This window comes from Eubalaena glacialis, chromosome 2 (genome assembly GCF_028564815.1).
Source record: "Eubalaena glacialis isolate mEubGla1 chromosome 2, mEubGla1.1.hap2.+ XY, whole genome shotgun sequence".
Classification (NCBI taxonomy): domain Eukaryota; kingdom Metazoa; phylum Chordata; class Mammalia; order Artiodactyla; family Balaenidae; genus Eubalaena; species Eubalaena glacialis.
In genome coordinates, this window is record NC_083717.1 from 49,610,711 (window position 1) to 49,682,799 (window position 72,089).

Consider the following 72,089-nt stretch of genomic DNA (forward strand, 5'->3'; position numbering starts at 1 on the left):
TGATAATATCTCAATCTCACTCATATTCACTCATATTCATAAAAAGGTAAATTTAACCCCCAATGAAATACCATTTTTCACCCATCTGATTGGCAATTATTTCAGACTGGTTATGTCCAGTGTTGGCAAGATAAAAAATGATGCTGTGCACACCTTAAGAGGATATAATTTTTTTGGAGGACATTTTGGCAGTATCTATTTACATTAAAAACGACACATCCGGTGGATTAACCAAGATGGCGGAGTAGAAGGACGTGCTCTCACTCCCTCTTGCGAGAGCACCAGAATCACAACTGGCTGCTGGACAATCATCGACAGGAAGACACTGGACTTCACCAAGGAGGATACCCCACGTCCAAGGACAGAGGAGAAGCCACAGTGAGATGGTAGGAGGGGCGCAATCAGAGTAAAATCAAATCCCATAACTGCTGGGTGGGTGACTCACAGACTGGCGAGCACTTATGCCACAGAAGTCCACCCACTGGAGTGAACGTTCTGAGCCCCACGTCAGGCTTCCCAACCTGGGGGTCTGGCAACGGGAGGAGGAATTCATAGAGAATCAGACTTTGAAGCCTAGTGGGAATTGATTGCAGGACTTTGACAGGACTGGGGGAAACAGAGACCCCACTCTTGGAGGGCGCACACAAAATAGTGTGTGCATCGGGACCCAGGGGAAGGAGCAGTGACCCTACGGGAGACTGAACCAGACCTACCTGCTAGTGTTGGAGGGTCTCCTGCAGAGGCGGGGGCTGGCTCTGTTTCACCGTGGGGACAAGGACACTGGCAGCGGAGGTTCTGGGAAGTACTCCTTGGCGTAAGCCCTCCCAAAGTCTGCCATTAGCTCCACCAAAGAGCACGGGTAGGCTCCAGTGTTGGGTTGCCTCAGGCAAAACAACCAACAGGGAGGGAACCCAGCCCCACCCATCAACAGTCAAGTGGATTAAAGTTTTCGGAGCTCTGACCGCCACAGCAACAGTCAGCTCTACCCACCTCCAGAGCCTCCCATCAAGCCTCTTAGATAGCCTCAACCACCAGAGGGTAAACAGCAGAAGCAAGAAAAACTACAGTCCTGCAGCCTGTGGAACAGAAACCACATTTACAGAAAGATAGACAAGATGAAAAGGCAGAGGGCTATATACCAGATGAAGGAACAAGAAAAAACCCCAGAAAAACAACTAAATGAAGTGGAGATAGGCAACCTTCCAGAAAAAGAATTCAGAATAATGGTAGTGAAGATGATCCAGGACCTTGGAATAAGAATGGAGGCAAAGATTGAGAAGATGCAAGAAATGATTAACAAAGACCTAGAAGAATTAAAGAACAAACAAACAGAGATGACCAATACAATAACTGAAATGAAAACTACACTAGAAGGAATCAATAGTAGAATAACTGAGGCAGAAGAACGGATAAGTGACCTGGAAGACAGAATGGTGGAATTCACTGCTGTGGAACAGACTAAAGAAAAAAGAATGAAAAGAAATGAAGACAGCCTAAGAGACCTCTGGGACAACATTAAATGCAACAACATTTGCATTATAGGGGTCCCAGAAGGAGAAGAGAGAGAGAAAGGACCAGAGAAAATATTTGAAGAGATTATAGTCGAAAACTTCCCTAACATGGGAAAGGAAATAGCCACCCAAGTCCAGGAAGAGCAGAGAGTCCCATACAGGATAAACCCAAGGAGAAGCACGCCGAGACACATAGTAATCAAAGTGGCAAAAATTAAAGACAAAGAAAAATTACTGAAAGCAGCAAGGGAAAAATGACAAATAACATACAAGGGAACTCCCATAAGGTTAACAGCTGATTTCTCAGCAGAAACTCTACAAGCCAGAAGGGAGTGGCATGATATACTTAAAGTGATGAAAGGGAAGAACCTACAACCAAGACTACTCTACCCGGCAAGGATCTCATTTAGATTTGATGGAGAAATCAAAAGCTTTACAGACAAGCAAAAGCTAAGAGAATTCAGCACCACCAAACCAGCTCTACAACAAATGTTAAAGGAACTTCTCTAAGTGGGAAACACAAGAGAAGAAAAAGACCTACAAAAACAAACCCAAAACAATTAAGAAAATGGTCATAGGAACATACATATCGATAATTACCTTAAACGTGAATGGATTAAATGCTCCAGTCAAAAGACACAGGCTTGCTGAATGGATACAAAAACAAGACCCATATATATGCTGTCTACAAGAGACCCACTTTAGACCTAGGGACACATACAGACTGAAAGTAAGGGGATGGAAAAAGATATTCCATGCAAATGGAAATCAAAAGAAAGCTGGAGTAGCTATACTCATATCAGATAAAATAGACTTTAAAATAAAGAATGTTACAAGAGACAAGGAAGGACACTACATAATGATCAAGGGATCAATCCAAGAAGAAGATATAACAATTATAAATATATATGCACCCAACATAGGAGCACCTCATTACATAAGGCAACTGCTAACAGCTATAAAAGAGGAAATTGACAGTAACACAATAATAGTGGGGGACTTTAACACCTCACTTACACCAATGGACAGATCATCCAAAATAAAAATAAATAAGGAAACAGAAGCTTTAAATGACACAATAGACCAGATAGATTTAATTGATATTTATAGGACATTCCATCCAAAAACAGCAGATTACACGTTCTTCTCAAGTGCACACGGAACATTCTCCAGGATAGATCACATCTTGGGTCACAAATCAAGCCTCAGTAAACTTAAGAAAATTGAAATCATATCAAGCATCTTTTCTGACCACAGCGCTATGAGATTAGAAACGAATTACAGGGGAAAAAACGTAAAAAACACAAACACATGGAGGCTAAACAATACGTTACTAAATAACCAAGAGATCACTGAAGAAATCAAAGAGGAAATCAAAAAATACCTAGAGACAAATGACAATGAAAACACGACAACCCAAAACCTATGGGATGCAGCAAAAGCAGTTCTAAGAGGGAAGTTTATAGCTATACAAGCCTACCTAAAGCAACAAGAAAAATCTCAAGTAAACAATCTAACCTTACACCTAAAGAAACTAGAGAAAGAAGAACAAACAAAACCCAAAGTTAGCAGAAGGAAAGAAATCATAAAGATCAGAGTAGAAATAAATGAAATACAAACAAAGAAAACAATAGCAAAGATCAATAAAACTAAAAGCTTGTTCTTTGAGAAGATAAACAAAATTGATAAACCATTAGCCAGGCTCATCAAGAAAAAGAGGGAGAGGACTGAAATCAATAAAATCAGAAATGAAAAAGGAGAAGTTACAACAGACACCGCAGAAATACAAAGCATCCTAAGAGACTACTACAAGCAACTTTATGCCAATAAAATGGACAACCTGGAAGAAATGGACAAATTCTTAGAAAAGTATAACCTTCCAAGACTGAACCAGGAAGAAGCAGAAAATATGAACAGACCAATCACAAGTAATGAAATTGCAACTGTGATTAAAAATCTCCCAACAAACAAAAGTCCAGGACCAGATGGCTTCACAGGTGAATTGTATCAAACATTTAGAGAAGAGCTAACACCTATCCTTCTCAAACTCTTCCAAAAAATTGCAGAGGAAGGAACACTCCCAAACTCATTCTATGAGGCCACCATCACCCTGATACCAAAACCAGACAAAGACACTACAAAAAAAGAAAATTACAGACCAATATCACTGATGAATATCGATGCAAAAATCCTCAACAAAATACTAGCAAACAGAATCCAACAACACATTAAAAGGATCATACACCACGATCAAGTGGGATTTATCCCAGGGATGCAAGGATTCTTCAATATATGCAAATCAATCAATGTGATACACCATATTAACAAATTGAAGAATAAAAACCATATGATCATCTCAATAGATGCAGAAAAAGCTTTTGACAAAATTCAGCACCCATTTATGATAAAAACTCTCCAGAAAGTGGGCATAGAGGGAACCTACCTCAACATAATAAAGGCCATATATGACGAACCCACAGCAAACATCATTCTCAATGGTGAAAAACTGAAAGCATTTCCTCTAAGATCAGGAACGAGACAAGGATGTCCACTCTCACCACTATTATTCAACATAGTTCTGGAAGTCCTAGCCACGGCAATCAGAGAAGAAAAAGAAATAAAAGGAATACAAATTGGAAAAGAAGAAGTAAAACTGTCACTGTTTGCAGATGACATGATACTATACCTAGAGAATCCTAAAACTGCCACCAGAAAACTGCTAGAGCTAATTAATGAATATGGTAAAGTTGCAGGATACAAAATTAATGCACAGAAATCTCTTGCATTCCTATACACTAATGATGAAAAATCTGAAAGAGAAATTATGGAAACACTCCCATTTACCATTGCAACAAAAAGAATAAAATACCTAGGAATAAACCTACCTAGGGAGACAAAAGACCTGTATGCAGAAAACTATAAGACACTGATGAAAGAAATTAAAGATGATACCAACTGATGGAGAGATATACCATGTTCTTGGATTGGAAGAATCAACATTGTGAAAATGACTATACTACCCAAAGCAATCTACAGATTCAATGCAATCCCTATCAAATTACCAATGGCATTTTTTACGGAGCTAGAACAAATCATCTTAAAATTTGTATGGAGACACAAAAGACCCCGAATAGCCAAAGCAGTCTTGAGGGAAAAAAACGGAGCTGGAGGAATCAGACTCCCTGACTTCAGACTATACTACAAAGCTACAGTAATCAAGACAATATGTTACTGGCACAAAAACAGAAACACAGATCAATGGAACAAGATAGAAAGCCCAGAGATAAACCCACGCACCTATGGTCAACTAATCTATGACAAAGGAGGCAAAAATATACAATGGAGAAAAGACAGTCTCTTCAATAAGTGGTGCTGGGAAAACTGGACAGCTACATGTAAAAGAATGAAATTAGAATACTCCCTAACACCATACACAAAAATAAACTCAAAATGGATTAGAGACCTAAATGTAAGACTGGACACTATAAAACTCTTAGAGGAAAACATAGGAAGAACACTCTTTGACATAAATCACAGCAAGATCTTTTTTGATCCTCCTCCTAGAGTAATGGAAATAAAAACAAAAATAAACAAATGGGACCTAATGAAACTTCAAAGCTTTTGCACAGCAAAGGAAACCATAAACAAGACGAAAAGACAACCCTCAGAATGGGAGAAAATATTTGCAAACGAATCAACGGACAAAGGATTAATCTCCAAAATGTATAAACAGCTCATTCAGCTCAATATTAAAGAAACAAACACCCCAATCCAAAAATGGGCAGAAGACCTAAATAGACATTTCTCCAAAGAAGACATACAGACGGCCACGAAGCACATGAAAAGATGCTCAACATCACTAATTATTAGAGAAATGCAAATCAAAACTACAATGAGGTATCACCTCACACCAGTTAGAATGGGCATCATCAGAAAATCTACAAACAACAAATGCTGGAGAGGGTGTGGAGAAAAGGGAACCCTCTTGCACTGTTGGTGGGAATGTAAATTGATACAGCCACTATGGAGAACAATATGGAGGTTCCTTAAAAAACTAAAAATAGAATTACCATATGACCCAGCAATCCTACTACTGGGCATATACCCAGAGAAAACCGTAATTCAAAAAGACACATGCACCCGAATGTTCATTGCAGCACTATTTACAATAGCCAGGTCATGGAAGCAACCTAAATGCCCATCAACAGACGAATGGATAAAGAAGTTGTGGTACATATATACAATGGAATATTACTCAGCCATAAAAAGGAACGAAATTGAGTCATTTGTTGAGACGTGGATGGATCTAGAGACTGTCATACAGAGTGAAGTAAGTCAGAAAGAGAAAAACAAATATCGTATATTAACGCATGTATGTGGAACCTACAAAAATGGTACAGATGAGCCGGTTTGCAGGGCAGAAGTTGAGACACAGATGTAGAGAACAGACATATGGACACCAAGGGGGGAAAACTGCGGTGGGGTGGGGATGGTGGTGTGCTCAATTGGGCGATTGGGATTGACATGTATACACTGATGTGTATAAAATTGATGACTAATAAGAACCTGCAGTATAAACAAACAAACAAAACAACTAATACTAAACTTTCATTGGGTTATTTGCATGGAAATATGTTAATATAAATGTTTCAGACATTACATGAAATTTCTAAAAATCTTATATGTTCTGGTATAATGTTATAAGTCATAATCCTAGTTATTACTTTAAAATGTATATCTCAGAAATAACTAATTTTCTTGTCAACTGCATTATTATGAACTTTCATCAAATCTTTAACCGTGGTCATTTTTAAGTCTTTTGTCATTTACAGACAGTTCTGGGTGTACTCTGATGCTTTTGTAAATATGTTCCTATAAAAGGGTTTCATCTTCAGGAAATTCATGGAAAAGACTCTGACAAGTACAGGTTTCTGGTACCTGACTGTACTGCTGAACTGAATGAATAAGCATTTTCAGAACTCTAATGAAAAACTGATGAGCTCATAAAAGTGCTAACAAAAGATCAAGATGAAAAAAAAAAATTAATTACATGGGACTGAGTGAACTGATGAGGATGAGTATAATTTTTGTGACTTTCTGTTTGAATTTAAAAAAAGAAAAAATCCCACAAGGACTCAGAGGCAAAGAATATACAAATCAATTTTCACTGCAAAGTAAAGGAGCTGTTGCAGTGGAGGATTACTGGACTGAATGTCAATATTATGACATAGTATGAGTGTGTTTCATGTTTGGTAATTGCAATCATTGTTGCTTTTGTTGTGGTCATCCAAAAAAAATAAAATAAAATAAAATAGTTGAACTCTTAGGAAAAAAAAAAAAAAAAAAAACAGACACATCCTTTGACCCAGCAATTACACTGTAAGGTTTCTATCCTAGGGGAAATAATTACACATATATACAAAGAGACTTACACAAGATGTTCAGCACTATTATTATTAATAACCCCAAATCTAAAGCTACCTAAATGCCTATTAGTGGGGCTATGATTATACAAACAATGGCGCAGTCACGAAATGGAATCCTATGTTACATAAAGGCAGACCTTTATGTACTGATAAAAAGAACTCCAGGATACTTTGAAGAAAAACAAGGTGTAGCACTCATAACTAGAAGATAATTTTATGTATGTGTGTGTAAGACAAACACATAAAACTAATGCACATATGCTTGCAAATGTACATACTAAGCTGACAACAGTGGGTATGGCTTCAGACCAGGGAGAAAATTTCTGGCGGTGGAAGGGTCTGAATGGAACCAAAACAGGGGCATGGGACTCGCCCCCATTCACATGCTCTTGGCATATGTCCATTGGAAAACAGTCTTGATTCTCTGGACTCAGTTCATAAAGTGATTTTTAAAAGTTGTTAGAATTTACATTGCTTTTATGATAATTTTATTATTTAACTTAATTAGAATTCTTCCTGAGCCATCAAATATTTGCAAGGAGGTGTTTTGTGAAATCAATAATAGAGTCAGTTATCACGTAGCCATCTCCATCGGAGCAGACCCTGTGGGGGAAAGGGAGAGTAGTGGGCAATCATGTAGAACGAATGATGTTTGGTCACAGATAAGCTTTTCCCATCGAGTCTGCATTCAATACAGACTTAATTATATTTATCTAAGACACTTAATGGTTACTTATCTCACGTGTCTTGATTTCACATCTACCTGTTCAGTTTTAGTAATGGAATTGTAATCTGCTATTAGTTCATCAGCAGGAAACACTTTCCTTGCTCTGCCTCTTCTGTTGTCATCACAATACAACTACATTACGTGTGCGTAAACCATGCAAGAAGGCAGGACCTTTCTGCTGTTCAGAATAAGATACCTTTAGCACAAGAGTCCTTGTGCCCTTATGTTGACTCCTGTCTCTCCATCAAAATGGAGAATCAAATAAAACTTGTCGGCAGTATTTCTTTATTGAGTTGTGTTTTGTTTTCTTTTGTTTCCCTGTTCTTAGTTGCCTTTTTCCCTCATATCCTTTCTCCCTTCCAACTTTCCTTCAAGTAAAAAAAGCTCATTTCAGTTATTTCCTCTGCAGCTGACACAAATCATTTTTGGAAGAAAGCAGAGGGTCAATTTAGGCCTGTGGATGGAAAGGGTGCTCTAGAATGGTGCTAACTGTGTCCTAAAGAGCATCACTAACTCAGAGAGGAGCACGGCAGTGTAAACTGTGCATATACCGTGATGGTAGGGAACCCACACCAGTAGTGGTCAACATCTGATCTCATTACTTATCAAAATTCTTTCCTTCCTCCTTTCTCTTCCATCCTTCTTCCATTCCTTCCTGTCTCTTTTCTCCTTAACTTACACTGAAGGCAGTTTAATGAAGATTGAAGGCCTTGGGTCTGACCTTGGCCCTGCCACTTGCTGGCTGTGGAATAAAGCAAGCTACTCCATCTTTCTGAACCTCAGGCTCCTGATCTGTAAACTTGGACCTTATCCCAAGATGCCCCTTCACCAGGTTATTGTGAGGCTGAACGGGACTGCATACACTGAGCATCTAGACTGGCGTTCAGTGGGTGTGCAATAAAGGTTAGGTCTTTCTCTCACTTCCTAGAGATCTTTGCTTTGTATACTTTATTTCCAACTGTCAAACAGGAATTCAGAAAGCAAACACATTTCAAATGTCAGCAACCGTACCAGTGCAACCCCCAAATTAAGATCCAGGTATGAGTGAGCATAAACTGAATTTACAAGATAAAAATGTCTAGGCAAAAACAAGATGAATGTGTGCACTACACAAGAATGAATGAGAGTTGGTACTTATGCAGTGATTTAACTACCTTTATAAGACCTGAAGGATCAGGAAAGATAAATTCTGGGCAACATGGAGTCAGCATACTATAACCTTTCTCCCAGTGACTACAATTAAAACTCCGATGATGATTAAAATAATAATAACAACAATAATAATAACAGCAATTATCTGAGCACCAATAACAGCAAGTAGCTTAGGGAGGGAAATCAAAACTTAAAAAGCAAACCATATTAGGACTTTGCTGGTGGTCCAGTGGTTAAGACTCCGAGATCCCAGTGCAGGGGGCCCGGGTTTGGTCCCTGGTCAGGGAACTAGATCCTGCATGCTGCAACTAAAGAACCCACATGCCACAACTAAAAATCCCTCACACGGCAATGAAGATCCAGCATGCAGCAACTAAGACCCAGAGCAGCCAAATAAATAAATAAATATTTTAAAAGAAAAAAAGCAAACCAAGTAAGAGTGAGTTTTGTGGAGGGTTTTCTTTTATCTCCTGACCTGAAACCAAGGGTGGCCCCAGGGTGGAACTACAAAAGGAGACACAGGCAGCAAAAAATCAGAAAGAACCCTTAACTTTTAGTCAGAGAACCAAGAAAAGGTGTTCCTACAAGCAGGAAAGTATGGGGAAAATTCCTGTTGTTGTTGTTGCTGTTTCGAGTAAACTTTTACTGTGGAATAACTTTAGGCTTATAGAAAACTTGCAAAGATAGAATCGAGTTCCTGAGCCCTCCTTACCCCGTTTTCCCAACTGTTAACATCTCATATTAATATGTTCCATTTTTGAAAACTAAGAAACCAGTATATTACTAAACTCCAGACTTTATTTAGATTCACTAGTTTTTCCACTAACATCCTTTTACTGTCCTAGGATCCAATCCAGGACACCATATTACATCCAGTCATCATGTCTCCTTGGTCTTCTCTGGTCTGTGAGTTTCTCTGTCTTTCCTTGCTTTCATGGCCTTGAGAGTTTTGAGGTGCACTCATCAGGTGTTTTGTAGAATGTCCTTCAAATTGAGCTTGCTGGATGCTTTGCTCATGCTTAGACTGGAGTTATGGGTTTTAGGGAAGAATATCAAAGAGGTGAAGTGTCCTTTTCACGCTATCCTATCTGGGGTAACTGCTGTCAACATAACTAATGACTGGTGATGTTAACCTGGCTAAAATATGTTTGCTGGGTTGCAAACAAGTGACTAAGTCTAGTGCACACTCAACGGGAGAGAAAAGAGAATCTACATCAATAATTGGGAATTCTTCTGTAAGGAAGAATTGGCTCTTCTCCTCTATTTTTTAATTTATGTAATCATTTACTGTATCAGTATGGATTCACATCGATTTGGGATTTTCTTTCTCTTTTTTTCCTCCTGGCCCTGTCCAAAGGGTGGCTCTGGTCCTGGAGCTGCACAGAGGAGTCCATGGTGGCACAGGAACCTAAAACCCAAGGAGAACACTTGTCTATCTGGCTGGAGGAAACGGAAAAAGATGACCCTGTGGCCCAGAGGGTGAAGATCCCCATTTTCTTCTCTCCTTTCCCTGTTTTGCCTTGAGAGTAACCCTAGTAGCAGCAGCACTTGTAGCTATAATCCCTAGAAGAACAACAAATTTCTACCCAGTGGGTTGGAGGAAGGGGCCCCTGGGAGCCACAGGGAATGAGGGAAATAATGAAGAGGAAAGAAATAGGGAAAGGTACCCCCTAATTCTGTGTATGAACTGATATAGTCCCAGGCTCACTCTGAGCTGCTCACCTGGGGTAAAGACCCATAGCAGGAGAGCAAAGCCTGTAAGAACTGAACTGCCATTGGAACCTCTGCCCACAGAAGGAGGGTTCAGAACAGTCCGAACGTTCCCAGGTTCACTGCCTGTCAAAATAAAATAGCTGGCATTCTGGACAGAATTTTAACTGGACTCAGAGTCTTATAATATTCAAAAAGTCTACAGTATAATCTAAAATTATTCAACATACAAAAAAAAAAAAGGAAAATGTAACCACTTCTCAAGGGAGAAGACAATCAGATTTCAAGCTCAAGATTACCCTGATATAGAAATTTTTTCCAAGATCTTTAAACAACTATTATCGTCATGCTTAATGAGATAAAGGTAGATGTTCTTGAAATGTACAAAAAGATGTTCTTAGCAGAGGAATAAAAACTATTTTTTAAAGTGAGTATTTTAGAACTAAAAAATACAATATATTAAATAAAAAGTCACTGGATGATCTCAATAACACAATGAAGGTGACAGAAGAAAAGGTCAGTGAACTTGCAAACAGATCAATAGAATTTATCCAATTTCTACAACAGAAAGAAAAAAGATTGAAAAAAATCAGTCTCAAGGTCCTGTGGGACAATATCAAAAAGATCTAATATTCATGATATTTAAGTCCCAAAAGGAGGCAAGAAAAGAGATAGGTGCAGAAAAAAAGTGAAGACATTATCAAAGAAAACATAAATTTGGTGAAAGACATATACAGCTGTAAGAACCCCAAACAAAATAAACTGAAAGGAAACCAAACCCATCCACATTATAGTCAAACTGCTGACAACTAAAGATAAAGAAAAAATCTGGAAAGCAGACAGAAGAAGATTCCCTTTATGTTTATGTGTATGGAAACAACAATTTGAAGGACTGTTTGGTTTTTCATTAGAAACCAAGGTTATCAGAAGGCAATGGAATAACATCCATAAAGTACTAAAACAAAGAACACGATGCTGTACACCTGAAACTAATATAACATTGTAAACCAGCTATATTTGAATTTTTAAAATGCTCTTACTATTTTAGTAAAAATAAAGTATATGACAATGTAAAAAAGGAAAAAAAAAGGAAAGAAAAGAACTGCCAGCCCAGAGGTCCATATTCAGCATATATATACTTCAATAATGATGTCAAAATAAAACTTTCTCAAAGAAAAACTAAGGGAATTCACTGCAGCAGGCCTTCTCTAAAATACTAAAGGGCATCCTTCAACCTGAAATATTCCCTGAGGGAACTTGGAACTTCAGAATAAAGAAAGAGCAACAGAAATGATAAATATCTGGATAATTATAATAGACTATTTTCTCTTAGATTCTTTAAAATACATATAACTGGGCTTCCCTGGTGGCGAAGCAGTTAAGAATCTGCCTGTCAATACAGGGGACACGGGTTCAAGCCCTGGTCTGGGAAGATCCCACATGCCGTGGAACAACTAAGCCCATGCACAACTACTGAGCCTGCGCTCTAGAGCCCACGAGCCACAACTACTGAAGGCCGTGAGCCTAGAGCCCATGCGCCGCAGCGAGAGAAGGCACAGCAATGAGAAGGCCGCGCACCGCAACGAAGAGTAGCCCCCGCTGGCTGCAACTAAAGAAAGCACATGCGCAGCAACAAAGACCCAACACAGCCAAAAATAAATAAATAAATAAATTTATAAAAAATAATAATAATAAAATAAAATACATATAACTACCTGAGACAAGAATGTACATTGTCTGGTGGGGTTGTCAATACATGTGGATGTAATATACATGCCAATTATGGCATAAAGAGGGATATTGACCCGTAGGGCAAGTACTTAAAAAAAAAAAAAAAAAGAACTACAAAGAGATATAGCTCAATATCAGTGGATACATTTAAACAGATTACTAAAAGATATGCAAACAATCGAAAAGAAGGCAGGAAAGGTGGAACAGAGAAACAAACACCACATCCACAAACCAAGCAAATAATAAAATAACATACCTAAAACCAACCATATCAATGATTGCATTATATGTAAATGGTCTAAACACACAAAGTTACAAGACAGAGACTGTCAGATTGGACTTTTTAAAATGCTATATGCTGCTATATTAATGTTAGCGGAACTTAAATAATCACAATAATATATGCACAATAAAAATGGAATTTTATCTGTGAACCAGGTGGGTCACCATATAAACTACATTCTGCCTAGTTGTACAATAGTTTTTGTTTGTTTAAATATCCTCCTTTTTTAAGGTTTGGCTGAGGCAGCTCTGCTCTATAGCAAACATGTCCCGGCCCACGTAAGCCAGTCCAATGGCCCCAGGTTAACCACTCAACAGCCATTTGCCCTCTTCCTTGTTAACAGAGCTCTGATTTTGTTCAGCCTCCAGAGGAAAAAAAAAAATCACTTGTCTGAATGAATTGTAAAAATCTTACTTCTTTTTGCCAGTTAATGACCTACTGGTGCACGTGTGACAGTTTTGGCCACATCACATAAGAAGTTTGTAGGGGGCATCTAGGAAATATATTTTCCTTCTGAGAGGAGAGAGAAGGAGAAGAAAAAATTCCCCCTTTTTTGGTGGGTTTTTTCCCTTGCTTTAATTTTTGAATTCTGTTACATGAGAATGAGATACTTAGAGCTGTGGTAACCAATGGCACCAGGAAAAGTGCTGAGTGTGGCAGAAGAGAAAGATAAAGGGAGTCTGGGAATCATCCCTAAGAGTGCCTACTACTGGGCTTCTTATTAAGTAAACAAGAAATATTCTTATCGTTTAAGCCCCTGTTGGTCATGCATTCTGCTACCTATTGTCAGAATAACATTAACTGATAAATGAGCAGATAGTCTGGTCGTTCTCAGCACAGAATGCCATCTGGGCAATTCTGCCTTCTGGCACTGTTAGGGCCATTGTCCTTCCCCCTTTCCCAGCCACTTCATTTGGATGGAGAAGAACATCTGCCTCTAGAGGATTCATTTCAGAACCAATAATACTGCATAGGTTGGGACTCATAGATTCAATCAGCCAACAAACTCTTACCAAGTACTTCAGCTAATTGTGTGCTAAACTCTGAGTTCAGTACTAGAGGGACAACAATAATGAGAAAAAGTTCTGTGTTCCAAGTGGGGGTGAGGACTATATGCAAATAAGTATACAGGGTCAGGTTGTGACATAAAGAACAGTGGCAGAGTAAGAGCATGTTGGGGGCTAGTCTAGATAAAGTGAAAAACAGAGAATAGCAGCTATTTCGGAAATTTACGCAGAGTGAGATTTCTGGCCTTTTCCACTTTCTTTAGGAAGTGGTAAGAAAAAGTTGGACTTGTAAAGGCTTATTAAAGTTCCACATTAATACTCTAAACTCAGAGCAGAAAAGCAACCTTTAGTTTGGAATTATTTTAAAAAATAAAGGAAACAACTACCTCATGAAAGATTTTTAAATCTCGATATGAGATTGATCAACCCGTGATAGCTCACAACCTTGGTATTTTTATAAGGGAAGAATTTATAAGGGTTAGAATACGATGGCTAGATAGTGGCAGCGATGTTAGATGATAAAAAGAAAAAATTAGAATAGAGAAGGAGTGAAGGATTAAAGAAGAAAATGAAACCGAGGACAGGCGACAGGAGCTGTGGGCATGGAGAACAAGTCATCAAGGCAACTGGAAATTTTCGTGGACTATAACACCGAGGTCAGGAAATCCTTCTGGGCGGGGAAGAAACTTGGGTGGCAGATGTTGTTTAGAAACAACGAGACTGATGACCTTATTTAGAGCAGGAAGAATGACCGTTCCAGCCATTCTCAGTTTAAAGAGGCTGCAAGACGAGCCGGGCAGCAGAACTCCTTAGGGTCGTTCCAGGTTGAGAACCACAGCCTTCATTCTTCCCGCCTGCAACTCTTTCTTAGGCTGCGAACTCTGAAACCCGAGAGAAGCGGGGCTCAGGAACCTGGATGTTAGTAGATGCCAAGTTGTCCATTAAAGTTCCGAGGCGGTCGGCCCCCAAATCTCACAAAGAAATACTGCTAAGTTCCTTTTTCCAGCGCATCTACTTCCTCTCAAGTATTGCAGATGTAATCATAAACACAAACCAGTTACAGCCACAACCTCACATTCTAGTGTGAATCCCCCTGACTCCCGCAAACAGTTCCCAAGCTGCTAGAAACCCCGCCTCCGTTTGTAACCATAGGAACGGCTGACACGCCGCGAGCCTGAGATTCCCGGTTCCGCCCCCTCCTTAACTAATATTGTTCCCCACTATCTGTCCACATGGGCGCACCGCCTCACTATTGGTCAGTGCCCCAGGACTGTGCCTTGCCCCAGCCAATAAACGGCCTGTGCACGTGCACACCCGCGTACCCTGATTGGTCACCACTCCCTGATCACGCACTGCCCTCCTGCGCCAGCCCGTGCGCGGCGGCGCCAATGAAATGGCTCAGTAGCCATTTACAACCAATCAGTACGCCGCGCGGCTCACAGCCAGCCTATGGGCGCGCGCCGGGGGTGGGTTGTCCCGGTCCTTTTCCATTCCCAGCTGGGTTTGTTAAAGCGACAGGCCCTACGGCGCACCGGGGCTCCACCGGGCACCGCAAAGCGGCCGCGCGGGCCCTCGGCGTGAGCTGGCGCCCGTGACAGCGGCGCCGCTCTGCTCGCGACCCCGGCTCCAGGCCGCTGCCGACGTCCTTGGTGCGGCCGCGTCGGCCGGTAGGATGGGCGGTGAGGCGGGGTCCGCGGCGGTGGTGGGCTCCGAGGGCCGCGTGAAGAGTCTAGGTCTGGTGTTCGAGGACGAGCGCAAGGGCTGCTACTCGAGCGGCGAGACGGTGGCAGGGCACGTGCTGCTGGAGGCTGCCGAGCCGGTGACCCTCCGCGCGCTGCGCCTGGAGGCCCAGGGTCGCGCCACCGCCGCCTGGGGCCCGAGCGCCGGCGCCGCTGCCCCGGCAGCCGCCTCGGAGGTGGAGTACTTGAACGTGCGCCTGAGCCTGCGCGAGCCCCCGGCCGGTGAGCGCGGGCCACGGCCCCGGAGAGGGACTGGCGGGACTGGGAGGGGGCGCGCCGGCGGATGCCCACCGGCTGGGTGGGCGGGGGGTCCGCCCACGGGGTAGCCGGCCTCAGTTTGGTCGCCTTGACGGGTGGGCAACAATGCCTGCGCCCCCCACCTCACAGCACCGGGGAGATGGTGCTCACCTCTGCTGGCGCCCCGCCCCTGGCTCGCTGGGGTCTGACTGGCGCCAGGGTCCCAGGACCATCTAGGACAGCTCTGGGAGTGAGCCGTTGCCATGGGAACCTGTGATGAGCAGTCAGGAATCAAGGATCTGGGGATTTAGGTTCCTTCTCTTGTGGTCTAAGGAATGGAGGGCGGAACCAGAGTTTACGAGGTTCCATTCTGGGGTACCCAGTGTTTATGGGGGCCCCTTCTCCCCCGCCCCGTCTCTAGATGCTAGTTCTTGGTGCATGATGAGTTAGCAAAACCTCAGTCTGAGGAGGCGGGAAGTAGTTCCTGAGCGTTACGTGTTCAAAGGAAGTGCTTTTTGACTTGATCATCATACTTGGTTTCCCTCCTTTGGGGAGTGGGGTAACTTAAGAGTTCTACGTCTGTCTAACATTCTTTGTATTTATTTTTCGCTTCTTTTTGTTTCCTTTGCATTCTCTTCCTCCCTCCCCTAGCCCACCCCCATAGACCTTTAGTGACAATGGGATCTGGGCACTGTAAGAGTTTCTGGAAGAATGATGACCCTTCTTGTGAAGCCCAGTTAATAGTGTAGGCTTTTACACTCTTTAAAGTGCCCATGTGGAAACTCACTACATGGGTATTCTATCAATATTAGGTGCAAAAAAATACTAGGAACGGTGAGTCTTAGTCTTCTTTCAGTTTTTGCCTCATCAGCTTCAGCATTTATCTGTAAAATAAATAATGGTATAGACTCTCGGCCCTTGAAGAATAAAATACAGCGTATCAGTGTTTAACCCTTGCTATGTATTATACAAAAATCAGTAGTAAGTGCAGTTTTTCCTTGTCCTGCTGTGGAGAAGTAGACTGTTCACAGTTAAATCCTCAAGGTAGTGAGAATCGAGTAATCCCAGAAACTGTGGTGAGGAAAACATGTATGAACCAAAGCCCTCTTTTGGATTAGCAAGTGTAGTATGTTAGGTGACAGTTCTTACCTGCCTTATGCCTTTTCATCAATATGGTTTCCAGAATCAACCTATACATGCCTACCCCAAGGTAACAGACAACACAGATTTTCAAGATGGCTGACTGGAGTCAAGGGCAATGGAAGAGGGAAGTAAATTGGTTTTTTGTCCGGGACTTTGGACTCTGTATCTCTGTTCCCATAACTACTCAGTAAATAGATGTAAGATTAATAGCAGTTGGACCTGGGATTTGAAGTAAAAAAAACGCTTTGATAAAATCTGGGCTATCAAATAGTGTTTGATTCACAAGTCAGGTTTTATTTTGTCATTCTAACGGAATAGAATGGCTAACCCTAGACAACCTGAAAATCGTAGCTTGTTTTAGAATGTACCATAACAAACCTTGGCAAAAAGTAAAATCATGGTCTGTTTTAGTTGATTTCACTGAGAAAAAAAATCACTCCTAATATCTGTAGCTTGGAAGAGGCTAGCAACTTTACATAGTTGTAGACTCTTAGGTTCATTTAATTCCAAAACCTAGCTGAATTTCAGCCACCTGAAGAGATTTTTAGAAATCCAGATATTCGGGAAGTATGGCTGTGGGATCTATTTTCAAAAAATCTACTGGATAATTTTTTGGCATTGTTAATCTAACTACTTGCTATCATGGTGATTGATTTTCTTCATATTTTTATTCAATAATTGTGGTAGAAAGACAAGACACATCAGAGAGTTGGTTTCACATCTTGGTCGCACACCAGGAGTATGACCTTGTGCACGTTCCTCATCCTTCCTGAGCCCCAGTCTGCCTCTGTGATGGTCTTCTAGCTCCCACGCTCACCAGTGCTCTGAATTATGAGTTTGGGCTGAAGGACCATTAACGAATGAAACATCTTGTGACATTGTAGTTCTCATTGCATAAGACAAGGGTAATAAACTATAAGAGCAGAAGCAGAAATGGGCACATGATTCAGCTTGTGGACCTTCTTAATTAAAAATTAATAAATAAACGAGAAAGCAAGCAAGCAAAGATTTGATTCCAAATACTATAACCCAGGTTTATCAACTTTCTCAAAATTATTTCCTGTTTATGTTTTGAGGTAGTTGAAAGCCTCATTTTAAATGTTCTAGTTCCTATGTTGATTTGTTGTTTTTCTCTGAAGAGGGAACTTCATTTCTCTCTCAACCTCTTCCAATGTCCTGTGCAACTCTGTTCTTCACACTTGCCTGTCATGCTCTGCCTCATTCCCTTCCCTTCATCTAAACCCCTTCTCACTTGTCTCCATGCCAACCCTTACTTCAACAGCAGAAGTGGTCCTCAAGATGCCCCCACCACTGCCATGGACTCCAGCATGCTAGGGTCATTACTTGTGTACAAGTGTCTGTAGCCTCCTTTCCTCCCAAGGTCTATTTGGGGATTGAAGTTATTTAGCTTTGTATCCATTTTGTATCAGCTTTGTGCCTGACATTTAAGCACTGTAAATTTTGAACATAAATGAAATCCACATTTTTAAACATTTTAAGTACTTTGTCATATTCAGTAATCTAACGATTACAAATTAGAACTTTAGCCCAGCTCTAAGGAGTGTTGGGATTCCTTGAGCCTAGTACCTGATAGCTATAAAATGGAGAGGCTTCCCTGATTCCAGTGCTGTAGCACTGCTGGGGCTTATAGGGTGGCTCTGGACACACCTGAGCTGTGGGACTCAGTCTGTCACTGTCATTTAACATGGTCTCATGTCCCTATGACTTATTCACTTAGTTTCCAAGTCACCCACCTGTTGAATATTTCTATTTGAATGATCTTAAGTGGCAAATACTTGTAAGGTTTTTTATTTCCTAATATATTACACACTGAAAATTGGAGATAGATTCAGGAGACTTAATGGGCCAGTAATGCATTCCTGTTTTCTAAAAGTATAAGGTTGAAATGTTAACTGAGTTGATGACGGTCTTAAAACTCTAGTATTTAAATGAAAAATTATCCCATTTCACTAGTGATTTCTGGCCTTTAAATTTTTTTTAATGAATGGTTACAGTAGAAATCTCCATTTCGTATCTACTGACCAGGCAGATCTCAGAGAAAGTTCTCAGTCTGTGCTGCACTTTCTTCATCTTAATCATCCCACCCTTGATGAGGGAATTTAGTTCTAAACTTGAATCTATGCACATAAAATGAAGGGAACATTTATAAGTATCTCTGGGGAGCCACCCAACCAACACTGATAGCCCTGGAGTTGGCTTCGGATCTGAACGATACAGTCTCTGCACTCATCAGAGCTCCAGCAGTGCCTCTGGCCTTGCTAGGTCCATCCACACCCTGCCTCCTGGCCTTCTCACAGTCAGGGGTAAGCCTCTGCTTGAAATGAAATGGGGCTGGCTGACCCCAGAGCAGGAGGAAGGAGTCGTGGCCATGCTTGGCCAGGCCCACTCCATATCCCAAGTTAAACAACATCCCCTATTAATCAGTAATGACTCCTGCCTAATAGTTTGTCCTGTTGGTTTGGCTATTTAGTATTCAGTATTCATAATATTCCAAGTAAATTTTTCATCTCCTTTTCCATCTCTGCCCAAAGAATATTTAGTCTGATTTTTGTGGTATACCCAAAATAAATAGATCTATTTTTTTCTAGATTAATTTTAGGTCCAGTTTAATATTGGTACCTCATGTTAGTATAATAGTATACTAACATTAGTATACTCATGCTAGTATACAAGTGGGGGAAATAAATGTTTATGTATATGTAGGTATGTATGTGTATATGGTTGTATACACATATATATGTATATGGGAGCTCTGGCATTTTATGGTAATTACTTGTGTAATTGGTCTATTTGCAGATAGAAGATACGTATATACATACATACATATATATATACACATATATATATATGTGGTTTGAAATTGAGTAAACTTGGTAAAAGTTGATTCAAAATTTAATTCTCTAAATCTCAGTTTAATGTACTTTTTGACGTATATTCAGTGTTATATATAGCTAGGAAAACCTTTTTAAAAAACTATGATTTACATTGTGAAAATTCTTGATGTAATATGAACCTTAGTGAAAATAAAATGTATTCTCTTTTTTAGGTGAAGGCATCCTCTTACTACAGCCTGGAAAACATGAATTTCCATTTAGCTTTCAACTTCCATCTGAGTAAGTGAAACTGTATAACTGGGGATTTCCTTTCCCTGCAACCTGTCTATCCAGTTGTATGGGCACCAAGTACCTTCTGACATTCAGGTGTGCATGTTTATCCTGAATAACCCCTGAGTAGACCTAACCTCGCTCACCTTTTTTTTTTTTTTTTTAAAAACAAAACAAAAAAAAACAACACTTTAAGGGCTTTTCCCAGTTTTGTTAAACTGAAAAACAAAGTTAAAAAGTCATCTCTTTGGTTTATTTCAGACCTTTGGTAACCTCATTCACCGGGAAATATGGAAGTATTCAGTACTGTGTGAGAGCAGTTTTGGAACGACCCCAGGCACCTGATCAGAGCATTAAGCGGGAACTCCAGGTCGTCAGTCACATCGATGTCAACACACCAGCATTACTAGTAAGTTCTTCCTCCTTCCCCTTTTCCTCCTTCCCTTCCATCCTCCTTCCTTTCAACTGTGGTCTCTACATTTAGCAAGTCTGGTGGCAGCCTGTCCTGTCACTTTCCGATATAATCTTATAACCCATAGGCATTCACTATAAATATGTGATTCTAAGTTGGGCAAATTACAAATTGTGTGTGTTAGTACTATTGATTGTGTCCCTGTTGTTCAGGGCTGCTTTTGCCAGAAAGTTACATGGGCTTAAAATGCATTAATAAGGCTTAATAATAATAATGCACACACACAAAGTAGTTACTTTTCCCAGAGCAGCCACATTCACAGGGCTGTGGTATTCTAAACTCTTCGCTAATAGCAGGTTGAGGAACAGTAATTATGGAAGAGTATTAATCACGCCCAGCCTGTTATTGAAGCTGAGGCCATTATGCTGTGTCTCCTTGCATTTTGCATGTCATTTTCTAACATTAAGTAAGTGCATGCAGCTGCTCTGGAGACCCTTTCACTTATCATTTCCTTATGACAGATTTGGCCACATTAAAGCATTGAACTTCTAATAATCACCAGAAATACTGTAGGCTGATAAGAAAGATTAGGCTATAAGTAACAACAGAATAGGCAAGATGGGAGTTAATGAGCTAGATTCTTTTATCTAAACCCATATTATCAAAATAATATAAAATTATACCTTGTACTTTCATGATAGCTACTAGGACCTAATGGTTCTTCATTTAAATATGAATGAATGATTTTTTACTTCATAATTTAAACTTTCCATCATGATACTGATGTTACAAAGATATATTTTTAGTATTGGAGGTTTCTCTTTCTAGCCAGTGTTTTTAAAGATCAGGAAAAGAAACAGGAGTTAAAAGTTGTTTAACTCTACTTCCACACAAAAATGAAATAGAATTTACTCTGATGTTCACCTTTAGATTATAAAAATGTAACAGATATGCCCTAGTTGCATGGTCCCTTGTGGCCAAAATCGTACAGTAGCCAGACCCAGCTGACCTGGCTTATAACTATCACTTATCACCTGCTTAGCACCTATTTTGAAAATTGATGATGGTAATAACTGCTTTGTGTTTTTAAAAACTACTTAGAATTGGGTGGTTAACTAATTCTAAACTATTTATGGGGCCATTGTGGCAAATAATTTAAAGATATTTTATTTTTTGGCAAAAGAGATACTATTTGTCCTTTACTATCCTTTTATAATTGAAAAAAATATTTCAACTTTGGGTTTTACAGTGAACTTTTGGTTTGTGTGTCTTGTAAACTGAGCATTTTAAACAGTATTTTATAATACTGTTTTATAAACAGTATTATATAAGCGTCTTGTATCGCTTATCTTGCTACTGTAGAATAGAAAGTGGGGTGGTGAGTTCAATAACCCTTTAGATCCATTACACTAGGTGTGTTATTGCACTGCTGTTACACAAAACCCCAAAATCATTCTAAGTTAAGGACACTTGAAATTTCTGCCTAATAATGCATTTTGAAGTAAGGAAAAAAGGCTGTTTGCTTATTCCATATTTTAAATGCCAAGACAAAAAGAACATTCTGTTTATTGATTTTTATACCATTTCTCCTTTTCCTGATCTACACATAAAGTCTTTAAAAAAAAAGTAGTTCTGTCATATTAATAGGTACTAATACAGTTTTTGATTGCTTTTTTAAAGGATGTTATATCACTTCCCAGAAACACAATGAAAATATAGGATAAAATAGAATGATGTCATCCTAATTTGAATCTGAAAATTCACCTTAGTTTTCCTGAAAAGGGAATGATTTTTAATGCTTTGTCTTTAAGTATTTTACCTAGTTTGTCACAGGAAGATAAGAAAGGTTGATTTGTTGTTTTTTGGAAGACATTGCTGTACAACTGTTTAATAAAAAATGACATAACTTTAAGTTCTATGCGTTTTCTAGACCAGTTTAATTATTTTTATTACTTGAACTTTTCAAGACCCCTGTATTGAAAACTCAAGAGAAAATGGTTGGCTGTTGGTTTTTCACTTCTGGTCCAGTCTCGCTGAGTGCCAAAATTGAAAGAAAGGGATACTGTAATGGTAAGCAAACTGTTTAAAAATCCAAATGCAAGATTCCTTCATTTTATTAGCTAATTGTAAGTGATTTTTAATAGTGTGTTTTGTAATTTACCAAGTATATACTATTTTAAAACATGAATAATACAGTTGTCTGGTTCTAGTATAAATAATTGATATTTAAATATTTGTAAATAGATGAGTGGATCCCAATAATCCTGGTATTTCTGACTTCGGTCCTGGTACTTTCGTAACAAAGACTAAAACCAGTAGAGTGGGAAAATGCCAGCATTTTATTTTAATGTTGCAAAAAAATGTTCCGACCAGTGTTGCTCAGAAGAGAGCTGTTGTCATATGAAAATGCTGTTAGGCATTCTGACTCCATGCTGGGAATTCAGATATATGGGAGGGGCTAGAATGTAGAACATTGACACTCTTAACAGTCAGATTGATATCAGAACAACAATCTGTGAAGGGCCCAATTCCGTCCAGTGGATTTGGCCGCCACTCCAGGGTTCTGGCTTGTTGGAAATGAATATGGTATGGAATGGTATGATGGTGGATGTATAATGTGGGTGTAAAACTTGCCTACTCCATCCATTGCTTTATTTGTATTTATCCGTTCCTAAAATAGGAAGACTTTGTTCTTCTGTTGGGAAGATTTTAATTTGTTAGGCACTAATGAGTTTGTTAGTGATCTTCTGTACTTAACGTAGTACTGAATCATTTATTTGTATGTCTTCTCTTAATTTTTGTAGATACTGGGCATTTACAGATCTTTAGAATTGGTAGTCTAATATTGCTACATTAGAAAAGTGAATCATGCAATAGTTAGAAAACAGTATCTACCACAACCTACCGTAAATTTTCACTTCTCTGACTCAGATTTGCAATGTAAGTTTTCCGTGAGGCTTCTCAACTTGTTAAAGCAGCGTTGCCACGTTTCAGCTTTCATCAGTAACGGCTTTGTTCCACTGTGGAGAGAATTTCCTCAAGGGTCTCTGAAGGTGTTTTTGTTTTCTTTTTAGGAGAAGCTATTCCAATCTATGCAGAAATAGAGAATTGTTCCTCTCGTCTGATTGTTCCCAAAGCTGCCATTTTCCAGACGCAGACGTACCTGGCCAGCGGGAAAACGAAGACCGTGCGGCTCATGGTGGCCCACGTGCGCGGGAACCACATCGCCTCCGGGAGCACCGACACCTGGAACGGGAAGACCCTCAAGATCCCGCCCGTGACACCGTCCATCCTGGACTGCTGCATCATCCGAGTGGACTACTCCTTAGCTGTGAGCACGGCGCTTGGTGAAATTAAAGTCGTAGCATGGAGCCATACCTGGTGCCATGTTACTGAGGAGATGTACCTTTAATACCCAGGAAAATGTCATTTTATGTCAGCATTACAACAAATTGTGGAATATGTGAAGATTGGCCTCTGTTTTTTAATCAAAAACTATCTCTCTGAGGTATTTAATTAAATAACATGGAAGAATGAAGGTGCAGTAGGGCTGCTATATTGAAGACATGTACTTAACTTTCTATGGTTCTGTGTAAGCTGTGCTCACTTACAATGAAGTGTATTAAGGCCACACTTCCCCATCACAGAGCGTTCACTGTATTTTGTGGGCTCTTCATTTGGTTTGTTCTTCATTTTATTCGTCAGGACAATTTACAGTTGTGTTGGGGGTGGTAGCAGACAACAAAAGCATTTTTTCTATGAAAAAATAATCGGGTTATTTACTATGAGGTTTAACTTACATTTGTGCCTTTCTCTCTCTCTCTCTCTCTTTGTTGTTGTTTTGTTTTTTGGCATATTAGGTGTATATTCACATTCCTGGTGCTAAAAAATTGATGCTTGAGCTGCCCTTAGTGATTGGCACGGTTCCGTACAATGGTTTTGGCAGCAGAAACTCCAGCATTGCCAGCCAGTTTTTTATGGATATGAGCTGGTTGACGCTGACTCTGCCAGAACAGCCTGAAGGTAAAATGTTCCGAGGTTCTTTCAGAATGCAGTTTTACACATAGAGTACTTAAGAACAGGACTTACAAGATAAGAAATGCTCAAATGATAATTACTGCTGCCACTACAACTATCCTTACTCTTTTTATTACTAAAAATCATAAAACATTATTCCCAGAAGGGACTTTGAGAGTTTAGCTTATCCAAGACAGAAAGCTCCTAATGGCAGATCCAGAAATACAATCTACATCTCCTGATTCCTATTTATAATAGTAGAAGAATGGAAAATAATCAGAATAAGAGTATAGTGTGTTATGTTGGTGTTTTCTGTAGCCACATTTCAATGATTCTTTTTTTAACCTAGACTAAAACACGTCTCAGAATATAAATCAATGTTAATAGTACTTTAATAAAAGCAGAATCTACTGAATATTCTTTTGTTGTAATGGGCACAAAAACTTCCTGATTAGAGGAAAAAATACCAATGTTTTATCTTCAAATTAAGCTAAATTTCTTGTTCCTGTAAGAGTTCAGAAGAGATTAATGTAATTAGTTTTTGCCTGGATTTCTTAGATCCAACTCCTTTTTTGTTTCAGCACCACCAAATTACGCAGACGTGGTGTCGGAGGAAGAATACTCTAGACACGTTCCTCCTTACCCTCAACCCCCTAACTGTGAGGGGGAGTCGTGCTGTCCTATGTTTGCCTGCATTCAGGAATTCAGATTTCAGCCTCCACCTCTTTATTCAGAGGTAAACAAAGCAAAAGAAAATTAGACTTGTGTTGTGCTGTTTGTAAATAATTCTCTGTGTCTGTTTTTGACTCCCAATTAGTAGAGGATACATACAAAAAAATTTTTACGATGGTGATAGATTATCACTGATCCACTTACCACATTTTGCGGTGTTTTCTTGGTATTCTCTAGCATACATGTAGAGTACCGTGGATTGCCTTTAAGGCCATGGAATACAGAGAACTTAAGTGGCCTACTGGGACTTCTTAATAGGCTTTAAGCAGTTTGGCTTATGACCATATAATTAGAAATAGATACTAGAACCACGTTAAAGAATGCTGCAGTAGTAATCTTGGTCTGCTCGTTTTTACAGGTTGATCCACATCCTAGTGACGTAGAAGAGACCCAGCCTGTTTCCTTCATTCTCTGAACATATTTCAGAAATCACTGTGTTCATCACCAAATTAGAATGTTGGTTCTTTCCCCCTGCCTTTTTGGGGAAGAGGGAGGGAGGATTAGCTTAAGAACATAAATGAACATCAAGACTGAAGGTGATAGAAATTAAAGAATGCGTGAACTTTCCAGTGGGCCAGCAGGATTGTTGCACAAGTTTGTGATGTGGTCTTGTATCCCCTTAGAACTATGGGACGAAGATGTGAAAAGTCACAGAATGTAATGGAAGTCCTGATGGTGATAGAGTAAGTGAAGAGTGCCTATGCTGACCCAAGAGAAAGGTGCCTGTAAACAGTGAAAACACTATGCGAGCATATCTTTACAAAGGTTTCTCAAAGTAGAACAGATGTATCCTCAGCTTTAAGACGGTATGGACGCATTGGGAGGAGACTTGATTTTGGAGAACGTAGCAGCACAAGGGTGTGCATGAACAGGAAAGGGGCCCACTCTAAATTAAACATGAAGCGAGACCCTCTGGTGTGAGGGTCTTCATGATTTCTAACCATATTCCATAGGACTGAAGTCCTTAAAAGAATCCTTTTCTGAGGTCATGGTCTTATGAGGTTCTAATGAAGTAATACAGTTTTCACTCTTTTAATGGTAGTTTATGAGGTAGTTTGTAAGTTGGCTATACAGTATTATGAAACCAAGAAAGAGTTCCTTCCTTGAAAGGCTTGTCAGTTGAAAGGGGAAAGGTGTACTTCAATATGAAAACACATTTTGTTGAAAGTTGCACTTTTTATCCCCTTTAAGTACTTTAGCAGGGTACATGTTTGATTTTCCTCATGTCTTATTTACCTAGGAGCATATTAGAAAAAGACAGGGTTAAAAAACGAAAAAAAAAAAAGCTTGCATCCTTAGGATAACTGCACAGGGGGAGAAAAGGCCTTTTTTACCTACCTCTAGTGGGGTTATCAGAATCAGATATGTTTTAAAACTCCAGGCCGGTGAAGTCTTCTTTGGAGTTTCTGCTCATTTGCAGTAGCAATCTCATCTCTCCTATCCCTAAACCTGAAACTGGACCAAGGACAAAATCTATAAGGTTAACATCAGTTGAAAGTTAATATGTGTATACCAAAGGGTATTTCAAAATAAATGCAAAATCAAGGCAGAATTACCATTTTCCATTTTTTTTGAAAAGTCATATAAACTTAATTTCTGTCAAGAGACTTAAGTCTACTGATGGCAGTCACTGTGTTGTTCATTGTTACTCCAGTTCTTTAGTAATTCTGTTTAAACTGTGATTTTTTTTATTGTTTTGGTGCAATATTTTATTATCCTTTAACCTCAGGATATTCAGACCAACAAGATTGTGTTGCTGCTAAAAGACTGAGCAGTGTTTTTACTGTCCCCCTGTCCCCTCCTAGTCACAGTCACATGTTCACTTGTTTTTACTTTAATCTGTTGGTTTTGTGAGCTGAGAGCATTTCTGTACACTAAGTAGAAGGGAGGTAGGGGTTCCCATGATAGAGATTTTGGACCAGCCCAGTACTTTGGTTTCCTCCATGTCCTGAGGGTTAGATCTGGAAACCCTGGTGCTTCATGCAGAATACTGTACTTCATTCAACTGAACGATTAGCTTTTCTTTCAGTCAGTATATTCCGTTAGAAATAGAAAAGTTCTAAGGTTAAATTTTGTATGTAAAAATTAGTTGGACATTTGATCAGGGATTTTTATACAAACATTAGGTAAATGTACGCTTTTCACTCTTGGGAATACCTCTCTTCTCTGTAATCACATAAGCATCTTAAGCCGTTCTTTCATCTTTTAAGCCACTGAATGAAAATCACAGTACTAACTGTTTTACCAATAATTGTGGTACTGAAATCGTCACAAATCTTTTTTCCCTGCTTTGGTTTTTTGGTGATCTTTTATTTTGCTTTGTTTTTGTGTGTTTGTTAGCTATGTGCTGTCTAAACAGTTTTATTTTTACTTTAAAAATAGATCACCTTCAGCTATTTCTTGACCTCTGAGTTGTAGTTTACATGTTTTGTCAAGACATTTTCCATCTCCATGATACCAAAACAAAGTAAAAGAAACAAAACAAAATGGTATGGAGGAAGAGAAAGTTTACCTATCTGGCTGCAAGTAGAAAAGCAACTGCTTACTGGAATCCTTCACTAGGAACGTTTTGTCACCTTTTTTAAAGAAATCATGAAGTACACCCACCAAATTAAAACAAAGCTGATTTTTTAGCACTTAAGAGAATAGCTAAAAGGTATGATTTGCCTTATTGAATTGATATTGGTATGTCTGACCTTAAGCAGTAGGTTGAAACTGCATACCTTTCTATAATCAAATTATTTGATGAAGGTAGAAGATTCTACATTGGAACAGAGAATACTTGGGAATGAAGGTAAAAATTTAGCTGCTATTTGCTTGTTTATTCTCCTCTTGCTTAGCTTGCAAAGAAACTGTGGCCTTAGAATTTTCTTTTTGATGCAAAAATTTTGAAATTGAGAAAGTGCATCTTTTGGCACACAAAATTCTTCCATGGGCAGAACTTTACTTTCATGTTTTTGTTTTGCACAATAAGAAACTCAGTAGGCAGGGGTTATGTTTTTGATAAGTTAACTATGAAAGCTTTTTATTTTTATTATAAAAATGAAACAATTTAACCCACGGGGGGAAAAAAAAAAAAGATTGTATTTTGTACTCTTGTCTGAACCCCATGGGTTCCTTTTGTTAATAAAATGATTACACTGATGCTGTGAGTTGCTAGTTTTGTTTTTGTAACACTATGACTTAAATTGTTACAGACTTAAGGGAAGTCAATACCATGAGACAAAATGTTACTGCTGTTAAGATCCTTTTGTAAATGTGTGCTATATCATCAAACCAGGCACAGCCCTGGTGGAATCTGAGCCTGTTTTTATGATGGCCTCAGTTTCCCCAAAGGTAATCGGTTTTTAGCATTCTATGAAAAAGAGTAGTTGAGATGAGTGATTAAGCTTAAGCTATATTGGTCATTGAGAGAACATTATCTCCATTTATTCTCAAGTAATAATGACCACTTCTTTAAAGCTTTCTGAGTTTTCATGTTTGTTTGGCCAGAACCTTTCCAGGATTGATTTAGTAGGTCTGGTGGGCAGTCAGTGGACTCATACCGGGAAACACCTGTACGTAAGCCTCCCCTTTCCACGCACATACTCAAATGGACAAAAGTCATATATTTTGTACAGGGAATATGTAACAATATGTCATCTCAGGAAAACTGCCTTGACCCTCTGTCCTGGAAGATTTTAAACCTTAGCTAAGTGGTAAAAATTAACCCAGGTAATTTACTCTCAAGGTGTTTATAATGTGTGAGATGATGTTAAATAATTGTCTTTTCTGCATTCAATTTGCAATCAACATAAATCGAGATATTTGTCTCATGCAGTAAATATCGAGGCAAAATTTATAAGATTACCATTAAAGTTTCTGCAGTTTATATTGTAAAGTTTCAGGACATGGCAGTCTAGGACGTAACCCTTATATTACAGTTGGGGATACCAAAACCCAGAGGTGTAACCTGAAAATTTGGCCTACATTCTCTGTAAGATTCCTGCTCACTCTAAAATTTCCTGATTCTACAACTTTAATAGAAGTTACGGAAACAGGAATTGATTTAAATTACACACCTTAAGACTTGCAGACCTGTATACTACTAAGCATATACTAAATCAAGAGTCTTCAGCATTTATATCTAAAAGCCCTGCCTCCTGAAAGGATACCAGTCTTTGACTAAATTGCTTCATTAAGTATGTTTGATTGGTAGCTAGAATCCTTTCTTCAGCAGAGGCATTTGTTTCTAACTTTATAATTTGAAATAATTATAGGATCACAAAAAAGTTGCATTAACAGTACAGAGAGATCCTGTGTACCCATCACCCAGTCTCCCCCAACCATAACTATAACACATTATCAATATCCGGAAATTGACATTAACAGTAAGAATGAATAGAGTTCAAGCCTTCCTTGGATTTCACCTGTTTTTGAATAAACTCATTGTTCTCTTGCATGTTTTCCTATGTAATTCTATGACGTTTTATTACATGTCTAGGTTCACATCACCACCACAATCAAAATAAAGAACTGTTGCATCACCACAAAGAAACTCCCTTGGGCTGCCCCTAGGCAATCACACCCTCCCCTAACCCCTGACTGAACTGTTCTCCATCTCTGTAATCTTGTCATTTTGAGAATGCTTAGATAAATGGGATCATTAGGTATATACCTTTTGCAATTGCCTTTTTCACACTGCATAACACCATTAAGATCCATGCAAGTTGTACATATTGATAGTTTTTTCCTTTGTGTTTCAGCTGCAACATTTCAAAAGAAATATATCGGCTATTACTTAAAATGCCTTATTGCAATTTTCAAAGAAAATATCACATGACACCTTTGTAAATATTGTTTTTACATTTGAGAACTACCTTTTATGTAGAAAATATCTAAATGCAGGTTTCCACAAACTTAGGGGTCATTTTCAGCTTGCCAAAGTCCGTGAAGTCTTTGAAGATAAATACAAAAAAACGCAAGGGCATTTGCTGCCCTTGGTTTACTCATTTAATAATATTTCCCTAATACCTCTCTACTAGTCTTGTACTGTCTAGGGGAAGACTTTTTCTTTAAAAAGTTACTTCCTGGTACTATAGCCATTTCCCACTGGGACCCCAGCGCCATATCTATTTAATGACTAAAGGACATAAAGTATTCCAAAACAAAATGCTAACTTTACATATAGGAACTCCTTATAATAACATAAAGATGTCTATGTTTTTTTATTTTGTCTTTTAGATGCCAAAATCCATCTGAGTCCATGAGATAAGCATTCTGTATATGATAGCTTATTTGTATTAGCTTTCACTCCAAGTATTCAGTTTTGACTGGACTGGTTTATTGAGTTGATTCAAGTAACATACAAAGGTTTATGATCTATAGTTAATTAGCTTACTTCAAAATATGGTGCGCGCATGCGCGTGCACGCAAAACAGTTTCTTGCCTGGAAACTTCCCTCTGCAGGCAAGATGGGTATCAAAAATTATATTGTTTATGTATCTGGGAACTCATAAGAGGGCACAATACCATCACCAAGTAGCCCACTACTAGAAGACAAAGGGTGAGCCTTATTTTTGGTAGTTGATATACTGGTGGGCAGTAAACAGATAAGGGTTAAGGAAGCTTTCAACTAAACAATTCTATATTTCATAACACACCCTGAGTCACTACAGTTCAGGAAGTTGAAAGCAAAACCCTAATATTGAACCATAATAGTCCCTGGCATAATTCAGAAGGATCCAGGAGCCCATGTGAGAAAATGTAAGAAGCTATACTGAATATTCACTATCTGGGAGCTTCACTGCAGATTAATTTTAATAGTTTCAAAAGAGTTAAGATTATGGAAAAACAGCTTAGGAACCTAAGCACTTTTACAGTTTTTTTCTCTTGCATAAATTAAAACATAAGTACATGTTTGTGTATATATAGGAGGAGTATAATACCAAGCAAAATCTCTAGTTTATCTTCTTTAGGAGAGGACGAACTCAAAGATTCCTTGTAAATCTCTTAAGAGAACAAACTTCTACAGAGGTGGATTTAAAAGCAAATCTCACTGTTTATTATTCCATCCTCAATTCAACATCTGGCTCTTTTAGATAAATGCAGAATTCTAGGTACTAAGGGAAACTGTAGCAACAAACACCTACTTTTATCTTATCTGACATGACAAAAAACCTCCGTGACATGTCAAAAAGATAACTTAAACACATAGGGCTGCAAACACCAACAGCTGCTGCTCTAAGAGAGTGGCAGGATCACATCTGATAAATGTGACGTTTTTACAAAAATTAATTGCATTGTACTTGAAACTATTTTAAAACAACCAGCTCCAGAGTTGTCCTCCCAGAAATAAAATAAGAATCATCCCTGATGCCAACGGGAAGATGTTTTAAACGGTATCTGCATTGAGCAGAGGGATTGCTGATGGTCTCAGATTTGCTTCTGACCACAATACAGAAGTCTTACAAGGGAGAACTGAGTTGGTGGTAGCCAGGCAACCTGCATGTTAACCTTCTTTTTCCAGCCTCACCCAGTCATAGATACCAGGTCTTTGACTCTTCAGCCTTAGCCTGGCTGGTTCCAAGATAAACTGTTCCTCAGCAGGCTCCAAGGCAGATGCTGGGAGCTGGGACGTGTCTCATTGCCCCAAGTCTGCTATGACCTGGCTCACCCACCTGGCTCAGCCATCGCCTCTTGCTGACTGTGTAACTCACACGTAGAACTTTACACGTGCTCGGAGGGAACACTTCCCCAGGCAGCAGCCTGCAGAGTTGAGACCCAGAACCTCAATTCCAACACCAGGACCCCAACAGGGAGAGGAAGGTACAAGAAATTCCTTAAAACAAAGAATAAATCAGGAGTGGCTGCCATCAGCAAAACTGAGGGCTCCCCATATCAGATAAGTTCACTGAGAGGAAATTGTCTCTTTTGGTGGTTGGTTTTGTGTTTGGGTTTGGGTTTTGGTTTTGCACCTGATTTTTTTGAAGGAAGTTTATACCTCGGGAGTTTCTCCTCCCACCTAGCCAGAGCCTCAATGCCCTGCCCAGTGATTGCTTGTCCTTGCCCAGAGGGAACAACTTCTCCTGTTTGCCCAGGACTTTCCCCACGTCCCAGGACCCCTTTAATTGCAGACAAACTGGCACAGTTGGTCACTGTAGCCCTGCCCCACTATCAGGAGGAAACCTGCTCTACCCCCAACTCCCGGACACACTACTGCAGGCCTTCACTGTGTCTTTGTCACTGTCTCTGCCCCTCCAGCACCAAAACCCTCCTACTGTCACCCAACAGCCCCATGCAGCAGAGTGCCTTCCCCAAATGAACAAGGACAAAGAAGCTCAGGACCTTTAAGCCATTGGGATTTGGACCAGGACCCCCTTTGAGGCCAGCCGGACAGCTGGTCCAGACTCCACCTCTCCCATCTCCTTCTTCTTTCTGCTGCGGAGGCCCCAGCTAGCCCAGGGCCAGCCTCTGGGCTCCCAGGGACCAGGGCCTGGTTCTGGACCATAGGTCACATCTCTGCAAGTCACTTCCTCCCAGGCTTTGAGCTCTGTGCATAGACCCACATGGTCAGAAACCACAGAGGTGCCCCTCACGCTGTCTTCTCGTTTTCTCTCTCTCTCTCTCTCTCTCTTCAGAAAGTAGGACCTGATTTCCCAAGAGCTTTGGGTCCCTTTCTTCCTCTTGCAGCTCTCCCGACAGCGACCTGGGTCCGGGGTGAGCTGGACCTTCTCGCTGTGTAGTTACCGTGCTGAGTAGTTACTGGGATGGGATGGGAAGCTGTTGCATAGGAGGAACGATCACTAAGTGTCACGGCATAACTATGCTCACAGGACGTTTGGAACTCCTCTCTGGAACTTGCTCTCAGAGCCTGTGGCACAGTCTTCTTAATATCTTTATGGTGAAAAGTCTTTATCTTTTGAGATTTGAACTGATGTTGTGAGACTGTCCAAAGACCATCCAGAAACTAGCCTGGAGTGTGAAGCTGAGTGCTGGGCTTGGGGGGCACTGATTAAACCGGCTGGAGCAGAGGTGAGGGACAGCAGTGAGCAGGGTGTCCTTTTGGGGTTTGACCAGCCGACTCTGAAAAAAATGTCCAAATGTAATACCTTATTCATGTTTCACCTTACCTGGGTGTTCCCAGGTCCCATCAGCCTGTAGAGGAGAACTAAGTCTCATGAAAAATAATATTCCCGTGTCACTGACTCTTACCCCAACTGGCTCTTCAAAAACCTTAGATTCTTGCCAAGTCCCTCTCTTACTCCTAGGAATTTCCCAAAGTACCCATGAGTAAGTCCATTCCCACAACATTGGTGTCACCTGTGATGCTCTGAAGGCTTCTGAGGTTGATTTTTACCAAGTGGAGAAGAACGATTTCTGCCATTTTGTAATCTGTTTTGTAAGAAACCACCCGCAAAACAGCTTCTTGGGCCCCAACCTATGGCCAAGTTTCCATCAAAGCTGCAGTTTTAGATTTTGATTGGCATATTTCCCTCTCTGTAACACCTGGATGTGCAATCTTGGGACCAGGCTGCTGGCACAGTCAGGACACCCATACTCCTCACTGTCTCGACTTCCTCTGAAGACTAACGCTCTGACATTGGGCCAAATCTCTCTTCCCTGGTGCCCTCTTAACCAAGGATGGGTCTTTCTCCGCCCCCAGAAGTTCCCCAACCATCTCCCAGGCATCTGCTTCCATCAGTGAGCTCTGGCTCGGTGTCAAGCTGGGTCCCTCCATCTGCACCACGATGGTCAGACAGTCACAAAAAAGCAGGGTGAGCCAGAGCATAGCTGCAGGAGGGACTTAACACCCAGCCCCCAGAGGTGCCACCTGCCCCAGAGCCACAGACAACCAGTGGCCCCTTTCAATGAGAGACCGGGCAGAGGGACACACCAGACTATCCATAGGTTCTCTATCTGAAACACCCGGAGCCCACAGGTAAGCAGAGGACAGAGGACAGATGTATCTTTTGGAGGGGGAAGGGTTTCTGAACACGTGGGTGACTGCCCGGTGAGGGCAGGTCCAGAGGTCCCCAGGCCACTAAGGGAAAGCACAGGGTCACTTGCCAAGTCGCGTCAACAGGAGGGAACCAGGCACTGACGTGCCCACAGGCTTGCTTTACACTTCATCTCAGTCCTCACTGCCCATCCCACAGTGATGTGGGCTCATCAGGAAGCCTCCAATTCCCAGCTTGGACAGAACTGTGATGGGAATGTGGCACTTGTAATAAATCTCACTGATGTAACTTTTTCCCTGTCTCCTTTTCACCTTTGTGGTTGGGGTTGAGGGCCTTAATCTCTCCAATGAGCTTCTCCTATAAAAGGCCTCCATTTGTGCTCAGCACAGACTCAAAAGCCCAGGGAATTTTTATATTTATTACAGAAGGAAGCAAGCATCCATTCTGCCTGTTTCCTTTAACACACACTGGCAATTAATGTGTTTGGTTCAAAAGCCTTCAAACATTTTTACATCCATTTGCACATTTAAATGGCTCTATATAACAGTCAAGCAGGTGGTTAACTATATGTATATTAAATTCATAGAGAAACTGGTAATTTTCAATTATAATTGTCAGTTCACAGTTTACATGATAAGAATTTTTTGAATAGACCCATTAGCTGATTTAGTTAGCCAGGGTTTTTATAAATCATGGTTTATTTGCTTATTCTACTTATAAAGGAGGAATTTTCAGTGTTCGCCCATGAATCAATAAATATTTACTTTGGTCTTTATTCTGCCCAAATGCCAAATTTCACAATGGATGAAATATCATTGGGGTTTCTTAAACAGCTGTTGGAATGCGGCTGTTTTATTAGTTGTTTTGTTTAGTATTATTACACAGAAAACGGTTTAAAAGTTTTATTCATTTGCTATTAATTTGTTTTTTATGAATAAAGTCAAAATAGGGCTGAATTGCAGTTCCTTGTAATTTTACAACGTATCGTGCTTCCCTAGTAATATGTTTTGACGATAGAAATTTCCAAGCCCATGAAGAGCTGTCCCATTTCTCTAAATTATATCCTTTAAAGCAAAACTCTGAAATATATAGCACTGGCTTGCACATAATAAAATTTGATGATTTTGTCACCAGGGATAATATTTCTCTTTTCTAAGCAACAGAAATAATTTAAAAGCCTCTCATTTGGCTTTTACAGCACAAAAGGCAATGTGAGACACCAGATCTGGGGGGCAGGTGGTGTGGGTAGATAATGAACTAGAGTTGAGATGCTCAAGGCCACACTGAGAAATACCCTCAACACTCTCTATCCTTGTGATTCCCTCAAGTCGTTCCTGGATCTCTCCTTTGAAAGCATGATCAGGCAGGAACTTTTCATCCCCAAAACAGGTAAAGGGGACTACTGGAGGATTTTCACGTAGTTTCCAAAAACTTGGAACCCCAGTTTCCATGAACTCCCATCAAATCCCATGAACTCTTTAAACAATGTAAGAAATAGGAAAGCCTCAACTTGCTTCCTGTGAGTCCAGCCCCACAAGACACAAGAAGGACTCTGTGACTGGGCTTGGCCAGTCTCAACTCTGATGACTAATACCTTCAAGACAGGCAACTCAGAGACACAACTCGGAGAAGAATCTCTCTGAGTTACTTAGCTACGAATGAAAAGATAATGAGGACTTCCCTGGTGGAGCCGTGGTTAAGAATCCCCCTGCCAATGCAGGGGACATGGGTTCGAGCCCTGGTCTGGGAAGATCCCACATGCCTCGGAGCAACTAAGCCTGTGCACCACAACTACTGAGCCTGCGTGCCACAACTACTGAAGCCTGGGTGCCTAGAGCCCGTCCTCTGCAACAAGAGAAGCCACCGCAATGAGAAGCCGCAACAAAGAGTAGGTCCTGCTTGCCGCAACTAGAGAAAGCCCAGGTGCAGCAATGAAGACCCAACGCAGCCAAAAATAAATTAATTAATTAATTTTTTAAAAAAAAGATAGTGAAAGAGAACATTAAAAAGAAGTATTTTATCTCAGACCCCTGGGAAAGATTATAAACTATTTTGCACCCCATAATAAGCTGCCTCATATTTTGAAGAAACATAAACTTGTTATTCTCCTTTAAAAGTTATCTTCTACATGAAAGAATGCTCAGCATCATTAATCATTAGAGAAATGCAAATCAAAACTACAATGAAATATCATCTCACACCGGTCAGAATGGCCATCATCAAAAAATCTACAAACAATAAATGCTGGAGAGGGTGTGGAGAAAAGGGAACACTCTTGCACTGTTGGTGGGAATGTAAATTGATACAGCCACTATGGAGAACAGTATGGAGGTTCCTTAAAAAACTAAAAATAGAACTACCATACGACCCAGCAATCCCACTACTGGGCATATACCCTGAGAAAACCATAATTCAAAAAGAGTCATGTACCAAAATGTTCATTGCAGCTCTATTTACAATAGCCAGGACATGGAAGCAACCTAAGTGTCCATCATCAGATGAATGGATAAAGAAGATGTGGCACATATACACAATGGAATATTACTCAGCCATAAAAAGAAACGAAATGGAGGTATTTGTAGTGAGGTGGATGGAGTTAGAGTCTGTCATACAGAGTGAAGTAAGTCAGAAAGAGAAAAACAAATACAGTATGCTAACACATATATATGGAATCTAAGGGAAAAAAAAAAAAGGCCATGAAGAACCTAGTGGCAAGACGGGAATAAAGACACAGACCTACTAGAGAATGGACTTGAGGATATGGCGAGGGGGAAGGGTAAGATGTGACAGGGTGAGAGAGTGGCATGGACATATATACACTACCAAATGTAAAATAGATAGCTAGTGGGAAGCAGCCGCATAGCACAGGGAGATCAGCTCAGTGCTTTGTGACCACCTAGAGGGGTGGGATAGGGAGGGTGGGAGGGAGGGAGATGCAAGAGGGAAGAGATATGGGGATATATGTATATGTATAACTGATTCACTTTGTTATAAAGCAGAAACTAACACACCATTGTAAAGCAATTATACTCCAATAAAGATGTTAAAAAAAAAAAAAAGTGACAACTTAAAAAAAAAGTTATCTTCTAAAGGCTGTCTCCAGTTAGTTCTTGAATAAACATTCACTGAGGGTGACATAAACCTCAATTCTGACTTCGGGTAGGTTACAAAGGTTTGTAAAGTTAAGGAAAGAGGTTCTCTCTATGTTTGAGTCCAGTGAGGTTATCAGGTGGGATATTGTGGGGAAAAGTGAGATGCTATTCTTGAAACAAATGTTTACAGGTGACTGAAGAATATTTCCTGGAAAGAGAGGTAAGAGATTGTTTTTCAAGAGAGAAAACAGATCAAGTCAGAGAATTATCTAAGAGAGAGGCAACACCAAACTGAATCAGGGACTGGGCTTTTGCTCCTGGCTCCACAAGCATACAAACTTAGGCAAGTCACTCAACTTCTCTGGGCCTCAGTCTACTCATCTGAAGACAAGGAAAGCATAATACAGTCTCAGTGGTCGTTTAGAGAAATAATGGGGTAGCATCTGCAAAGCATAGATCCCATAAAATATGAAGCCAAAATGGATGTTCAATAAATGGTAGATGAATCCAGAAAAGTTATGTCATTCATTCACTTCAGTGATGAGTTAAATTTGATTCCAGGGAGATTGAACATCTGGAGTCCTCCTCTGCCCCTCCCTGAACTGCACTCCCTACCCTTGAATTCCAAAACAAACCCTCTTTTCCTCTCCTACAGCCGTTCTCCAGTGGCCAGTGTAGCCACCACTTAGGAACCTGGTGGCCAACTTCAACTTCTACCAAGCTCCCTTAGCATGCCACGTGGACAGAAGAAGGTGTTGATTGGACCTCGGGGAGAGTTTTTTTGTTTGTTTTAATTTCTATGAAAGACTCAGCACTCAGCATTGAATTATCAGCAGTTGATATGCTATCAGCCCTGGACAGAAAAGAAGAAAAAAAATAACACAGCGGTCACCTTACAGGAGAAAGTATTTCTGCAGCAAAAATTGAAGCTTTTTAAATAATGTTTTAATTATGTATCTGGATTTTCAGAATCACTTTAGGTATGATTTTGTATAGGTCAACAAAACCCCTGCTCATTCCTTTTGAAGGAGCAATAAGCTGGAACATTCTGGAAGTAAACATCTGGGACCTGGCCAATCCTTGGGGCAGGTTGGTGTTTGGCAAACCTGAATTTCCATTGAGTAACCCATTGTGTCCCCCGGTCATGAAAGTTTTACATTATATTTAATTTTTAAAACTATTAAGTCTTTCTAGTTGAGAATATAAGAATAAAATAAAAACACTCCCAGTCACCACCCTTATTTTGCTATAAAGTTAAAGATCCTGGTGTGGGTCTCCTGAGGGCTTGCTCCCTCTCTCCATCCTAGAGGAAACCAGGTCACCAGTGTTGTGTGAATATCTTGTCTACATTTTCATAATCTGACTACATCTCCCCCTCCAAAAACAGCAAAGGGAATCGCTGTGTGTATGTGTGTGTGTGGATGTTATACATAAAAGCAGTCAAACTATTCTAGACCTCTGCAAGCAGCCTTTGTCAGTCTTTATCATTAACTGTTCTGTTTTCAGTATCTATGCTTGATGAAACATGTGGAGCAGGCTCATTGTTTTCACACGTTTGTATCTCACTGCAGGAATATGCCATGATCAAATGGAAACATACATTTAAAAAAAATTTTATTGAAATATAGTTGATTTACAGTGTTGTGTTAGTTTCAGGTGTACAGCAAAGTGATTCAGTTATACTGAATATACAAAATTATATATATATATATTCTTTTTTAGATTCTTTTCCATTATAGGTATTGCAAGATATTGAGTAGAGTTCCCTGTGCTATACAGTAGGTCCTTGTTGGTTATCTATTTTATATATAGTAGTGTGTATATTTTAATCCCAAACTCCTAATTTATCCCTTCCCCCCTTTCCCCTTTGGTAACCATAAGTTTGTTTTCTATGTCTATGAGTCTATTTCTGTTTTGTAAATAAGTTCATTTGTATCATTTTTTTAGATTCCACACATAAGTGATATCATATGATATTTGTCTTTCTCTCTGTCTGACTTACTTCACTTAGTATGATAATCTCTATGTCCATCCCACGTGTTGCTGCAAATGGCATTATTTCATTCTTTTTTGTGGCTGACTAATATTCCATTATATATATATATATATATATATATATATCACATCTTCTTTATCCATTCATCTGTTGATGGACATTTAGTTTGCTTCCATGTCTTGGCTATTGTAAATACTGCTGTTATGAACATTGGGGTAAAACATGCATTTTTTGAGACTCCACATTTCCTACAGCCTCACCAATACTTATTACTTCCAAAGTTTCCACTTTATGAAATGGTCCCTCATTATTTTAATTTTCATTTTTATAATTACTCATAAGGTCCAACAACGTTTCATATGTTTATTGCCCATTTGGGTTTTTATCTTCTCTGACATCTCCTGTTCCTACTCTTTGTCCATTTTTATAATTAGTTCTTTTTTCTTATTGAGTCATAGAATTCCTTATATATTTTAGATCCTAAACTTCTTATCAGTTATATATGCTCAAATATTTTGCTGGAAGATCATTTTCAAAACTTTTATTTCAGATAGATACATCAGCTAAAATACCCCTTTGAGCTTCTTACATGTAGAAATTTCTTACTACCATATTCACATAATAATTCATTTTATGTTCACTTGCTAAGTCATTTTACAGGTTTTTTTGAGTACTATATCTCCTGGGCAATCAACTGTGCCAGCTTTGGGGCAAAATAAGGATAAATAAGATGTTTACTTTCTAGTTGGGAACGTGACAACACCACAAATACCTAAAATACATGGTAAGATGTAATTTGAGCCATAAGAGAATCCAGCTGAGAGAGAAAGTACTTCTGGCATTTCATGGTAAAAGTGGCAGGAGACTCTAACTTTGAAATTTGGTAGAAATTGGACGTGCGAGGATAGGGTTCAGGACATGGAGCTGGAGATTTCATGAGCAAATATCAATCTATTTTTTGAACAAACATTTTTCATATTTTATCTCATTTTAGCTTGAAGGCAATTCTGCAAAGTAGTTATGATCGTTGTCTTTTCCATGTGTGAGGAGCCAAGGTTCAGAGAGCTTAGGAAGGAAATTTGGCGAAGTTCTCAAAACTAGTTCATGTTGGAATTTCATGCAAAACACAGGTTTCCTTGACTTCATAGCCTTTGCTCTTGCCACACGACTATACTTAATGGCTCGAGGGGCAGCAAGCCAGCTGGTAGATTCCACAGGCCACTTGCCTCCTGGGCATAGGGGGAGCTACAGCTGGACAGGGGGAGGCAGGTGAGACAGCAAAGGGCTAGGCCACCCCAAGGCATGTGGGCTGGTGGCATCCAGGGAGCTGTTCCTCAGCCCTCTGGAGAGCGAGCAAAGGCTGGTCAGAGCAGTAACGCCTGAGAGAGTTTTAACAGTCCGTCCTTGTGAGACGCAGAGCAGAAAAACAAGAACAATTGCTCTTTCGCCCGAGAAAATGAAAGTTTAGCAACAGGAAAACACAAAGCCTGGGTCCACGATTGCACAGATGAGAGAGCCAATAGAACTCCACCTTCTCAATCAATGTTTGTTGAATGAGTGTAGAAATGAAAGAGGAAAAGAATAAAAATACATATACAACATGGGGAAGCAGCCCAGGTAAGGTCACTGTAGCAGAGAGAAGAAACAGATCAGGCCACTATTGTTTTCTTTCACAACATCTTTCTTTCTTAGGACTGCTTACCTTTCCATATTTGCACCGTAGAAAGAGGTAAAAGGGCAACTTTCATTTTCTTTCTATTATTATACATGTGGACCTCTTTCCATGTATCCTCCATGCATAGAACAGAGCTACCCTTCATCTCCTGGCAGGGGGCTTCCAAGCTGACACAGAAGGGACCAGATGATGGAAATAGGTTACCCATTCTATAGGGGAGGGTACTAAGACCCAGAAAGGATGAAGAATTTGCCCAAGGTCAAAGAGCACATCCTCCTCTCTGGCCATCCCCTACTGCTAATACTATAGTTTACCTTTAGTTTTCTAGACTTGAGATATACTGAGTGTCCATATATTGAGAAAAAGAAGCAAATACGCACCAGTGTCTCACAGATCTTGGGCACTGACTCTAAAATATCTCCCTCTGGAAGATGAAACTGAGGGGTAATGGTGGTGTCACATGGGGCAGAGAATTGGAGGCATTTAAGTAGAGGAAACACACAATAGTCCTTCACAACGGTTCAGGAGTTGGGTGGTAACAAAGCCCTTTAACCCATTGTCTCAACTGGCCCCCACCCAATGTCCTGGAGAAAGCCCTCCACTTTATCTATATAAAGCTCAGAAAGCCCACAGATAGTGAATGTCTGTCCCACATAGAGTAAACTCGGAGTCAAAGTTTACTCTCCACTCGTGTGATTTCAGCTAAGTTCCTCCCAGCATCACACAGAGGGGAAGACAGAAATATACAGACAGGAGGAAGGAGCTCTGCCACAGTCACATTCATGGAATGAATGCAATGTTCAATCACTCATTCATTCATTCATCCACTTCCTTGTTTTACTGAGAGCCTACTGTGTGCCAGACACCATAGGAAGCATGTAGCGGTCCCTACTCTCATGAAGCTTAAATATTTTGATGGGTTCCAGGCAGTTATTTTATACAAACAAGGGGAAAAAACCTTGAACATAAATCTCACCCTTTCTATCTTCCAAGGTGACTAAATTGCCACCAATTGAAACTCATGCTCATAGCTTCAAGAGCACATGTTTCATAAGACCTGGTTGAAGTCTGGGATGTGTCAGCATCCAGCCTCCTTTCTTAATTTCCTATGCACAGCATTTTCTTTTCACTATGTTAGGGTCACTCCGTGCTGGTGAGATCATCCATACGGCCAAACATTCAGCAATATGGAGGCTGTTAGGATAAAAAAAAATGTACTTGAAGAAGTAAACGTAACTATTATAAACTCTTACCACTCCAACAAAAATCCAAGCTGTTTCTCAAACTTGCTTTACCATAAGAATCCCCTAAAATACATGTTAAAGTGCAGATTTCTAGACACGCATGCATCACCTGATTTAGACCTGCCAAAGGGGAAATTTCTTCCACACCTTTCCTTCCGTAAGTCCAGAAATTTGGGAAATCTCTGCTTTTGACTACTTCTGCCATTGTAGAAAGCAGAAAAAAAGAACTCTAGATATCTCACCTAGGCTTTGCATTTTCGAAGAATACTAGGAAGCAGGAACACCAAAAGGTGTTCAAAATCTGTAAGTCAGGGGACTAGATGGGTTGTCTATTCAAAGCGAGGCAGGCGAGAGATGAGCACGGAGGATCGGGAGTGGGGAAGGGAAAAGGAGAACTCAGGTGAGGACTCAGGGTACAGAAACGTCAACAAATCAACAGCTCTGCAGATAAGCAGCTCAGCTTGGCCAAATATATGTAACTGGCACAAAGTAAGCCAGTTAGACCAAACCCACCTGACTGAGCTGCTCATAAAGAGAAGGACTTGCTTAATGCCTACTGCTGGCACCACTGGGAACTGAGTCAGCCCTTGATAATCCATGGGAGGCTGTTCAGTGCCTTTCAGCAAACCTAAGCCCCTCTGTGGCTCTTTTACACAAGCCTGTTCCTGTTTTGACAAGAGTGAGGAAATTGGTCGGAAGGTGTTTAAAAAGGCTTTTGTCCCTAATCCTGAAGCTCCCTTGCTTCTTGCTTGCTCCTTGCAAGGATGAAGTTATCAAAAATCCCTATTGTCTCGGGTCTGAAATGCCCTTTTAGGTCTAACCTAAAGCTTAGCACTAAATGTTTGGATGATAAGCATTAAATGCTTATCATCCAAGATCTGTAACTGACATAAGAATTCCCAAGCTTGACAACCCTGAGAAATTAATAAAAATGGAGTTTGTATTATTTTAGGAACAGAAGCAGGAGATAATTTCAATTCATCAACTTTTTAAAAAAACGCACCTGTTGCCTACAAGGCTGCTAAGTGAGATCTTGGAACACGGAAGGCAGAGGGAAATCTGTTCATAGAGCTCAAAAAATACACCCAATTTATTCCTTGTCTTTTACATTCAATCACCTGCAACTTACTTTCACAAAAAGACTCAATCCTCAGGATGATACAATGAGGTAGAAATGATTATTCCCAATTCACAGAAGAGAAAACTGAGGTTCAGAGTGGTTATGTGACTAGAGTGGGAGACGAGGCTCTTACTTGAACTCAAGTTTGTTATTCTGATTCCAAAGAAAGAGATACATCGTGTAACATCACTTGGATTTCCCAGGAAACCTAAGGAGAGTGTTCTGATAAGTAGTATCTCCCAACTAGATCATGAAAGTAGGCAACTTCTCTTACTCATCTTTGCCTCCCTAGAGCCCAGCACAAAACTCAGAAAACATTTGATGACTGAATGAATGATTTAGCATAAGTTTGCACTTTTAATGATTGCAGTCCTTGCAGATCTCTAAGAGAGATTCCTTTTGTTTTAAGCCATTCCTTTGTTTTAAAGCTTGATTCTCCTAGAGAATCTCTTCTCGGTGTTTGTCTTCCACCTAATCATTTGCCATCGGGGCTGGGATCCAGAGAACGCCTTCCCAAATGCAGTCCAGTTCAACACTACCTAATCTCTCAAAACACCTTACACTGCATCTCAGAGACATGTCCTTCGAGACATGAACAGACAACTAAGTCAGACCACCAGAATTTTGAAGACTATAGCATTGACAGGCAGACAATTAGATGAGTCACTGGGCTGTGGGGTGATGTCTAAGCACCTCTGTCAGATCTCCAAATCCTGGGTAGGTGGTGGTTATGTATAACTGAGAGTCAGCTGCAAGGTTACACCTCAGCTTGCCTACAAGAAATGCCGTCCTGTGGGGTGGGTCCAGGAAGTTGCTTCTTCACGTGAAACCTGGAGAGAGAGCCATTGCCTCAGTTCCCCCTTCACGGGGCTCACAGAGACCATTCTTGGAGGCAGGCAAGCTGCTCCTATGAGTCTCCCTCCCTAGGACACAACAGCTGCAGCCCAACACCTGGGTTTGAGCCTTAGTTCTGCCAATTTCCAGCTTTAGCACTTTTGGCTGGTGGTATCACTTTTCTGAGCCTCAGTTTCTATGGATGTGGAAAAATAGATCATAGTGCTACTTTTGCCATTGGGCTGTCATGAAATTTAAAGAAAGACTCAATATGGAAAAGCTTAAAGCCCAGTGCCTGACACATTGTAAACTTTTGACATATGTCAGTTATTATTAGTATGATATTCTTCCACTCTTACAACTATTTTTTTAAAAACTCAAATGGATTGTCTCATAAATATCTGCTACTTATCACTCAAACAACATCAAATAGTGTGTGTGAGACATTTTTGTCCTTCACGGGCCCACAGACCTGGTAATCTCAGAGGACCCCCAGATAACACCTCTCACTTTAGACAAAGCAGAGGCTGGGAGAAGTAGACTATCCAGGCTCACATCAGAGTTCAGGTTTCCTCTTTTCTCATCCATGCTGGCTCTGCTGCACCATTTTCTCCTCTCACCGTTCACACCACCTCTTTAGTGTCCAAATAAATCCCTCTCTGGAGTCTGAAATTGTTGTTGCTAGCGATGGGAACTGCCAAAGTATCATTTCTATGGCTCTTCAGTCCTTGCATTTAAAAATGTCTCTCACACTTATAATCTAAGATGTAAACCCTTTAAAAGTTCAGCATAAGTTTCCAGTAGACGAAGCATAAGAAATCATAAAAGAGAGGCAGTTTCAGGAAGGTTTGAAGCTAGAGAATGCTCCCATGTCTTAACAGTCCATTGAGAGATCTTGTTTCCTGAGATTCTAATCCAATATTTCAGACCAAAGAGCTTTATGACTTGATGACCTCCTGGAGGCAGGGGGAGGTGAGGGAGTGGAATTCCTCTGTAGAGATCCTTTACTGAGATCAACGTAAGCATTAGAACTTTTAGAGGCTAGGCTCTCTTTTCTCATATTTCAGTGTAATCAGAAGCATCACTGTCCTCAATTTACAGACCTCAAGATTGGAAGTCCTCTGTCCTTGTATGGAGATGGTGTCTCCATGAAGACAGAACTAGGTCTGGCTCCCACTGCTGCATTTCCTCAGTCTAGAGCAGCATCTATCAGATGGTGGCCGGTCAAAAATACTTGGTGCTGTTGCTGTTACTTAGAGGCAAGTTTTAGAATACAAGGTATTTATGAAACTTTTGATCTCTCCATAGAGTTGAACAGGTCAACAAGAACAAGAGTAACAACAGAACAAGCAGAAAAAACTTAGTCTGCCAAGAGTCAACTCTGTCCTCTACTCGCCAAGCCAGGGAGTTTGTTTTCCCACTGCCTTTGCAGATCTCTGGAGCGTGATTGTTTGGGTGTGCCGCTTCTGCCTGGTTCTAGGAGCCACACTATCTTTCAGGAATTCACACAATACACAGGTTTTGGAGGAATGCCAGCTTGTACTCAGACTTCCTTTTCAGAATTCAGGTCAGTTTCTATCTCCAGATCTTTCTATCACCAGTTACTGGATTTCAGCTTTGGTTTTCTCCATGGGACACAGCACAAACATTGTAATTGGGTCACCCCCTGACTTAGATCACTTCTTGTCCCATTATCAAAGGTGATCAGCTTGACTTTCATGGCAGAAGAGATTGGTGTCCTCAGGAAACCTGAGAAAACTTCCCAAAGATCTGATCCTTGGCAAGAGGTTAAGTCTTTAATAAGGAAAACAAAGAAACAGCATTCAGTGGCAGGCACTAGAACAGTGTTTACATGAGAAATGGATTCCAGTATATATAAAAAAATATATCTGTTGATACCACTCTGTTCAGAGGAATAAAGTGATCCTAAGGTCAAGGTGACTGACAGAAGCCTCCCATATTCAGATCTCAGATGGGATGGAAGAAAAGGTGTAGAAGGAATGAAGGGGGATTTCTAGATATTTAAAAGATGACCTAGTTTCCCAGCTTTTTGATATGGAGTTTTGGTTTCCTTATCTCCCATCTCGCTGCCCCCATCCCACTGTCTCTTCTTGGAGGCCACGTGTGTCAGCACAGAGTTATTCCCATCGGCCTTTGGAGTCCAGTTACTCATTCAAAAATATTGATTGGACTTCCCTGGTGGCACAGTGGTTAAGAATCGGCCTGCCAATGCAGGGGACACATGTTCCATTCCTGGTCCAGGAATATCTCACATGCCGTGGAGCACCTAAGCCCGTGCGCCACAACTACTGAGCCCGTGTGCCACAACTACTGAAGCCCGCCCACCTAGAGCCCATGCTCCACAACAAGAGAAGCCACCCAATGAGAAGTCCACGCACCACAATGAAGAGTAGCCCCTGTTCTCCCCAACTAGAGAAAGCCCGCATGCAGCAACGAAGACCCAACACAGCCAAAAATAAATAAATAAATAAATTTATTAAAAAATATATATTGATTGAGTGCCTTGTCCATGCCAGGTACTGGTCTGGTTGCTGCAGAGACTAAAACAACCAAGGAGCTCATATCCTCCTCTGGGAAAGACAGACAATAAACAAATGAACAAATAAATAAATGAGGTAATACAAACAGTGGTTGATAAGATGAAGAAAACACACAAGAGAGAAAGTGGGGTGGTCTCCTCTAGAGGAGGTTCAGGGATAGCCTTTGGGAAGGAATGGCCTGAGAGCCAACATGGGAATGATGAGAAGTCAGCCACCGGCGGCTGGGAGAGTGTTCCTGGCCAGAAGAGCAGGTGCAAAGTTCTGAGCTGGGAAAGAGGTTGGCAGAGCACAGTGGGCAAAAGGAAACGAGGAGAGGAGCTCAGAGAGTAGTAGGAAGGCCATCGATCAGCCAGCTGTACCTCTGGACATAAGTAGGACCCCATGTTCCTGTAACTCAGATCAGCTTATTGAATTTCTGAATGGGAAAATAATCCCTGACATCTTATATAATGTTACTGGCTGGTGAGGTCTTAATGAAAAAGAAATTTTAAAAAATAAAGTATAGGAATTTATTAAGTCTGTTTTGCTGTGTTTGGGAATTAAAAATTGTTTGAATCAAGAATGGCAACAATCCTCTTTAAATCTGATGACTCTTAAAACTCTGGAGAATTCCTATATCTGGATGTCTTACCAAAGTTAATGGAATACAAAGCTGGGTCTGGAATAAAAGAACTTGACTTTTTTTATGTTTCTCTAAAGTGGCAGGATAATGTCATAGGAAAAGCAGGAATTTGGCCATGCTGGGCTCCTCAGTTGCTGTGTGACTTTGTACAAATTACTTAACCTCTCTGAGTTTGTTCCCCCTTCTGTAAAATCCTCACATGGTTATTGAGAGGGCTATATGAGATAATAGTGGAGGCTCAGGTGACATTAGTTTTATCTTCTCCCTCCTCCCTCCCCAACCATGTAGACTATGGGAGAGTGAACCTCAAAGAGGAGACAGATACTATTAATATTTACTAAAGAGAGGAAATGATGAAAATGAGGGCAAGGATATTGTCCATGCCCAGAGCTGTGTCTGGAATATAGTGCTTGCTCAAGAAATATTTGTGGGATGGGTGAGCTCTTAAAGGGCTGCATCCTCTTCTGAAGGAGTTGGGAGGAGGCAACCGAAGAATGCCAGATGGTTTTGGTGTGGGTTCATTTCCAGTCAGTTTGGTTTGTGGCTTGTGGATCTTCTTCTGATTCATGGTCTAGCTGGGGAGTGATTGGAGGGCAGTGGGGGGAAGGAGGAAAGACAAAAATCTTTGGGAAATCTAATCTCCAGAGGTCATCCACAAGGTCAGAGCATTCTTTGGTGCTTGGTTTGGAGGATCTGTTAATTTTCAAAAAATTAAATAACTTCCATTGTTTATATCTATTCAGAAAGTACAGAAAAAGCCAACAATCCTACATTCAGATAAATTAATACCTTTGTATTTTGTTCATTTAAACTATGAGTTTAGATGTAATTGAGATCCCATTGGGAACCCGCCTTTTCAGTCACTATGCTGAAAGCTAGAAGCTCCTTCACCAACATAATTTTTATGGCAGTATAATAGTCCAGACTAAGAGTGTGCAATAATTAACTTAACTAGCACCCTACTGTCGTGCATTCAGACTGTTTCCAATTTTCCTACCATACACTCTTTGCTTCTTTCACTTCACCTTGTGACCGTGGCGGGGAAGATATGGAACAGAGCAGATGCATGTGTTATCTAAGATCCCCTGCTCTGCCAGCCTCACTGAGCGCCAGGACCCTCTTGGTCCTGATAGCCACCCACCAAGAGCTGCCTTCACCGGGGACTCCGCTGTTTGCCTGTCCTTCTCTGAGACCAAGCCCAGGACCACGCCCTGACTGGCACTGGGATTCTCAGACTCCTAGCAGGATAAAGGGCCAGAGGGTGGAAAAGGGGGTCCGGAGTAAGACTGGCTGGTTCAGGGTCTGCACAGGTGGAGTTGGGTGTTGAGACTGAGGCCTCCTTCCTCCAGTGCTGGACTCCGCAGCTGACCCACTTCTTCTCAGGCTCAACAGTCTGGACACTTAGCTCTCACCTGACAGCAGAATGCACTCAGCCTTAGTTATGAGGACTTGGAATCTCACAAGAGCGACAAGCAAAAATACCTACAGAAGGGCTACTATCATTATCGGGCCAACAGTTGCTTTGGTGGAATAGTAATCTTTCTTCGCATCCACCTCTGCCCTGTTCCATAAAAAAGAATGAAATAATGCCTTTTGCAGCAACATGGATGGACCTAGAGATGATCATACTAAGCAGAATAAGTCAGATATCAAATACCATATGATATCACTTACACATAGAATCTAAATTACGACCTAGATGAACTTATCTACGAAACAGAAAAAGACTCACAGACATAGAGAACAGACTTGTGGTTGCCAAGGGGGAGGCAGGGAGGGGAGGGAAGATTTGGGAGTTTGGGATTAGCAGATGCAAACTATTATATATAGGATGGATAAACAATGGAAAAGAATATAAAAAAGGATATATATATGTATAACTGAGTCACTTTGCTGTACAGCAGAAATTAACAACATCGTAAATCAACTATACTTCAATAAAACTTAAAAAAAAGGTTTGTTGCTCTTTATTGCTTAAAAGGAAAAAGAATTAAAGCTGATTTTTTTTCAAAAAACTGAACACTGCATAAATACAGTGAATGCCATGACCTTCAGAGGTGAAAGAGTTATTGCAGGCCCATCGACATTGCTCACACACAGTTTTGCAGCCCCTCTTTTGGAATCATCTTCAGAGCCAGATTATAAACTCCATGAGAACCAGTGTGATGACTCTCCCAGCAGCACGTCTTTTGCAACCACTGCAGTGTTCCTCAGTGGGTCCCCTCACTCTTCACCCAGTTTGGCTCTGCACAAGGACTAGAGTTTTTCAGAGCTAAAGTTGAAGAATTTGCAGTCGTGTAAGTCATGCCGCTTCAGGGCTTTCTGGGAATTCCCCAATTGCTCCGCGCATGGGCCACAGGGCTGGATGAATGGGAACGTCCCCGCAATGTGCTGGGAAGGAGGTCAGGTCCGTGTGCCTGGAACAGGTTGGAAGGATTGTTGATTGCCTCAGTCCCATAACACACATAATTTGCCAGCAACTTAAAACCAAATCTACCATCCCCCAATAATTCACCATTGATGTCCACGGAGCCTATTCACTCTCTGATGGACAATAGAATTAAATGGGCAATTGCTCTGTCTTTGTTGGGCTAAATAAGACAGCACAATTACACTCCGCCCAGGGCCACGCTGGCAAAGGTAGGCACACAGACTCCCGGCTCTTAATAAAAACTCAAGGGAGGCATCTAGGAAATTCCCTAGGAAGGAGTGACTCCGACCGGGAAGTGGCTTATTCGTACTTTGTTATGGCAGAGAACACCTCTCTAATATAAAGCTTCCTTATTTGTGATGAAAACCAAGTCTTTAACAAAATCATGGGAAAGGAAGAATTTAAGCACCGGCTACTCTAAATGGTATGTTTGGGTGATAAGAATCAAGAAGTCCTTTCTTCCTCAATGGAGGCACCAATGGATGAAAGCCACCGAAAGCCTGTGCCAGATGGAGCCCAATTCGCCCCCTCGTTTTAAAGGGAACGTCACATGGTGACCACGGTCCGCAGACAAACCATGAACAGAGCGAGGCCCTCTGTGGGGGCATGTGTTGGCACTGCTGGGCCCGGTTCCAAAGGGTCATTCATGTCTGAGGCTGTGGATTTTAAAATCCACACTGGGCCCAGTCCTCCACAGGAATGGAAGAGAAACAAGCAGTGCTTCCCTTTGGCTTTTCCCTGGAATACCCAGTAGGAGCATGAAGAATGTCTTAGAATAATCCAAACCAATAATATAGTGGTTTAGTCCAACCAGCTCCCCTATTATCCAGCATAAGAAAAACAATTGGACTGTTTCTGGAACTCCACAAAGTGGTAACATCCATTAAGAATCTTCATTTTTGCTGAAAATGTCCATCACTCCTGCCCTCCTTCCTGCCCCTCCTCTCCCAGATCGTCATCTTTTATTCAAAGACAAAAGATACCTCAAGATGTGATGGCCACGTGTACTTCCTGGCATAAGAGTCATTTTGGAAATCAATCTTGTGCCCAGTTCTCCCTGACCCAGGATGGTCTTCACCTCATTCCTACAACACAGGAGCCAACAAAGATGAAAATAATTCTTTTATTTCTCTAAGGGTCTTGTCATGAGAGGGAGCCAACCCTCCATCATTTGCCCCCAAGGACTGACCTCACTTAGGAGCGAGGTTGCCAAAGAATTAAAAATGTGTGTATGTGCGTGTGTGTGTGCATGTGTGCATGTGCATTTGTGTGTGAGAGTCATGAGGGCACAGGTGTGACTTCCTTGCTACTTTCCAGGGCATCCTTTGGGGTGATAAGGGGGGTTGCTATTCACACCCACAAACTATACATGTCTCCTTCCTGAGCTGCTCTGGGCAGCTCCCTGGGGGATCCACCATCCCCTCACTTTCTATCAGCCAGGAGGCATAAGGAGAAAGGGGTAGGTGGGAACAATCAGAGAAAAAGGATGTCTACTACCACCTCCCTTACTCAGGCATAGTCTCTGAAAGACTTCTGCCACTGTCCAGTGGATCTTCTGAAAGGCTCTGGGTGGCCCATGCTGGGTATGTGCAGCCAGCTCACATCAATTCTCCTGCATGGCCAGAAGGCACAAGAGCCCACGGAGCACATGAATGGAGCAACAGAAAACCATCCATCAATGGCCAGACAGCTAGAGGAAACGCAGTTCAAATATTTTGTTCATGCTCTCAAAAGACCAGAAGGCTGGTCTCCCTTTGTTGTGCTCAGGACAGGTACTATGTTCTGAAAGGAAGTTGTTAATCACCTTAAACCTAGACTCCAGGCCCTGTTCCACTTGACCCCATCATAAGATCAAGAGCTGCATAAGCTGAAGAAAGAGACTTGTTGACAAGGATCTGATCTGAACGTATGGCCAGAGCCATGGGAGTCAGGAACCAGGTCAGTTCAACAGACATTCATTGAGTGTCTATGAAGCATCCTGTGTCAGATGCTAGATCTTCAGAAACTAATAAGACCAGGGTCCTGTCCAAGGGGATTTCACAGCATCATCTGGGAAGTGGACACATAATCTTGAGATTAGTGCTAACGTAGAGCAATGCCCACGGTGCCGGGGGATGAACCCAGGTGTTTAAGGAAGGCTTCCTGAAGAGCATCATGCCTGAATCAATATCTGAAAGATGAGTAAGAACTGGCCTGGTGATGACAAGTGAGAGGAGCATTCTAGGAAGAGGCAGGATTGTAAATAAAACTGTGAAAACCGTGGAGAACTGCAGGCAGCTTGGCCTTACGGGAGCACAGCACCTGAGGATGAGAAATACTGGCCTAGGGAAGTAGTGGCAGACAGGTCAGATCAGGAGAAGGCCAGGCCAGATGTGCAATTTAGAGTGCCACTGAGACTGAACTGAAGCAGGTATTTCAACAGAGGCAAAAAAGGAAAGTAGCCCAGACAGGGTACTAAGAGAACATTCTAGGTGATGAAAGTAGCAGATCTCCTCAGGTCCACCTGGATACCAACAATTTTCATTGGGGCTCTAGGGTGCAAGAATTGACTCATCAGTTTGGATGTTTCTAGAACAAGGGATCAAGTGAGTGGGTGTGCCCACTACCATGGGAAAGAAACTACCTGAGTGGCATAACGCACTGCATTCAGTAACCTATAATTGTACAGAATCCAGCCACCTCCGTTACTCACCCACAAAGGCTGGTTCAACTAGTGTGTCGGCGAAAATGGTCTGCTCGCAAGGCCTATTGCTAATTAGGCATCATCCACATTCAGGATAAACAGGGAGAAACAACCGTTCCCAGAGGAAAGGCTGATACAGGAAGAGAATTAATTGGGTTTCACAAACATAACAATATTTCCATAAAGTGATGAGTCAAATCAAAGAACTCTTTTTGATGGGGTGATTATCCATTAACTGAGCCATCCTTTTGGAAAAATTAAGCTATAAGGTTTTCTCCTTTCTTTCTCCATCTGCCCACCTTCCTCTCCTTTTTAGATGCCTGAGTATTGGCCCTGACATTTAGAGTGATAAGTAATGAGGCCTGTCATTGAGCCAATGTGGCACTGTTACTCTGAGCCCTTCTTTTCCATTGATTTTCTTTATTTTAGGCTCCTGAAACTACTCTGAAACCCTGTACTGGAAAAATTCCCTGTGTGTTTCTCCTTTACTCTCATGCTACTACCACACTTAGAACATGTCACTTCTGACACTTCTGGTCACCCAATGTATGTGGGTTTTTCCATTCTTCAAGCAACTCTCTGCAATACCAGATGGGTGTCCTATCATTCAATTCAGTTCTGACACTATGTACCTGGAGATAGTATCAAATCCCCTGGGTTAAGGACTCAGTCCCACAAGACTGCCTCCACTTCAAATGCCAATTGCAAGTCCCAAGTTGTCACCCGTACTTATGACCAGCTGGCTACAAATCAGGGTTCCCAAGACCCCTTTTCGGGTTCAATAATTTGCTAAAATGGCTCACAGAACTCAGAGAAACACTTATTTGCATTTACCGGTTTATTATAAAGGGTATAATAAAAGATACAAGTGAACAGCCAGATTGAAACTGAGCAGGACCCTGTGGGGCCTTTCTGGGGACAGACTGACCCCTCATTGCATGTGACCCCCCTGTCTTTTATTTATAGAAAAGTTTTAGCTTTGGCCTTCTAGGCCTTCCCTGAGTTCCAAAGAACAAATTTAATTAAAAAAGTGAGAAAACTCAGAAACAAAGATAAACAGTCAAATAAGACAAAATAATAATAGTTTAGCCATAAAACAAAGTCAGGGACTTTTAATTCCTCCTCAAGGGTTATAGATAATATCCTGGTCATATCTTTAAGTTGTTTTGCAGATACTAAACCCCTTGCCAGGTGGAAGAAGTTGACTGCATGCTGACCACTAGCACATAGACCCCTGACTGGTTCAAACCAGAAAATTGATAATTGAGATTCCCAAAATACCATCCTGTTACCTCACCATCAGCCAATTAGAAGGATGTCCACTAGCTGATCACACACCCCATGACCCTCTCCCTCACCTTGCCTTTAAAAACCCTATCCTGAAAGCCACTGGGGAATTTGGGACTTTTGAACATTAGCTGCCCATACTCCTTGCTTGGTGCCTTGCAATAAACATTGTACTTTCACCACAACCCCGTGTCAGTAGATTGGCTTTGCTACTCATCAGGCACGCATATCCAAGTTTGGCTCAGTAACAAGTTGCAGAGATACATAGGGCAAGGTCCAGAAGGGCCCCAAGCACAGAAGCTCTGTCACAGGGAGTTGGAATCCACCACTCTCCTGGCACATTCATCAACCCTGAAACTCTCCAAACCCCATACTTTTGGTATTTTTATGAAGGCTTCAACATGTAGGGAGGATAGATCATTAACTAAATTTCCAGCTCCCTTCCCCTTCCCCGAGGGAGCAGGAGGGGCTGAAAGTTCCAAGCTTCTAATCATGGCTCAGTCTTTCTGGTGATCATCCTGAAGCTATCCAGGAGTCCACCAAGGGTCACCTCCTTAGAAGAAAAGACACTCCTATCACTCAGGAAATTCCAAGGGATTTAGGAGCTCCATAACAGTAACTGGGAGGCAGAGGCCAATATATATATTTTCTATTATTTCATAAACCCCTTATAATTTTTTCACTCTGGAATATTGATCTTATCTTTCAGCCTCTATTCTTACCATTTAGTCAAAAGAAGACCAGTTTTCTTCCCAAAAATTGATTTCAGTGGAAAATGAACATGTAACAAGGAATAAGTGTTTATGGTCATATCAACCAGGTAAATAAGACACGAGAAAAACTCCAGCATTTGGTCAATTTGGTAAAGAAATAGGGACACCAACACAAAATGAAACATTCCTCTTTTACTCACAGAAAACAACAACAAAAACAACCATCAGAACAATTGTCTACCTGAACCAAAAAGTTGCTTGAGTCATCAGTGTAGCTCAATCAAGAAGTACGATATACACAAGACCTGCTTAGTGAGAATGTTCCAGTTTGTCATAATTCCTTAGTCAACATCAACAGAAAACCAAATGTCTTGCTATGCAAAACAATTAGCACTGCAGAAGGAGAGCAGTCCCAGAGATCATGCCCATGACCATGTGGGGAGGAACCAAATTAGTCACCAAGCAGGTTGCCATTTGAAATCCTCTGGGAAGTCTCCTGTCATCACAGACAAGTTGCCATTTCCTGCTTGCCAGCCACATCCTTACTCTGAGCTTTGCCATTCATCATTTGGGTGTTGGAATCAGAGACTCGTAAGGAAGTTTTTCTGGTCATGTGGAGTCCCGAATTTAGGGCCTTGCGTAATTTTCAAAACCAGTATTTAATTTGCAAACTCAATCAAATTTTCTCTTTATTGAGCAACCACTATCTTCTTGTTGCTGTGCAGAGTATAAAAGAAACAAAGCATAAGAGGCACCGTGAAAAATTATAATCACAATAACAATAGCTGACATTTTGGGGGCTTGTGCAGTGCATCATCTAGGGGGTTATATTTATTAACTCATTTAATCCTTAGTTGAGCCTGGCCATGATGATACTATTATGTTGCCTATTTTAGGGACAAGGAAACTGAGTGATAGAAAAGTTAAGGCACTTGCTAAGGCCACACAGTTAGACATTGGTGGAGTAGAGATTCAAAATTGTACAGTTAAGAGCACAGATGACATCCTTGGGCAGGTCTTGGTCTGTCTGCTGCCTCTGCCTTCACAGGTGTCACCTTGGGAAAAGTGGTCCATCGTTTAAAGCCTCTATTTTCTCATTGGGATAAGTTATATTTACTTCATCGGTAGGTTGTCAGGATGGGATGTAGACGGTATGCAACAGGGAGAGGGACCCCAAGGTGGACCCCTCAATATATGAGCTGTTACTATTAATATTATTGTTTCCAGCCAGCCTCCCCAGTGTTCCCAGTTCCATCATTAAGCAGCAAAATCCCAGCTGCCACCTGCTGGGCCACCACCCAGTGCCTGCTGTCTGTGGGGTCTGCCCTTGTGACTTCCCATCTGGACTTGTATGTGAAACCACTGTGTGTTTCCTCTGTTCAAGGGCAACGTGGCCCAGCTCAGCGGTCACAGGGTCCCTCTTACTATCCCTTAGTGTCAGCCTACCTAGAGGACAAACCAGTCCTTCAGATGGGTTCCTTTAAAAAATCTAAAAGGAATTTTGTTTCTGTTCCAAAGGCTATATTTTAAGTTAGGTTGTCTCAAAAATCAACCTTCAAATTTGATAAACTCTTTTCTTCACTTTCAGCTGCTCTGAAATTAGTTCCATCCCCAGCACAAATGTCATTTCCTGCTCACTAGATAGCCTGTATTTTGAGTAAATGTATGCCCTCAAATTTCTTGATAAACCATCCAGCAACTTTCATATGATGAAAATATATTTCATTTATATAAGTTTATTGTTTGTATAAATATATATGATAAGATAAGTAAGCACATATTACAGACCTTTCTGATGAAAGTTACTGATGTTTTAAAATCAAGAGGCATACACAGGACATATAAAGTGATAGTTTTCAACCAGGCCATTCTGATGAGATCCATAGACGTGGCTTAAGGCCAGACCCTTGACTACCCTGATTCCCAGGTTCCTCGTCTGTCAAGTGGAAACAACTCTAATAGTGCAGATTTACTGAAGGCATACTGTGTGCAAGGTACTACTGTGGGTTTTGCACGTATAAAATTATTTAATTCTTTCAATAACTCTTTGGTATAGCCACAACTATTTTTCCCCACTTTACAGACAGGGATACTAAAAGCTAGATTATAAAGCTTTATTCGTGGGGTGGTTGTATCTTGCACCGACCATGTGGTCTGGCTCCAGGGCCTAAGCTCTTGGTCGCTGCATTCTTCTGCCTCCCATTTAATACTTAGCTAATTGAAGAGCTCATATACGCCTTTGTATAGAGTCAGCCCTCTGTAACCAAGGGTTCCACTCTGAGAATTCAACCAACCGCTGATGGAAAATATTCAAGAAAGAAAAAATCCAGAAAGTTCCATGAAGCAAAACTTGAATTTGCTTATCATGTCTGATAACTATTTACATAGTATTTACATTGTATTAAGTATTATTAGTATTATTAGTAATCTAGAGATGACTGAAAGTATATGGGAGGATGTGTATAGGTTATGTGCAAATACTGTGCCATTTATATAAGAGACTTGAGAATCCTCCAAGTTTAATATCTGTGGGTGGTCTTGGAAACAATCCCCTGTGGGATACCGAGGGACCATACCCAAAATATAACAGGTTTGAAAGTAATGCATTGCATTCACAATCTGAAGATATAAGATAATGCTAAATAAGAGCCCCTAAACCAGAAAAACCATAGACTGGTACTTTAAAAAAATCAAGAATTTGTGTTTTGGGTCATTATTTTAAATCTGAGTACCACGTAAATTTTCTCGGTAGGATTAGTGGAGAAGAAAAGAGAGCTAGTGACAGAGCCCTGTATAAAAATCCCATAGTGAAGTTTATAAACATTAGTTCTTCCAAATACAGTTATTTTAAAATAATATCTTTTCCCCCACAGGCATATTTTCCTTCCAATTCTATTTCACTGTAATTATCGGTACTCCACTCTTTAAACATAGCACTCCCATTGTTGATCAATCCCAGAGCACTTTAAGAAAAAGCAGGAATGAGTGTATTTCCAAGCAATGACTTTGGGAGAAATTAATGGGCAAGGGATCAAATACCATCAACATAAAAATTAAAAGGTAAGTTGAACCCATAGAAAAATAGCTGTTTGGCTTCTCTGCCCAAAAGGGAGTCAATCTCCCTTTGAATTTAAACACCGATTTTTCTTCAATATTAAAAAAAAGTTCAAATATAGGCAATTTAAAGAAGCAAAACATTTCTACCACCCAGTTTACATCTTTTCCTATATGAAACTCTTTACAAAAGTTTTAAAGAAAAGTTATTTTTTTTGCTTAAACTAATACACAGCATTGAAAGAATTCAAATAATATTGGAAAAACTATATACAAAGATAAAAGTAGAAAATAATTCCTTCTAGAATTAGCCACCATTAATCCTAGGGAGGCCTCTCAGCTTGGTGCTTTCAGATGCCTCCTGGTCCATGCACGTGTGACCATGGGCAGGACAAAACTGTGCTTCAGTCTCCTCATCTGTAAATGGAGATGATGATGATAGAACCTTCACTAGAGTGGTGTGCTAAGCCACGTAAAACACCTAGAACTTTGCTTGACATACACTAAATATTAAATATTATTGCTCTTATTATTATTGTTATTATTATTTTATTTTTATGCATATGCAGAGCTGGAAAATAGCTAGCTGCTCAGAAATGCTGTAATAAGCATTGGACCATTCTATAGATTCTATATTTATTAAAATTATTATGTTTCATTATATTTGATTTGAATTGAATTTGAAAATGAAAGGACTAACTGAAGGGACACTTCACTTTGAAATAACTGTTTCTTATCAGAAGTAGTGTAATTTTTTAAAAGATCTCTCTAAAGTCAAAAGCGGAGAGTAAGTGGAAAAAATAAGAGTAAAATTCATTTTTAAAATGTCTTATGCTTCAGTTTTAGACTGGGGCTATTTAGCACTTCTGCCAAGATCCTCCCTGCCACTTACAAATTTTTGTTATTTTAGAATTTTCAAATGATTTTCAAGTCAATGATGTTGGCAATATCATCTGTATCCATGATTCTTGTAATTATTAATAATGAGTTTTATATTTAAATGAATTTAGTCTTTGCTGCAAAGTCATTTTATTTTATCCATTCTGATATCTTTCCTTTTTTTTTAACCTCTTAGTTGGATACCATCATTTTATATGATTCTATTTTCTCTCCTTTCTTAGCATAACAGTTATACTTTTTTTAAACTTTTTAAGTAGTTGTTCTAGAGTTTGCAAGATACATTTACAACTAATCAAAGTTTGCTTTCAAATAGCACCATACCATTTCATGGGTAGTGTGAGTGAGTACCTTATAATAAAATAATCCTAACTCCTTCCTTGTATCATAGTTATCATTCGTTTCACTGGTATATGCATACATAAGCATAATTTAAAATTTTATATTCACTTATTTCTTCTTCAGTGCTTTTTCTTACTTTACGTAAATAGATCTGAATCTCTGGCCTGCATTATTTTCCTTCTCTCTAAAGAACTTATTTTAACATTTCTTTCAAAGCATGTCTACTGGCAACAAATTCCCTCAATTTCTGTCTGACAAAGTTTTTATTTCTCTTTCACTCTTGAAGAATAATTGTGCAAGGCACAGAATTGTGGGTTGATGGGGTTTTTTCTTTCAACATATTACATATTTCACTTCACTCTTCTTGCTTACACAGTTTCTGAGAAGTCAGATGTAATTTTTGTCCTTGTTCCTTTATAGGTAAGGTGTGTTTTCTCTCTGGATTTTTTCTGGATTTTTTTCTTTATCTTAGATTTTCTGTAGTTTGATTATAATATGCCTAGGTGTAGTGGGGTGGTTTTATTTTTGACATTTATTATTCTTGGTGTTCTCTGAGGTTTCCGGATCTGCACTTGGGGTCTCATATTAATTTGGGGGAAATTCTCATTCTTGATTGTTTCAAACATTTCTCCTGGTCCTTGCTTTTTTTCATCTTCTTTTGGTATTCTCATTACATAATGTTATACCTTTTGCAGTTGTCCTGCAGTTCTTGCATAATCTGTTCTTTTTTTATCTCTGTTTTTGTTCTCTTTGCTTTTCAGTTTTGGGGGTTTCTATTGATATATCCTCAAGTTTAGTGATTCTTTCTTCAGCCAGTCTGTTAATAAGCTCATCAAAGGCATTCTTTGTTTCTGTTACAGTGAGTTGTTTTTTTTTTTTTTTCTAGCATATCTCTTTTGTTCTTTCTAAGAATTTTCATCTTTCTGCTTACATTGTCCTACATTGTTTCTACACGTGGTCTACTTTATCCATTTAAGCTCTTAACATATTGATCATAGCTGTTTTAAATTCTCTGTCTGATAATTCCAATACCCCTGCCATGTGTGGTTCTGATATTTGCTCTGTCTGTTCAAACTGTGTTTGTTTGTTTGCCTATTAGTATGCCTTGTAGTTTTTTCTTGATAGCCAGACATGGTGTACTGGGTAAAAGAAACTGCTGTAAATAGGCCTTTAGTAATGTGGCAGTGTGGTGTGGGTTAAGGGGGAGGTGTTCTGTAATCCTAGGCTTAGGTCTCAGTCTTCTAGTGAGCCTATGTCTCTGCACTGTGAACTTTCCCCTCCCTTAGTTGACACAGGATGACTAGAGAAGGCTGGAGTTGGCTATTTCCCTTCCCTGATGTCAGTTAGGCTCTGAAAAAAACCCAGCATGTAAGGGTCTGGTTATGAAGTTTCTCTCAAGGGCAGGCCTTGTTAAGAACAGAGAGCTCTGACAGATTTTAAATGGTTCCTTTGCCCTACACCCCCCCACCCCCCGCCGCCAGAAACACAAGGGGATTTTTCATCAGTATTCACTCTAAGAACCGAGCTGAGCTCCTGGAGGTAAAGCTTACAGAAGGGTGGAGGCTGCCCTGTGACTGGGATCCCCCTGGAGTTTTTAACCCTCAGAGTCATCTACACTGTGCCTCCAACAATTCATCAATACCGCTTCAGGTTTTCCTACCCCAGCCCTGGTTCCCCAGAAGCTTCAGCTCATGATTTTTTGCTCTGATAAGTTGTGATTCTCACCTGTTGGTGTCTCCAATTTAGGGGGCAGCAATTTGCCCTGCGACCTCACTTCTCATGCAAAGTTTAGAAGAGTTATTGATTTTTCTGTTTGCTTAGCTTTTTTACTTGTAGTTAGGGCTGTGTGGAGACTTCCAAGCTCCTTGCATATGGAACTGGAAACTAGAAGTCTCTCCTAAAATTTAAATCTTTTTGCCTCTATGATCTGCATTCTCTGTGATTATGTTAGGTCTTTTCTTTAGATCACTAATTTCATTTTCATACTCTCTTCTTTAGTGTCTCTAATTTATTTACTTTTTAAGTTTCTTTCTATTTTCTTATAAAAGTACAATTTATGTACCATAAATTCACTCTTTTTAGTGTAGAGTTCTGCAAATTAACAAACAGTAATGTAACCACGACCACAATCAAGATAAAGAACATCCTGTCATCCCCGAAATGTGCCCATGTCCCTTAGTAGTTAGCTTACCCCTCACCCACAGGCCCTGGCAACTACTAATCCACTTATCACCTCTATAGTTTTGCTTTTTCCAGAATGTTATATAAATAGAATCATACAGTGCATAGACTTTGGTTTCTTCCATTTAGCATAATACATGTGAGCTTCACCCCAATTTTGCTAGTTCATTTTTATTGCTGAGCATTATTGCATTTTATGGATGTGCCATAGTTTATCTATTCTCCAATTGAGGGACATCTGTGGCTTTCCAATTTCTGGCCACTATAAATAAATCTGCTATAAACATTCATGTGTAGATTTTTATGTGAGCATTGGTTTTCATCTTACTTGGGTAAATCTTTAGCCCATTTTAAACTTGAATTGTTTGTTTTCTTACCATTGACTTTTAAGTATCCTTTACATATTCTGTGTAAAAGTTCTTTATCAGATAAGTGACTTGCAACTATTTCCTCCCAGTCTGTAGCTTATTTTTTCACTTTTTAAATCTAATTTATATTTGAGTTCAGGAATGACTTTGTGGGCTTATGTCCTTAGATCTGTAAGTTACCTTTTTTATTTAACTGTTTTATCAGTTCTTCTTGAGCTAACCCAAATTTTTATTTTTACTAAGTTGTTCTGTACAAAGCAGTTGCTAAGAATTGCCTTCTGTATTTTCTTCTAGTTTGGCATCCTCTTATTTCCATATCATGTTCCCCTTGCCCACCCCCAACCCCACACAAAGTACTTTTTCACCTGAAAAACCAGAAGTAGGTTGACTTGGTTGCCATAATGTGTTTTCCAAATGACTCAGGTTTGTGCACTTCTGATCAGGCTTTTGTTTGCTCGGATAACAATGTGTGGGTTGCTGTTTTCCCACTGAGCTATAATTTACAGATGAATGCGTATCTCCTGTTCTACCCACTTTTCTCCACCCTGAAAACTAGTTTAAAAAAGGTGCGGGGAATGCTCAACAGATGCTGCTTTTTCCTTTTCCTTTCTTTCTTCTTTTTTAAAAAATGCCCATGCTCTGCTCTCCCTCTAAATATTTGTGGAATATTCTTTACTGGAGCTCATGTCATCTGGGTGGGGTGGGAATAGGGAGGTGGTCCCATTGAGACCATTGAGAGTAACCCGAATTCCTTGTGTAACTGTCATGTCCCACATTTCCCGTTTCACCTCTTTTTTTTTCAGCAACTACTTCTCTGTCTCTCTCAGATAAAGAAAATTTAAAGAGACCCTCTTCTTTAAAGATCTGGGTACACAGTGGGAATTTTCAGGACTCTGGCAGCTCATCACCATGGCCTCCAAGGGCTGGAAACAGTCCTCCTGAGGTCTCTTCTCTCTGGGTCTTCCATTTCTTGCCTTGGCCATCAGGCTTTGGTTGTTGAAGTTCTAGCTCAAGTCCTTTCTTTATTTGGTTACTGTTGGTAAAAACTTTGTAATTTTTTTATTACTTTTTTTGTTGTTCCTTTTATTAGACTTGGGGCAGGAAAATTTGGACATGCAGATTTCAATCCATTCACTACTTCCACGCATTTTATTTTCTGGTGAATTTCCTCCTCCAGGAAGTGTCCTCTGACTGTACTCAGCATAAATGTCTCTCCTCTGTGTTCCCACAGAGCTGGCACTAACTAGTAATATTTTAATCTAATGCTTAGAATATTAAAATACTTTTGTACTTGCTGAAAATAGCCACTGTACTAACCTCACTTAAGCAACCCCCAGAATCCTTCCCATAGCTCTGGCTACCCTGGCCTCTCCCCTTGGATGCTCCCCATCTCATCTCCCCCTGATCCAACTGTGAAAGGGGTGATGTCTGGACATCACTGGGCTTCCAGGCCCCTGTACCAGCATTGCTGGTCACTGATGGATGTGCACCATTGGTTGGTACCCAAGCCGAACCACAAGCTAAACATGTTCAATGTCACTCCTACCTGTGCTTATCTCTTTCATGATGTTTTTCTTACACATTTCTGAAGTTGCCTATTCACTTGTCTTCTCACCGTCTAGAATACGACCTCCTCAATGATAGCACTTCAAGCAAACTTTTTTTTTTTTTTTTTTTTTTGGCCACACCATGCGGCTTGTGGGATCTTAGTTCCCCGAACAGGGATTCAGGGATTTAACCTGGGCCCTCGGCAGTGAAAGCACAAGTCCCAACCACTGGACCACCTGGGAATTCCCTCAAACAAACATTTATTTAGCCTCTTTTACATGCCATCTTCATCTCTCACTTAATCCTCCCCCAAATTTTGCAAAGTTGATATCATCACTTCATTATACAGTGAAGAGCCTGAGGCTTAGCAAGTTTTAGCAACTGGTGCAAGGTTACACTGCTAATCTGGGTCAAAAATAGGATTTAGATTCAGCCACTTCACACCAATTGTCTAGGAAAGACATTTCCAGCAGAAACTTGTTTATAACTAGCATTGTGAAACAGGAGCATCCTCCACATGGTCAATGATATGACATTAAGCTCTTAACACATGCACCTGAAGCTATTTTGAGGGCAAGGACCACATTTTTTTTAAATCTAAATATCCCTTAGAGCATAGCAGAATGCATGGTTCCTAGATGGCCCAAGTGAGTGATTGTAAAATAAGGCAAGAAAAGATAAATGAATGGATGAATTCATTAATTACTTGATCGAGTACTAATTCAGAAGGAGTTATTGGGAATATGTGAAGGCAGGATAGAATGAGAGGCAGTGTATGTTAAGAGCATGCACTTTGGACTTGTCCATGGTGTACATGAAATATAATTTATTTAATCATTCTCTATTAATGGACATTTAATTTGTTTCTATTCTTTGTTATTCAAGTAATAAAACAATTAATATCTTGTATATACTTTGCAGAACATGTGTGAATGTGCATATAGTTTAATTTTCTGGAAATAGAATTACTTGGTTAACCAGCATAGGCATTTTGAACACACTTGGATACTTCAAATTTTCTTTCTAAGAGGTTCCTACCATTTTATACTGCTACTAATAATTTATAAAAGAGCCATTTACACACACCTTTACCAATGGTGGATATATTTAATCTGTAATTTTTTTTAAAATGCTAGTGCCTTATTTTACATTTTCTGGGTTACCAATGAAGTTTAACAAAATTACTGCTTTTTAATATTTGTCTTTTTTCTATGGGACATGATATAACTGTTCTATACATCATGGTTTGTTTGTTTTTTTATTAGAGTATAGTTGCTTTACAATGTTGTGTTAGTTTCTGCCATACAATGAAGTGACTCAGCTATATGTATACATATATCTCCTCCCTCTTGCACCTCCCTCCCACCCCACCCCCCCATCCCACCCATCTAGGTCATCACAGAGCACCGAGCTGAGCTCCCTGTGCTATACAGTAGGTTCCCACTAGCTATCTATTTTACACAAGGTAATATATTTATGTCAAACCTAATCTCCCTAATTCATCCCACCCTCCTCTTCTCCCACTGTAACTGTTCCATACATCATGGTTTTTTGATCTAACAATGTATCTTAGAGATATAAAAGGCAAAAGAGTTGCCTTGTTCTTTTTAATGGCTACATAGTAGTCCTGTGTATAACTGTTTCATAATATATAACACTACTCTCCTACTGATAGACCACCTCTAGGTTTCCTCCAATATTTTGCTGTTACAAAGAATCCTGCTACAAATATCCCTGGTCAATATTTCACACACATAAAAGTTTATTTGCAGGAAAAAATGTCTATAATGGAATTTCCAGGACAAAGAGTATAGGCATTTTTTTACTTTTGAAAGCTATTGCCAGGCCACCTTACATACAAGTTATACCAATATATAACAAATGACCTTTCCTCATTTCCCCCATTTGTCTTTATTTTACTGATTTGTAAATAGTCCATACATTTCGGAAATTAGCTCTTTATTGGTCCTATGTATTACAAATATTTTCCCCTGTATTTTTTAATATTTTGGCTATTTTTAGCTACATGAAATATTTATATTTGTATAAGATTAAATTTATTAACATTTTCATTTTGGGGGTTCTTATTTTTGAGGCATACTCAAAAAAGGCCTTCCATACCACAAGGTTACATTTAAAATTTCTTCTTTAGTTTCTTTTAATACTTTTATAATTTCATTCTTTGGCTTTTAAAATTTTAATACATCTGGAATCTGTTTTAAGGTAAAGTACAAAGTGTGAATCCAATATTTTTTTCATCCTCAGTGGGACACCTAGTTGTCCCAACACATTTATTTTATAATGTAAGCCATTCTAGCCAGCTCCTTCCTCATCCTGGAGACTAGATTCTGTCCATTTAATAGTTCTTAGGCAACCTCACCTCCTCTTTTCAATAAATGTAGTACCTGTTAGTTAGCTTGATGTATGCACAATCTAGTGTATCACTCCTGCAGCATAAATTTGTCCTTTTCTCCAGTCTATGCTAGATCCTATCAGCATTAAACATGCAGTAATATTGTCCATTAAAAAGAAGGAAACATTAACTCTACCTCCCCCAACCCCAGATACTTCTCCCATTGTCTACTCACCTTTACAACATGACTCCTTGAAATATTTGTCTGTGCTTGCAGTCTTCAATTTCCCTCCACTCACTCTATGCTCTGTCCCCACCACTCCATCAAAACAGCGCTTGTCGATGTCATGGTCACCTCCATGGGCTAATGGTCTCCAGTGGCCAGGTCTCAGTCCCTACATTACTTGACCTATAAATCAGCAGCATAATCTCATCAAGCTTCATGGTTTTAAGTAACATTCAAATGCTAATGACTCTCAAGGTTTTATGTCCATCACAGACCTCAATGCTCAACACCAGACTCATGGATAATCACCTGTTCAATATTTCCACTTTGTTGTCTAATGAACGTCTCAAATTAACATGTCCAAAATCAAATATCTCCCTCCAGCTACCAAGCCTGCTTGTTTCATTCTCCTCAGCCACCCCTCCCCCGTTAAATAGATGATAATTTCACACTTGCAGTTCTTCAGGAAGAAGCCTTGGAGCCATTTTTGACTTTTGTCTTTGTCTCACATCTCATTGCCAATCAACCAGAAAACCTGCTGTCTCTACACTCAGAATCTATCCAGAACCTGACCACTTCTCCCCACTCCCCAGCAGAGACCCCAGTCTGAGGCACCAGCCTTCTTCATCTTCATTATTGTGATAGCCTCTGAACTGGTCCCCTTGCTTCTGCCCTTTCCCTGCAGCCAGAGTATGGTCCTTGGAAGAGGCAAGTCACATCATGTCTTTGCTCTGGGAGTGGCTTCCCCACAGTGGCTCCCCCCTGACTCAGGGCAGGAGCCAAGACCTTGCTTTGGCCTTTAAGGCTCTGAGACCTGATCACCCACTTCTTCTCTGATCTCACCTCCTACCATTCTCTCCCTGCTCCCTCTGCTTCAACCACATGGGTCTTCCCCAGTGTTCCTTGACTATGTCAAACACCTCCCCAGAGCGGCACCTTTGCACTTGCAACTTCCTTATCCTGGACTACTCTCCCCAGGGATCCCCCTGACTTGCCTTTGATCTCTGCTCAACATCTCGTAATCCAAAAGGCCTTCCCTGACAACCCTCTAGGAAGGAGCAGTCTCCTATCCCCAACACCCCCACCCCCTCCCTGCTGCACTTCTCTCTGTAGCATCTACCTCCCTCTGTATAATTGCTTGTGTCTGTAATAACCAGCTCCACCTCTTACATGTAATCTCAGTAAGAGGAAGATTTTCACAGCTGAACACCTAGGAGAATACCTGGCACAGAAGAGGTGCCTATAAATGTATGAGAATAAGTGAAGAAATGAATTTGGAAGACAGTTTCTATTCCGCCTGAAGTGCTTCTGTTATATGTTCTGCCTTGTATGGAAAAGCAAGTAAATTCAGAGTCAAAGGGACATAACTTTCATAGTTCAGTTAAAGGAGCTCTGAACCAGAGCAAATAAAACTCAGTACTGGTCCCTATTTGGTCCCAAGCAGGTGGAGCATTAGATCAGTCCATTTATCTTGAGTGTCTAAGATTCCTTGCCAGAAGATATACTTCATTATTCTATCATATCTAGCCCACTAGAATTTCATTAGAAAGTATGGGAAAATAAATATTCTAGGAGCATTCTTATCAATCCTTTCCTGACTCTAATCCCCTTACTGTTTTCACTGCCTTGTGAATGGTGCCCCTACTGATCCAGACACCAAAGCCAGCAACCTAGACTCCCATCCACACATCTCTCCAACACCCAGCCACTCATCAAATTCTCTAGAAACTACTTCCCTAACTTCTCTCAATTGCATTCGCCTCTCCCTTTTCCTAGGACCTTTGTCTTAGAGCAGCGTCACTCCTGCAGATTGCTCAGATAGCTTCTTAAGTAGCCTCCCAACCTCCACTGTTACCTCATTCCGATTGATTCTTTATCCTGCAGTGCAAATATGTTCAAATCCCCTCTTTGCTTAGAATACATTGAATGTTCTTGCCTCCAGATCAGGTTCAGTTTCCATAGATAAGTACACAAGGCCCTCCATTTGGCCATAGCTTTCACTATGCTCATGTCCTGCCCTCAATAACTTATGTTCCTCAAAACCCAAGGTACAATTCTATGCCTCAGTGCATTTGCACATGCCATTTCCTCTTCCTAAAGCGGCCTTGCTCTCTTACACCTCTCCCAATGCTCTGCTCTGTTCTCCCACATCTCCTGTGTTTCTTTCTCTCATGGCATTTTCCTTGCTTAATGGAAAGGAAACGACACTTAATGTTGGCTTAAGTGTCTGCATCCCTGAACTACACTCTGAGCTTCCTGTGGGAGAAAAAAAATGGCTCTTTCTGTTCCAAACCCCACAACCAACAATTGTGGGCACATGATAGAGGTAAAATGGGCCAATGGCAATGTAGAAGTACTTTGAAATATTTATAAAACACCAAATGGGTATCATTAAGGTATTATTAATGCAGTGTGAGAAATTGCCTGGAGGAAACACACCTGGAGAAGGTTGGGGGTTGTGCCTTTACTGCCATGCCTTGCTATGTGTGCTTCCAGCCAAAGTTATATTACGTGCTAAGACTAATCACCTTGTTCATTTTATGACTGCCACTTTACCAAAATATCCCCAGGATGCTGTCTGAACACCGGAAAAGTGATTTTTTCAGCTTACTTTGGGAAGCCAAATAGAGACCCATTTTCATTTCATGGTAGGAGTAAATACCCTACCTATTGCACCTTGCTTCCAGCTGGAAATGAAACAGGTAGCTATGTACTCTCTCATGTTTGCAAGAGAGGAAGTTGCTGGATTTGTCGTTTATCCCTTTAGGTCAGCCAGGGGCCAGGAAGTCAAAGTATCAGAGCAAATGTATATTACATACTGAGTACATATCTAGAAAGATGGAACAGCAAAAGACCGAGGCTGAGACCATATGAGCAATCCACAGTACAGAGCCCTGAATAGTGCCTCACAATGTGGTTTTCTTCCAACAGAGCAACACATTTAGTTGGGCGATTAACCCAAATGAAAGGTTTCAGATTTATTTCATTGGCAGATAGAAATTAAGTTGCAGAAACTCAACAAGCACAGACTATAGTTAATTTCATTTATTTTTAATTACCCAAGTAATCCATGAATATATTGTCACTATAAAAATTGAAACAATTACAGATAAAGTTGAAGTCCCACTTGTCAACTCACCACTCTACTCAATTCCCCTCCCTGGGATTACTAGTGCTATCAATTTGAAGTGTCATCAGACGCCTGTGCGTGCACACATGTGCACAACCCCCCCCACCACCCACACATGCACACACACACGAAGATGTTAAAATGAAGCTATTTAACCTTAGCTTTGTCTGAGGCTCCAAGATAATAGAAGCTCTATTCCAATGTGAGATACAAGATCAGTATGGAGGACATCAATGGTTTTCATCCATGGACCATGGTTAGGGCATAAAAAGATTTTGAGAAGGACATTACATGGTGAGTAAGGGTTTTGGGTGAAAGCTGTTGGACCCCACATCCATGGAGACAGGGAGAGTTGACATGTCTTTGTTCACCTCAAACCAAGAAAAAGGGCTTCATTGGGACCATTGAGAGTTGGATATGTGTCCCTTACATCATTTGATGTAGCTGTCTGTTTTCTGTATTGCTTTTGCATTTTGTTTCTTATAAAATCCCTTTCCTACTCTCAAGGTTAGAAATATATTCTACTTTTCTTCTAATGCTTCTGTGATATTTTAGTTGTTTAGCAATTTGGTTTGTCTAGAATTTTGTTTTCATGGTGTAAGAAAGTGAACTAACTTTACTTTTTTCCAAATTAATTTGATTACTTTGATTTGGATAACAAATTATTTCAACACCATTCATTACACACTGGTTTGAAAGTCTACATTTATCATATACTAAAGTTGTAAATATTCGCTGATTGCCTTCTGAATTGTATTCTGCAGCATTGATCAACTTGTCCATTCTTTTTGAGTATATTTATTAGAATCCAATTGTGCTTCCATTTCACGAAGTTGAGAACCTCACACAAAGAATGGTATACCTACCATTGTGTGTTTTCCAGGCCACTACAGGCAGAGGTAAACTCAGGGTCATGATGGTGGTAGCACCAGGTACCTGACTCAGCCCCCACTCACTAAGGCAGACCTTGAACTTGCACTTTTCCTGACCCCTCTGCTCAGAATTCTCAGCATCTCTGGAAAATACCTCCCCTCTGCTCCAGAGAGACTTCTTTGTCTAACAACTGACACTTTCCACTCCTGCTTCAACATCCCTAGGGAATGCCTGATGTTGTTTCTATGAAGCTAACACACTACATCCACTCCTCCATCTCTTACCTTCACACCCGGGTGCCACATTGTTGCCCCTTCCAAGAATACTTCCTTACTTCTGGAGGGCTCAGTGACTTGGCCCTTTCTGTTTTTTCTCACTTCTTTTTGCAGCACTGTCTTCCTTGAATCAGGCATAAGATGATGGGACGCCAGTGCAAGACTCTTGGAGGGATGGATGCAATGAGACACTCCTGTAATTCTTCTCCACTGTCCAGCAGACAACGCCTGGTGGTTCTATACCCCTCATCATCCAGACATGTCTAGGACTCTCATATATGCACAGCTTCAGTTCTCATAGCTGAGACATCTGCTTTCTGCCACAAAGTTTACAGGGACAAAACCATAGGTTTACTCATCTCTACAACAGGGTAATGCTATGTTCTTTACAAGGCTTTTGTGAGAGTTAATGAGAGCTCATTGTAAGGGCTCAATAGTTGCCTCTTACCTTTCCTTCCCCACTAAATTAGGTCAACACACAGATGAAGCGCCACCTCTTCTCTGAAGCTTTGTCCACTATGTCACTGTGCTAATCCACAATGATCTCTCCATATTGAATTTTATCGATGTCTGGCCTTTTATTTTTTCTTTAGGGAAGGATTTTTATTTTCAGACAATAGATATTTAAATCACAGTATCATGGACTCTGGCTTAGCTACACTCACCGTCTCTCTCATGAATGTCTATGGAAACTGAATTAGGAACACTCCAGAGGGCTGGCCCTGGATTATTCCACAGCTTCATTTAATTATAACCATCAACGTTAATGAGAGTCATAAACTGTTTCATAACATACCAATGGGCAGTGTGATTGGAGGGGAACCTGGACATTTCGTTATAAAGCTAGCATATCAGAAAAGACACAACTAAACAACACCTTTTCTCTTATGAAGAAAAAGACACAGAAACATAATTTGGTGACATTTTCACACTTGCTAAAATTAACTTTCAGTCAAAAGAACAGTGGAGTTGTTAGCTTTATTTTCTGATAAAATTTTAATCTCAGGTTGGATAAGCAATTTTGTTTGCCATTAAGTGTGAGACTACTTGAAGTAAAGTCATGTAGACAATAGGGCATTATATAGAAAGGATGAAAAGGTTAACAGAAAGAAAGCTCAGAAGGAAAATGAAAAGAGGAATAATTGTGTCAGAAACTTGGTAAATTGGTATATTAGGGTTCTCTGTATTGGTTCCAGAGAACCAATAGAGAGATAGATAAGAAGGTAGATGACAGATAGATAGATAGAGATACAAATATAAAGAGATGTATTATATGGAATTGGCTCATGCAATTATGGAGACTGACAAGTCCCAAGATCTATAGAGTGAGTCAGCAAGATGGTGACTCAGGAGAGCAGATGAAGTATTTCTAGTCTGGGGGCAAGCAAAGGTGAAGGTCCCAGCTTGAATGCAGTCAGGCAGAAGAAATTGTCTCTTACTCAGGACAATCAGCCTTTTTGTTCTATTCAGACCTTCGACTGATTGGTTGAGGCCCACCCACATCAGGGAGGAAATCTGCTTTAAGTAATCTACTGATTTAAACGTTCATTTCATGGAAAACACTTTCACAGAAATACCCAGATTAATGTTTAACCAAATATCTGAGCGTCCCCTGGCCCAATCAATTTGACACATAAAATTAACCATCATACCTGGCCAATATATAACAGTCCCCGTATTGGGACTTCTGTATCTACATCTGTATGTGTCTCTATGTACATGTATAGCATTTAAGAAATGTATTCTTCTCACCTGTTTTTAAAGCTTTGCTCTTGGATTCTTGAAATCCCACCATAGATTTTTTTAAACTGAGGTCAAATTCAGATAACATAAAATTAACCATTTTAAAGTATACAATTCAGTGGCATTTAGGATACTCCCATTGTTGTGCAAAAATGACCTCTATCTAGTTTTGAAACATTTGTATCACTCCAAAGGAAAACCCTATGCCCATTAAGTAGTTATTCCCATGCTTACTTCGGCAGCACTTATACTAAAATTGGAACTATACAGAGAAGATTAGCGTGACCCCGTGCAAGGATGACATGCAAATTTGCAAAGCATTCCATATTTTTATTATCATACTAAGTGAAGTAAGTCAGAAAGAGAAAGACAAATACCATATGATATCACTTATATGTGGAATCTAAAATATGACGTAAATGAACTTATCTATGAAAAGGAAACAGAGTTACAGACATAGAGAACAGACTTGTGGTTGCCAAGGGGGAGGGGGATGGGAGAGGGATGAAGTGGGAGGTTGGGGTTAGTAAATGCAAACTATTACATATAGGATTGATAAACAACAAAGTCCTACTGTATAGCACAGGGAACTCTAGTCACTATCCTGAGATAAACCATAATGGAAAAGAATATATAAAAAAGAATTTATATATATGTAAAAAAAATAGTAAATCTCTGATATTCATAGACTAAAAAAAAAGTAGTCATTCCCCATTTCCCCCTTTACCCAGCTTCTGGCAATTATTAGTATACTCCCTGTCTCTATAGAGTTTCCTATTCTGGATACTTCATATAAATGGAATCATATAATATGTGACCCTTTATGTCTAAAATCTTTCACCAATCATAATGTTTGTCAGGTTCATTCTTTTGTAGCATGTATCAGTACTTCATTCCATTTTATGGCTCAATATTCCATTGTAGATAAACACATTTTGTTTATCTATTCA

The 72,089-nt window shown here is 40.3% G+C and overlaps 1 protein-coding gene and 1 non-coding gene across 2 annotated transcripts; both read left to right on the forward strand.

Moving 5' to 3' along the window:
- Positions 1–15,078: 15,078 nt before the first annotated feature.
- On the forward strand, positions 15,079–28,014 carry ARRDC4 (arrestin domain containing 4). Its single transcript, XM_061181806.1, has 8 exons — positions 15,079–15,508; positions 19,734–19,800; positions 20,053–20,200; positions 22,171–22,273; positions 23,278–23,534; positions 24,064–24,226; positions 24,802–24,956; positions 25,311–28,014. Exons 1-8 carry the CDS (start codon positions 15,220–15,222, stop codon positions 25,365–25,367), a joined length of 1,239 nt encoding a protein of 412 aa, XP_061037789.1. The 5' UTR covers positions 15,079–15,219; the 3' UTR covers positions 25,368–28,014.
- A 43,351-nt stretch (positions 28,015–71,365) lies between these two features.
- Positions 71,366–71,471, forward strand: LOC133086097 (U6 spliceosomal RNA). Its single transcript, XR_009699877.1, has one exon. It is a non-coding gene; the product is annotated as a U6 spliceosomal RNA (small nuclear RNA).
- Positions 71,472–72,089: the final 618 nt, after the last annotated feature.

Coding starts and splice junctions, on each gene's coding strand:
- ARRDC4 (XM_061181806.1), top strand. CDS start 15,220: ATGGGCGGTGAGGCGGGGTCCGCGGCGGTGGTGGGCTCCGAGGGCCGC. Junction 23,535..24,063: donor GAGTGGACTACTCCTTAGCT/GTGAGCACGGCG, acceptor TTGGCATATTAG/GTGTATATTCACATTCCTGG. Junction 24,957..25,310: donor CTCCACCTCTTTATTCAGAG/GTAAACAAAGCA, acceptor TCGTTTTTACAG/GTTGATCCACATCCTAGTGA.